Genomic DNA, 70,726 nt, shown 5'->3' on the forward strand with positions numbered 1-70,726 from the left:
AGGAAGGAAAAGAGGGGAAGGAAGGAAGGAAGAAAGGAAGGAAGGAAGTGTATTGTCGAAGGCTTTTACGGCCGGAGAACGATGGTTGTTGTGGGTTTTCCGGGCTGTATTGCCGTGGTCTTGGCATTGTAGTTCCTGACATTTCTTTTCCACACTGTGACACTGAGAGATCTCTGTCTTTTGGTGCTACACCTCTGAAGATGCCAGCCACAGCTGCTGGCGAAACGTCAGGAACTACAATGCCAAGACCACAGCAATACAGCCCAGAAAACCCACAACAACCATCGAAGGAAGGAAGTGTTGGTCTGTAGTAGAAGAGCAAGATTGGAGTCGAATAACATCTTAAAGACAAACAAGATTGCCAAGGAAGGAAGGAAGGAAAATAGGGGAAAGAAGGAAGGAAGTGTTGGCCTGTAGTAGAAGAGCAAGATTGGCGTAGAAGAGCATCTTAAAGACAAACTAGATTTCCAAGGAAGGAAGAAGGGAAGGAAGGAAAAGAGGGGAAGGAAGGAAGGGTTGGCCTGTAGTAGAAGAGCAAGATTGGCGTAGAAGAGCATCTTAAAGACAAACTAGATTTCCAAGGAAGGAAGAAGGGAAGGAAGGAAAAGAGGGGAAGGAAGGAAGGGTTGGCCTGTAGTAGAAGAGCAAGATTGGCATAGAAGAGCATCTTAAAGACAAACTAGATTTCCAAGGAAGAAAGAAGGGAAGGAAGGAAAAGAGGGGAAGGAAGGAAGGGTTGGTCTGCACTGCAGCAGAAGAGCAAGATTGGCCTGGAATAAGATCTTAAAGACAAACTAGGTTTCCAAGGAAGGAAGGAAAGAAATGTTGGTTTGGGGCAGAAGAGCAAGATTGGAGTCGAAGAGCATCTCAAAGACAAACGAGATTTCGAGGGTAGGAGCTTTGGCGAGTCGGAGCTCCGACAGAAAAAGCAAGCAAGCAAGACGGGACTGGGCCTGATTCCGAGCTCCAGCGGGCCAGCGCCGCTCCGGGCCCGCCGCCTCTGGCGGAGCTGAGCGCGAGTCCGCCGGGCTGGCTCCGCCTGGGGCTGCTGCGCGGCCGGGCGCGCCAGTGGAAAAGTACCGGCCTGGCCGCGAGTGGCCGCCGCACGTTGCCGGGCCGGGTGCGTGTGCGGCCGGCAGGTGTGAGCGCGGAGGGCGGGCGGCGCCGAGGCCGGGCCGGCTTGGCCGCTGCGCCGGGCTCGGCTCCCTCGGCCGGGAGGAAAAGCCCCGGACGCGTTTGCAGCAACGTGCCCGGGAAAGACGCGGGAGGCCGGCCGGGCCTGGCGCTGCCCTCCCTCCCCGCGACTCAGTTTACACCCAAGCAGATCTGGCCAGCCCGGAGCCAGGCGGGCCCGTTCCCGCCCGGGTTGCCAGCTCCCGGGCGGGAGATCCCTGCCGATTTGGGGGGCGCCGCCTGGACTTTGGGTAGAGGAGGGACCTTATTCGGGTATAATGCCCTAGAGTCCACCCTCCAAAGCAGCCATTTCCTCCAGGGGTACTGGTCTCTATGGCCTGAAGATCAGTTGTAATTCCGAGAGATCTCCAGCCACCACCTGGAGGCTGGCAACCCTGGGCAGCGCCCACGTCCAGCAGCAAACAGGATCCTGCGGGGTTTACCGGAGTCAAGGCTCCGTTCTTCGGATACAAGGAGGACTGAGCTCCATTCCTCCTTGTATCTGAAGAAGGGAGCCTTGACTCTTTGGGAAATCTGATTGGCTTCGAAGGTGCCGCTGGACCCAAACCCTGCAGACCAACACGGCTACCCCTGAGACCCTCCCCGTGTCCGGTGCCACCTTTAGGCTCATGGGCTTCCGCTCCTGCCTGTATCCGAAGAAGGGAGCTCTGACGTTTGGAAGCTCAGACCCTGGTTAGATCTTGCTGCTCTCTAAGGTGCCCCTGGACTCCAGTCCTGCTGTTCTACTGCAAACCAACACAGCCACCTACCTGAAACTATCCCCCATTCCCAGGTGCCGTTCCAGTCTGGCAGGGGTCCCTAAACAGGCTCGGGGGCGTTGCGAGAGACCTGGACTTCTTGCAAGGAAAACAAGAAACTGCGTCCAGCATGGCGAAAACAGCCGCAACTCCCTGTGTGCCTCATTTGGGCTCCCTCCTTCTCTTCCTTCATATATATAACTTATTAAACTAAATAATGCAGAAGCTGGCATTTTGAAGAATCAAATAAAAATCACGCAGACCAGCTGCCAGGTCCTCTGGGGGGCTCTTCGGGGAGCAGCTGTGCAGATATCCAAACTTTATTCCTCCTCCCGCCACCCCATTCCTGTTTTGTGAGTACACACACAATGGCAATTGAAAACATAATCAGGAAGGTTGTTCAATGAGAAGAGAGAAACCCCGGTTTTTATTCCACAAAGAGGGTGTCCGCTGACAAAGGAGCTCTTCAACGGGGATGGATTGATCCTGAATATTAATCCCCCAGCCTCATTTCTGTGCACACAACTGCCACTGGGTTTGAAGAAACTACCCTTTAGTCCAGGCTGTGTTACATCTGCACAACCTCCATTTCAATTTTAGATGACTCCCCATTTGCAGAGGGAGCCATTTAAGGGCTGGAAAAGCCCGGCATTTTTTTTTTAAATTCCCTAAGACTGGAACGGTGGGATAGAAGTGCCTTAAAGAAAGACTCTTTCCCCTGCTCTTTTCTGAGCCTGCCATCCTATTCAGATTTTTATTGCAGGTCCTACTCTGTGGGGGCCCCTTCCAAAAAATGTGGTGGGTGACTACAAGAAGAGCAGCAGAATTTGAATCCAGTGGCACCTTAGAAATTTGGCCTCTAAGGTGTCACTGGACTCAAATCCTGCTGTTCTCCCGCATACCAGCATGGCTACCCACCTAAACTAGCAGAAGAGCAATGGTTGGACTAGGCTGCCATGGAAGCTTGCTGGGAGATCCTGGGCCAGTCCAAGCCTCAGCATAAGCTACCTTGTAGGGTTGTTGTGAGGATAAAAAGGAGAACTGGAAATGTCACAAACCACTTTGGGTCCCGATTGAGAAGAACAGTGGGGCATAAATGAACTAAATAGAAACGGCCTTTTGAGTTGTGGCTTCCCTCAGCAGATCATGAGAGGGAGAGCAGGAAGGGTTACATCAGTGCTTAGTTCTCGGGGGGCCCCTTCTTACATGCCCAGGGTAAGGCCAATCGCCACCTTGGGGTCAGGTAGCAATTTTGCCCAGGCCAGTTTGGCCAGGGATCCTGGAGGTGTTTTGCCATCTTCTGGGCATGGAGCAGGGGGGTCACTGAGCTTGTGGGGAGTATTTGTGAATTTCCTGCTTCATGCAGAGGGTTGGACAAGATGACCCTATGATTCTATGATTCTGTGGTCTGCTCTTCTAGCAGCTTCTCTTTGAGAGTTTCAGAGTGGATGACAAGCTCTCTCCTTTCCAGGACTTTGGTCATAAGTAAAATGTATCCCCCGCTGTGCTTTCTGCAACTTTTGTCTTAGTGTCATTAGGGTCCAATGAACTCCCTTTCACTAACTGAAGAGCAACGAAGTCAGTGTGTTGTGTTGGTTTGCATGGGGAAGAGCTGAGTTCAAATCCCCATGAAACTCGTTGCGTGTTGGGCGAATCACTCTCTCAGCCTCACAGGGCCATTGTGAGAATAAATGCAGAAGGGAGAATTGTGCATGATGCGCTGAGCTCCCTGGAGGAAAGCTGCAATAAAAATGTATTTGATGGTTGAGTTTTAGTTTCGTTTATTCGGTGTTCAACCCACCCTCCCCACAAGTGGGCTCAGGATGGGGAAGAGTCATAAAATACAATTGCATAGCAGAGTCTACAATAAGATTCAGCAATTAAAATTATATATATACAAAAACCTGATATAGTTTGATAGGTAGGTAGGATAGGTGGGTAGGTAGATGGGGAGATAGAGAGAAGTCTTTCTTTCATAAAGGAAATTGTCCTCTAAAAGAGCCAGGCCCCTTACCTTGTGGCAAGAGATATTTGGATCGGATCCATTACTATATGACATGACTTACACAGTTTAGGGGTTTTTTGATTTGCATTTCAGTTCTGTAATTCTAGTCCTTTTACATGGTTTATGGGAGGGCTTTGTTTTCTGACTGAAATGCATTTCATATTTTGTAATATGCCCTGGGCCTGAGCGAGAGAGCTGGGCTATAGATGGGAACGACGACGCTGATGTTGTTAAATGGTAAAGAGTCCAGCAGCACCTTTAAGATGAACCAACTTTATTTCAGCATGTGCTTTCGAGAACCACAGCTCTCTGTTAGATGCAGAGAGCTGTGGTTCTTGAAAACTTATGCTATAATGAAGTTGCTTAGTCTTAAAGCTGCTACTGGACTCTTTACTGTTTTGCAGCTACAGATTAACACGGCTAACTCCTCTGGGTTGATGATGTTGTTGATGCTTTCTGGCAGATCTTGTGGTTTATTGTTTTTATTGTTTTTATTGTTTTTATTGTTCTGGATAGTTTAGGTTGATTTGATTTAGGGGACACTTTGATATTGTAAAAATATTACTGATTTGATAGTTATTGTCTATCCTTTCCCATTATTATTATTATTATTATTATTATTATTATTATTATTATTATTAAATGTATCCTGCCTCTTCATCCAACATCCTCAGGTTGCAACATTTTTTTTTAAAGGCACAAAAAGTTCAATAAAAGCACGCTGCCCCAAACGTATCCTCTTAGTATCATTTGAAAACCAGCTTCATAAAACCAACCAAGCTGGCCCCTGGCATGACCATCAAGGCCTTAGTCAAAGACTGTGTTCAGAATGTGGCCAAGTGCCAGCCAGAACGGGAGAGGCAAATTTCCCTTGGGAAGGGTTTCCAAAGCCACCCCACAGCTGTGCAGAAAGCTCCCTGCTACCTATTTTGCCCACCTTACGTCCAAGAAGCTCCATGGGGTGGGATGCAGGGCTCTCTCTCTCCCCCATCTCACAACAACCCTGTAAGGTGGGTCAGGCCAAAATAGACTGATGGTCCGAGGCTACCAAATGAATCTCACATTGAACCCAGAACTCCCCAGTCACCATCTAGCTCTTTAACCACTGCACGGGGTCTCTCAGAATCTCTTGCCCACCAGCTGGAATGCAGGAAGAAGAGTCTGTTATGACTATCTCAGTGCCCAGGCAAGACTAGTAAAGAGTCCAGTAGCACCTTTAAGACTAACCAACTTTATTGTAGTATAAACTTTTAAGAACCACAGCTCTCTTTGTCAGATGCATCATCAGCTTTCAAGAACCACAGCTTTCTTCATCAGATACATTGTCAGCTTTCGAGAACCACAGCTCTCTTTGTCAGATGCATCATCAGCTTTCGAGAACCACAGCTCTCTTCATCAGATGCATGATGATGCATCTGACAAAGAGAGCTGTGGTTCTCGAAAGTTATGCTACAATAAATCTGGTTAGTCTTAAAAGTGCTACTGGACTGTTTACTATTTTGCAACTACAGACTAACATGGCTAACTCCTCTGGATCTATGACCAGGCAAGTCTAGTTAGTGTTGACACTTGTTGCTTTTTTAGCATAAGCCCCCGTGGGAACTTTTTGTTGGGAAATCATTGTGTCGGACTGGAATCGAGGAGAGCTGGCTTCGAATCCCCACTCTGCCATGGAAGCGTGCCAGGTGACCTTGGACCCCTCAGACACTCAGCCTAACCTACCTCAAAGGGTTGTTGTAAAGATAAAATGGAGGAGAGGCAAATGCTGTAAGCTGCTTTTGGTCTCCACTGGGGAGAGAGGCAGAATATAAATGAAGAAAATTAAGAAATATATGAACACACACACACACAAATCCAAATACATCCATAGGTTGTTCTCCCATCCTTTTATTTATGTTTTTGGTACACATCCAAGCAGAACAGTTGAGAAGTGTTTCCTCCTCTCCCCCTTTTTTTCACAGACTCTTCTCAGAGGCCCTGATTCTAATCCACGTGTGCACAGAAAGAGAAGCCAGTCTCAGCGGAGGGGGGGGGGTCTCCCCAAAACCCAGAAAGGAAACTTTAAAGATCCAATGAAGTCTGTGAACTGCAGTGGCCCGTTTCCTTCCATGCAACCGGAGAGGGAGAGATTTCTGGAACCAATGGAGACTGTCAATCAGTTGTTACTAGATTAATCATAGGCTTTTAAGCAATCAGTTAATGAACCTGTGGCACTGAAATACATTTTCATGTCAGTAAACCACAATAGAAATGTTTGTTTAAGATAACGAAGGAAGACACAGATAATCTATGACGTAACGGATTGAGGTTGCAGAGGGCTAATCCCACTGAAATCAATGGGATTCATTGCTTAATAAACATGCATACGATCGTATTGCATAGCTTCTCTTTATGCTTAAGCCATTTTAAATCCCTCCCTTCTCTACTTCAGTAATAAGCCAGAATCCAGATCATGTAATACATAAAATAAACCAGTGCCTGTTTGCATTGGCATTTTTTCTGATTCGGGTTCTTTGAGCGAATGGGTCTGCAATTGCTATGTGAGCTTTGTGCTGCTACCTTGTTGCAGATTTTTTAAAAAATTGCTTTGAAGTAGGTGAGCCCTTGAGAAAGCTGCATAAAATTGTTTTAAATAAATGAACAAATGACTCTCAGAGCTACCGATTAAAACTGGCCTCCGCCGATGAATCAGCAAAAGTATTAATCACTAAACCAACCAATTAAGCCAATTCAAGTTTGCAAGATGAATAATGTCTCCCAAACAATTTCATATGGCTTTTCAGATTTAGCACTTTTATGCCTTTAGTGATTATTCCATAAACATAAACATGGCTTAGTAAAAGAAACTAGTCATCCCCACAATTGCTCCAGCAAAACACTGGAAAAAGCCATGCAAATTGTATGCCATGCCTGCTAGATATCAACTGATGAGGTTACTTAAAAGTGCTATTTTTGAATTTCTGCCTGCAGAGAAATGGAAGCCCTTTTCTGATGCAGGATATATTGCTCAAGGTGAAGATTCTGCTCACAACAACTGTATGATTTCTAGCCCTTGCTTAAATCAACATTGTAATTAATTTATTAATTTAAACAATTAAAATCCAAATAAAAATGGGGGTAGGGTGCGCAACTAGCCATTTCAGTCTTAACCATGCATTTAAAAAAATCAGCATTCCTTGAGAGTTAAATTGCAAGATCAATACAGGGTAAAAAGAACTTTCAGGTCTAAAAATTAATTTTGTATTGGGAAATAGTAAAAAAAATCTAATATGAATTGAATTTCACAATTTAAAGTAATGTAATATCCATACGGCAGCCAATTAGCACGACCTTTTTTCAAAATAAATATTCTAAGTTGTGTTGGCAAGGTTAAAGTTTTACTGAGACGGACCGAATGGAAGATTTCACAGCTAGGCCCAACTCTAGTTATTCCAGATGACTGTCTTCCAAAGGTTCTCTTCTTGTTTGAGAAAGATTCAATTTGAGTTTTCTGTCCAGTCCAGAAAAAGACGTTTCTGAATATTAGATGTGAGGCTGAATATCCAGTAGCTCCAGCCTTTCAGAAATCCACAGAACTTTGCCCAGCACGTCACAATTTTCTTCGGCATTATAAGACAATTTATAAATGGCTTCTCTCAAATCGGAAGTTTCTATGTACAGAAGTAGGATTTCCGTCTATATAGCACAAGGCTATATAGTTGTGATATCCTACCACCTCATCAATAGAAGTCTTGTTTAAAGTAAGCTTAAATGAGTAGATATAATGCTATATGTGAAAATCCTTAACAATTCAGCCTCAGAAGGGTAAGGAATATTTATGAATATTTCAGAGCTGGAAAATCATGATTGAACATATAATGCTGCTGCTTTCTCTTAGCCCACCTTGCGTACCCCTCCCCAACCCTTCTTATCTTGGAGCCTTGTAAAAGTAGATGCCAGGGACTGATAGTGAAATTCTGATTAGTCCATCATGCTTAGACTGGAGCAACTCTGCTTAGAATTTCATTGTGAGCCAAGTAACTATCTTTTAAAAATAATTTTATTTAACACGTTTTGAAATATAAACACCACTAACTGTAAGAAGAATGAACAAACTCGAATACCAACATTATACTGTACTATTTTGATAAATCTCAACGGCATTCAATACTCCACACATAAATTATGCAATATTTTGTCTATTTCCTGTCAGTCACTGGATGGCCAGAATATTACAGACTGTTGCATTTGATATGTTGGAATGCTCTGAAGCAGTCAAAAACTCTAGGAATGGGAACCAAATACTAATAAATGAAGATTGATAATTAGGGTCGTTTAACAATTTGAGGTGATCAGCAATCTTTTCCATGGCAAGAAAGTCCTATCCTTTCGATACAGGGGGAATCTGTATACAGAGCATGTGCTTCACTGAGCTACGGTCCCCACTTTTTAATATTTTATTTATTTATGTATTTATTTATGCCATTTATAGTCCGCCTTTCTCACTGAGACTCAAGGCAGATTACCTAGCGTGAGATTAGTACAATCAGTTTCAAGGACATTTCAATAAACAATGCCATAGGGTAAATAAATGCAAGTTTACAAAGACATAGCATTAGCAAGAATCCAATACAGAGTAGAAGAAATGCTGAAACAGAGCATAAGCAATTCTAGGGCTGACATTAGACCACATGAAGCAATATATAAGCACACTGCTGTTGTTATTGTTTTGTTGTTATTATCCTAAAGAACGTTCAAAGCAACTCACAAGGCTAAAGTAAATGTGAATTATTATGCAAAAGTGTATAATATTAAAATGAGAATAAAATACTGAAATCTAGAACCACCATGCATAAGTCTAACAATCAACCAGTAGTCGAGTTTATCTAATTTTACATATGAGACAGACTCTTCCTTTATCTGAAGTAGACAGAAATCAATGAAATCTTGTGGTTTGTACACAGTCTGATGTTCCTTATGCTTTTTCACAAAAGCATCCAAAGTTGTATACCCTGCCTGCACCCTTACCAGGGAGAAAAACCCCATTGAACACATCGCAAACCTGCTTTTGAAAAACTAAAGCAGAGCATCTTCCCTAATGGGAGCAAAATATGCATTTTAAAGGGGTCATGGGATTAGTTATTAACCAGTTAAGCAACTGATTTGGGGTGCCTTGAAATTTAGAGATTACCTTAGTGATAGAATAAGGAATGGGTTGCTGTATGCCTTTTTTGTTGAATGCAAAAGGATGATTGTTGACAATGGGATTCTGTCAAACATTTATTCTGATGATATATTGCTTATATCATCAACTGTCCAGAAACATTTTCAAGGAAAATGAAGGCGTGAGAAGAGCTAATCCAAAATAAAAACAGCATAGAATTATTATGACGCTTTCTACAACTTAAACCTGTATTAACAGAGGAAGGAGATACTTGACATTGCAATGTCTTGCCTCGTCTGGCGGATAAAATGGATCACGCAACAGCATAAATGTCAGGGATGTAAGCAATTGCTTTCAGTTTTCCCTTCCTATGAACTTCTCCAGAATTGTGGGCATATTGAATTAGGAAATTAAACACAAATGTCAAACTTTGTAGAAATGGTTCAACTCGAGGATGAAAAGCAGAAGACGAAGAGGGATTGCTTGGTAAATAACTGAACTGCACTGCCGTTTTTGCAATACTGGAAATCTAATCATAATGTTGATATAAATATCAAAGATCTGGAGGTGCATCGGGCACACAGCAGGATGGCGAGGGACACTTTATTTAATCTATAATTCCTTAAACTGCTTTAAAATCATCTAATGGACAGGTAGCGATATGCATTTTTAAAAAGAAATATTTATTATTGTCTTTAGGCTGTGCAATCTCATTAAGTAGATTTTACTTTATATATTTGCCTTATTTCTGAATTTAAAGAATAACTACTATGGTGTAGTAACTGTTAGAGTGGTAGATTAGGATGTGGGGGACCCAGGTTCGAATCCTCACTCTGCCATGGAAGCTTTATGGTGGCCTTGGGCCAATCATAAAATCTCAGTCACAGACTCTCAGCTTCACAGGGTTGCTGTGAGGAAATAATAGAGGAGAAGATGAACCATGTAAGCCGCTTTGCATCCCTGCTGGAGAGAAAGGCAGGCTATACATGAAGAAAAATTTTAAAAATTAAATGATAAGTAGGAGAATATTCACAATTTCCAGTTCCTTCTCATTCTGCTTTGGGTATCTAGAAAGAGTGGCTGTCCAAAATTAAGGGGTTAATTTATTTAAATGAACATGGCTCTGGGTTGCAATATCCATCACAGACAATCCGCTCTTTATCAATGCTGTGGTTCATCCCAAAAATATGCAAATACAGAAGGGAGTGCTTTGGGGCATGTGCAAAGTGCCTCTAAATAGTGTCCTGGTAGATCAAGTGTCCCTCCATTCTGGCACCTTGTTTCTAACCAAATCCTTCTGGGAAGCCCCACGTAAAAGTAGTAAGGCAACAAGTCTCTCCTCTTCTTTGTCCTCTGCAGCTGGCATTTAGAGGTACACTGCCTCTGGACATGGAGGATCTATTTAGCTATTGAGGCTAATGCTATTTTCCAATAAGCTTCCATAAGCCTCTGTTTTTCAGATCCAAGAGTCTAACATCGAGGAAGACTCAATTCCTCGTGCCAACAATTATTTTAGAAATTAGTGTGATGCCTACATGTATTTACTGTCTAGAACTTACTCATCGGAAGGGAGTGTCGCTTGGTGAACGGGTATGTAAAGTGTTGCACATATTAGGTCACAAATTCAGTACTTAGCATTGCCTGAATCAAGATCACTCTACCCTGACATTATAATAAATTCTTTTGGAGATTATATTGGGGCCTCGTTTGAACATATACAGACTAGGCATAAATCAAAAGGCAGGCCCCCACAGTATGACACAACGACGCTGATTTAAAACAAGATGCACATCCCGTACACATATATGCACACTTCATAAGAGCATGCAATGTTTATGTACATTGAACAAGCAGGCAGTTAAAAACTGAATGTCACCGAGATAAGATCTTGGGACACCTCCTACGGCCTGCTGTAGATTATATGTTTATAATACTGGAGACAAGCAAATAAAAAGGCAGGCTACAGGAGAAAGAAAATGCCAAAAAAAAATAAGTAAACAGTCCAAGAAGTATAAATAAAGCAAGCACAATTCCATGCTATTGGGAGGAGGGAGGAGGTTAGAGTAAATGCAAGACAGGGATACAGAATTCCATTCGCTGTGCAAGCCAGCCCTTCTTATGTAAAACTCAAACCGAAAAAAAATGCCACCAAACGGCATTCAGGCTGTGCCCCATGGATTGCAAAGCTCATTCACATTGCTTGTAACACCGAAGGGAATGAAGGTGTTAATGAAGGCGTGTCCGCTCCTTTCCATGCTATACAAATGTGTCAAAGCAAAGGAATCACTTTTTTTTTAAAGCAACTCTTAAATAATATAATCTTCACGGCAAGGATGAAGGTTCTGTTGCCATAGTTTGTATACCCATAAGGAAATGCTAATTTCTTCATTCTCTTTTACACATGTGCAAATGCTATCAGAGACAACAACAACATCGTCATCAATAAGTCCTTGTTACAGACAGAACTCGACTATGTTTGGAAGAGTGAGGTAGAAAATCACACCAAAGACAGGAGCAAATATCTAAATGGTCGAGGAGGCATGCTAAGGGGGGGAAACCACGAAGAAGCACGAGGCAAAGCCGTTTGAAATTCCCTTTTTCAGAACGGGTTAATTCTTTTTGCTCACAAAAATCTTCAAAACTAGAGATGCAACTGGATTATTAAAATATGTATTTTTAAAGACCAGGGGATGTAGGAGGAGGTGAATATGGAAAAAGAAACGAAAAGGAAACCTCTTTGATATGCCCTCCAGTGTGGGTTGTCATGGCCTAGATGATGAGTGGGCGGAAGGAACCCTTTTTACACAGCCAGTTTAAGATTGTTTTGCACTTTCTAAACTGGCTTTCCACCCCCAAGAGGGGTGAGAAAAACAGCTGCCTCCATATGGCTTATCAGGAATAGCCAACACAGTCAGAAATACGATCAGATGATTGACAGCACCCAGTAAAACTTCCTTTTGGGGTTGCAGAATGGACAGGGCTTGCATGCATTCAGGGCCTAATAGCCAGATTTGAGCTGCGGAAGAAAATGTTCCCCAGGCCTGACTGGCAGCAACACTTTGGGCTAGTATTCGGGTCTCTCCTCTGTTGTGTGTATAGCTTGGATAATTATGGAGCGGAAATGAATGTTCTTTTCCAAAAAGCATTTTCTCCAAATCCCCCTGTGAGGTTTGGGATGCCTCTAGACATTCTCCGGATGCTCACTTTTTTTTTTTTGCCAAGCTTTATCATTTAATACGTGGATATTTGACACGCACCCCCCCACACACACCCAATGATATTGGGTTTCAGTCTTTGTATCTGCCTAAATGTCTCAAATGGTAATGCTCTAGCTTGCAGCATTTGACTGCTGACAGATCATAGGGTTTTCATATTGCAGGCCTATCAAAACAACGTAGAGAGGAAGATGCTTGTAGCTCGACACGTCACATGCCGAAAAAGTTTTGTGGTCACATTTGGGGATGCCATAGATTATCCTTCAAACAGTGAGAGACCAAAGCGTGGATTTGGGGAGGTTTGCAATATTTGCAATATTTGCAAACCTTCCTGGCAGTTCTTAGACAGTTGCATTAGTTATTCAAAAGCATTTCTCTTGTGTACATCTCTGTTTCCAACCTGCTCTGTGTTTTGGTGCGCTGTCACACGAATTGCATTCGTCGAGCACTATGAAGATGATCTCGGTGAACTATTGCTCTCTCTGTTACCATTTGGGATCTATGAAAAGGCACCCCCTTCCCCCAATATGTCATCTCAATGAACCAGGGAGGGGAACGCATCAAAAGAGCAATTCTTGGCACTAGAGCTTAAAAATACAACAGGACAATTCAGGGACATAAGTATATCCATTGCAGTTTTAAAAGGTGAATTTTAATCTACCCTGTCACTTGTGACAAGATTCAATTGGCGAAAACTATTGTGTAATTATCCTGCCTTTCCTCCAAGGGGCTTGGGGTAGCATACATAAGGTTTCCTGTTTTATCCTCCCAACAACCCCATGGGTAGGCCAGGGTAGCAATTCAGAGCTCTGCGTCAAGAGAACAAATACATTTATCCTCAGCTCCAAAACCAAGCTTAGCTAATGGTGACAGGCAGCTAATTTTGAAAGATTTTCTGGACTATACCTCTACTTCAAGCACTGATTCTGTTGTGCATGCTTGCTTGAACTCAGTCAGGACTTACTTCTAAGTAAACGTGGTTGGGTTGATCAATCATTTGTGTTCTTCCCTGCTTTATATCTATGGAACATGGTTATCTTTGTTAAGAGTGATGTGTTGAAGCTGTTTAACTGGATTCTGTAGCATGTGCTTTAATTTGACAGCTAATCAGTCACTGTAGGGCAAGACAATCAGATGTCCTCCAAGAGTCATCTAGAATGGCACAGGGTCTCTCCATAGTCCCTTTCCAAGCAGAGGCGGCAGCAAGAGAACGCCTCCGAACTCTAGGCCAGGGAGTGGGCAGGCTGGAATGAGGCTGTGGGCCTGGGAGCTGATCTCCTTTTCCTGTCTTCATTAGATCAGAAATAACGTCATCTTCTGTGCAAAGGGGAAACCAATGGGGGTCTTTTGCCACAGGGGCGCTCGACTTGGGGAGGGGGCTCAGGCGAAGGGGGAAATCCTCTAAAGGGAACACTGATAGGTCCGCCCCTTGGGGCAGGAATGCAGGGAAAAGATAATCTTGTCCATTTCCCCAGACTGCAGACACTTTCTCCCTCTTTCCATACATGGGAAAGGAGCACAAAAACTCTTTATTTTTGCACCGGGCAAGTATTGCAATTGCAACGTCTCCATCACAACTCATAACAATCCACTCCCTGGCTGTATCCAACAAGTCAGGGAGGGCAACATTAGTTACTGCTGGAAAACTGGGGGGGGGGGAGCTTTACTGTTCTTAGCTGCAGGCTAAGCATTCGCTAAACAAGGTGACCCCCCCTCCACACACACACACACACCTTTACGGGGGAGAGGAAGTAGGAAGGCTCTGAGGGTGTGTTAAAGATGTAAGGAGAGAAGCAAGGGTAAGGTACTGCTTTATTGAGATGGCCGGCTTTGAAACTACGTTTCCGGCTGAAAATAAAGGGATGGTTGAGAGAGAGAATCGAGGTGGAAAGTAAAGAGTTCAAGAATGGGTCACGGTTTAGAATAAGACAGGAAAGAAATTCCACCCCCCCCCATCCTTCTCAAGCTTTTACTTTACATCCAGACTGCTTTTGAGTACCCTAGGGAGTTTGTGCACATCATTTAGTAAACAACAGTCCTGCAAGGTTGGCTGATGTTATTAAAGCCATGTTGGAGGACGGAGAGGGCTAAGGTTAAGGGGCTGAGGTTTGCCATGGATCATTGAGACAATTGGTGGCGGTCTTGGAAGCACATGTTGCAACTTTCCTATCTGTTGGGTAAGGGGCTGGTTGTCTGGCAAGCACCAGAACAGAGGAAGCTGACATTTAGGCCAAGGATTTGTCAATGCAAAGAACACCAAGTCAAATTGCTTGGGGATGGGAGGGGGGGGAGATGTTAGTGTGTTGCAGCAGCAAAACTCAATTAACAAAATGTTATTGCCGCATAAATTTTCATGGACAACCAACATCTCGAGATGCTTATGGGCGGAATAACATCCTGTTAGTTTTTTTACGGTGTCACAAGTCTCCGGTTAAAAGAAAATTGATGGCAGAAAATGCTCATTCTCCTGCCAGTGTTTTGTGTATGGAGATGGGATTCCTACAAGAGCGGTGGCATGGCTGGATGTTTGCAAATATGATTTCACATTAACAAACCAGCTACTGCCTTTTTTTCCCCCTCCATGGACGGGATGTTTGCTTTCTAAAAAAACAAGGCCATTGTGCCTAGCCTTCCAAAAGGGGCGCAGGAGTGATTTTAAGTAACTTTTTGTGATTGTCAAATGCTTGCTGTGTTTGGGGGACCAGAAAAAAAGCTCTTCCCTTTTAAGTCGCCCGGGAGATTTTGGACAGGGATAAATTCCACTTGCTCTGCGCTGCCTCCCCCGTCCACTTCGGGAACGGCACCGAAGGGGCTCTTTCTGCTAGAAAATTGTTCCTTATGTGCCCCAGAGAAGGGAATGTCAAGAGAGAAAGTAAAGACAGGTGCAAAAGTGAGAAACCTTCCATCCGTGGGAAGCCCATATGGGCGGAGACTGCAAGGTTAGGGTGGGTTTGAGGTGGGAAAAACTACCCCTAAGCAAATGATAACCCCGCCCCCATTATAAATAGATACAAAATCTCCCCTAGGACTTCTTGAGTTTGATGCAACTTTTTATTTGCAAAGGACGTGCAATAGGGATTTTGCTACCTAGAAAGGTCACTGTCAGTCATCGCTTTGGCGGATTCCAGGAAACAGATTTTTATTTTCAGATAAAACAGTAGATATGTTTATGTAGATGCACACATTACTGTTCGAGCTATTGTAATCTGACCCGGCCAACGTCTTTAGATCGCCAAACCGCACCAACGCATCTCGCAAGCCCTGCACTAAGGGGCCTTTGCATTTCTCTGCGAGCGATTTGCTCATTGCCAACCCTGGCTTGCAACCATTCTAAAAACGAAAGGAATGCCGCGGCTTGCCTCTTCCTTTTCTGGAAGGCCGGAGCCCGTCTGCCTTTTCCCCAGCATCACCCGCAGAAAGCCCGGCGGCTCAGCCCTATTTGCATGTCATTCCATCCGCCTCCCGAAGCGCTTCGATTAGCCCGGGCGACGAGCGCTGCCATTCAAAGCCGGCGATTACGGTAAACAAATTGCAGCGCAGACTCGCCCGGGCTCCGCTCCTGCTTCTCCCCTCCCCTCCCCTCCGCCCTGGCGGGGGGAGAGATATTTTTAGATCCTCCCCTGATCCCACAACGATTAAGGGGGGTTATTAGTATTAAATAAACAAATAACAGAGAAGAAGGCATGCTAGGCCCGGCGCAGCGAGAAGCGAGTCAACGCCCTCGTTTGCAGGCACCGGGCCAACCTTTGAGGCGAATATTTCGCAACGTCCCCCCTTTTTTCTCACCCCTCCCCGCTCCCCTCCCCCCATCCCTGAAGAGCAGCTCAGTCTATTTACAACACAGCCCGAGGGGGCTCGCCCGCCTTCCACTTCCCAGATCCTTCAATTACAGCGGGAGAAGGCTTCCCAAATGTGACAGGGCAAACGGCTCGCAGGAAAATTAATAAACGCGACTAACAACACGCATCTGGAAGCACGGAGGCATGCGGGGAAAACTCCGCGCCAGCTGCCAGGCTCTAAGCAAATTTCCAATTTGCAAACTGCTGCCCCGCCAGGGACTGCCCAAATTTATTTTGCAATGGTTTTCGAAGCGCATCCGCCTCTCCCGTTTTGCTGAAAGGTGGGCAGCTCGGCGCACTCCCCTCGCCGCCTGCACCGAGCTTCTGGCCCCCACCGGACGGCCGCTCTCCCCCCCCCCCCCGATCTGAGGCCTTCAGGCCGACCGGCCTTCTCCACTTCTCCGGCTCAGCGCAACAGTGCAATCCTAAAGAGAGTTACTCCAGTTTAAAGCGCTCGATATCGACGGGCTTAGACCGGAGTGACTCCGTTTAGGATTGCACTGGTAGTCCCCCCACCCCTTCCCAGTCGCCCTCGGTTTCCCTGCAACCGACGGGACTTGCCCCAGTTTTGGGGAAGAGCCCGGTTTCCACCGCCTCGTTTGCAAAGCGGGGGAGGGGACGCTTCGGAGAACCGACCCACCACGTCAGAGTCCTTCGAGAGAAAGCCGAGTCCTCTTCCTTCCAAATAAAAATAGAAAAGCACATTTTAAAAATCCCTGTAAATCGCCAGGTCTGGGCAGAAGAAAAACACCCGCCGGCTTCAGCCGCAGCGAATCCCTGGAAATCACGGGAGCCCGGAGAAAGCAAAGCACGTCTCGAAAAGGGGGGGAAAATCCCGGGTCCTCCTTTTCCACGCATTTGGAAAGAAAACACAAAAGCTCGTTCGCGCAGGGAGCCGGGCGAAGGAGCCCGATCCCAGCGCCCGTTCGCGGCCCGGCTTCTTCTTTCCTGCGCCCTGCCCGGGAACCGTGGGGCTTTTCCTTCAGTTCCTCCTCCTTTAAAAAAAAGAATAAAAATCCGAGAATCGCCTCGGCGTTTTTCGGTGCGTTGTTTGTTTGCTGGCCGCGTAGCGAGGCGCTTTCCTCCCCCCTCCGCCCTCCCGATCTTACAAAAAACAACCCCCCCCCATCTAAGAATCACCCAAACAAGATTTCTCGAAAGATCACAGCGCAGCCCGAGCCGTGCATGCCGGCGGCAGAAAAATACGCGCGAGAGGGAGCCTTGGGGAGGTGGGGGCTGCTTAAACGTGTGGGGGGGGGCGCCGCGGCCTTTGCCCGGGCTCTCTTTCATGTCGCCGCCCTGCGCGCGAGTTCTGAGAATTCCAGGGCCAGAACTCCGCAACATTGTAGCGAGGCCCGCTGACGTCACAGGAGGCAGGCCCCACGTGACTCGGGCGAGCGGGAGCTACCACCGCGGCGGGGGTGCCCGAGCCGAGGGGGCTTCTGCGGCGCGCTCGCCGCGGGGGCCCGGGGGGCGCCGGGTCCGGGTCCCCGAGGGGACGTGCGCGGCTTGCGGGGCTGCCCCGCTCGGGCGGGTCCCGGGGGCCGGGCGCGGCGCCTGGCTGGAAGGGCGCCCGCCGGATCCTCCCCGGGCCGCGGGCGGTGGTAGCGCCGGCCGCTCAAATTCCGAGAATTGAGCGGCGTCGATTCTTAGAACTGGGGTTCTTAGAAGTGGTGATGCAAGGAGTTTCTAGGAAAGCGCGGAGACCAGGTGATTCGCCGCTCGCTCCCTCGCCCGCCCGCCCGCTCCCTGCGCGCCGCCGCTCTCGTCGGGGCTTTGGCTGGGGCGCCCGCCGGGGCCGGCCCTCCCCGGGCGCCCGTGCGGGACTCCGCTGCCCTCTCCCTGCTGCGCCCGCCGCGCTCCGGCTCGGCCCCGCCGCGGGGTTCCCTCTCGCCCGGCCGCGGCAGGTGTCGGGGCCAGGACGCGGCGGCGGCTCTTCGGCTTGTTTTCGGGGGAGGCCGCGCTGGCTCCCCGGGCGCCGCCACCGCCGCCTCCCGCCGTCCCTCGCTCGGCGCCGGCTGGCCGTGGCTGCGCCGCGCGGGGCTCCCGGCTGCCGAGCGCCTTCCGTGCCGGGCGACGGGGAACCCCACGAGCCTCCCCCGGCCTCCCCGGCCGGGCTCCCGACGCACCCCCGGGGCTGTCTGGGCACCTGCCGTGGCGCATCGCGGGCCGGGCCGGGAGGTGCGCGACTCGGGGCTCGCGGGCTCCCCGTGGCCGGGGCGGTTCTGCCTGCCCGCCCGGCGGGAAGGGAGGCGCGGAAGGGGCGGCGGAGCCGTGTTCTCGCGTGTACGTGGGAATGGGGCCGTCCCGTGCAAAACCCGGAACGGGGCAGGAAAGGCCGGCGAAGCGGGCGGTGCATGGGGAGGGCGGCCGCAGAGTTTGGGAGGACCCTAAGATGTGTTTTGGAAAGGGGGGCGCAGAAGGGCTCGGAAGGTGGTCGGTTGCGTCTTGCTGAACGCGGAGAGGCGAGAGACTGTGGCTGTTTCCCGGGGCCGGGGGAGCCCGGCCAGGGACAGCTGCGCGGAGCCCGGCGTCGCTGGGGCAGCTCCGGGGCTGTCGTGAGCCCGGCTGCGGGGGCTTTTTCCCCGCCACGGCTCTCGGCTGCCGGCGGCTTCTCCTCTCGCCCGAGCCGGGCCAGAAGCTGTTGACAGCGGACAGTCTGGCTGCCGGGGGCGGCTGCTGCCTTCGCCCTCGCCCGGCAAACCCGGCTCGAGCCTGGTTCGGAACGGGGCTCGGGGTTGGGGTTGAACCCGGTGTGGCTGTTGAACCTGGGCCGGGCAGGTTCGCAGCCCCGGGCGGCTTGATGCCGGTTCGTTTCGGAGCCGGGCGAAGCCGGAGCGGATGGGAGAGCCGCCGAGGAGTAGCCGGGCTGCAGCGGGGAAGGCTGGCAGAGGGACCCGGTTGGCTGGCTGGCAACCCCGGCCCCCTCGCCTGCTCCGGAGTCAGCTGCCGCGGAATAACTAAACCCGAGCAGCTTGGCCCGGCTTGGAACCCCGCTTTTGCGATTGCTTCGGGTGACTCCGGAGCGGGGTAGTTACCCCTGTTGTGTAGGAGCCGGTTTTAGTATGGGTTTCTGCCGTCGCATCCCTGGTAGAGAGGGGAGAGCGATGGATGCGGGTAGACAGAGGGGGGACGCTGGCAAGGCAAGTCAGGTTGCTAGTCCGGCTGGAGGCTGAGCTCGCCCCCCGCCCGAGACCGGGGGATGTGGGGGGCAACTGCAGTGGACGCGACCCAGCGCTGATTTCACACGTTAGATAATGCGCGTTCGGTGCACTTTCGCCATCGTTAGCGCCTGGCTTTTCCTGGGCGAAACGAGAACGTCTGCTTGCGAACAAGTGCGTTGAAAATGCAACGCGTGTGGAAGCGGCCCCGATCCCTGCTCCGGGTGCCCTCGAGGCTTTCCCACGTATCTTATAACCAGCTAGTGTCGGGGCGGCGGAGGAAGAGCGCTTGTCGCTTAGAAAGGAGCGATCTTTGCTTCCCCTTCCTTCCACTACCCCTTCCTTAAAAAACCTTTATTTAAAACAAGCGAAAGAACTCGAATACGGTCCCCAGTCGGGAAGGGGTGCAGGGGGGGGGAACCCGCTTGTGCGGCGGGAGGAAAAGTGTGAAAACTCCGCTTTTGTTTTGAAATTGAAAGCTTCCAGCCTGGGCTCGAGTGCGCGGCGGAGGCCCTTTCGATGCGCCTCCTCTCGGAATGGGGGAGGGAGGGGGGGGCAGAAAAAAGACTTTGTTGTGCGAACTTGGCTGTAAACCTCCGTCTGTCGTGTGTGGATCAATCGCGGCCCCTGGCGGTGGGCTGCGGAATAGCACCCCTGGCTTCCCCTCCCCCACTTTCCCTCTTTGCTTACGCGTCTTTTCTTCTTTTTTTGCAATATCATGAAATAACTTTTATATCCTGGAAAAAGGATGTGGGCTAAGGAACAGTATCCGTTTTTAAAACAATTTCGGGTGGGGGGCACACCACCAAGCCCACCCCTCTAAAGGGGCTCCTTGAACCAAGCTGGGACGTTTGAAACTTACCAAATCCTTTATAAGAGTGACCTTGCCTGTCCAATAGATAGCATGAGGGCTCCGAGGGGGAAACTGAGTCACAGACTACTGATGTCGTGGGAGAAGAGAGATTTGTGCCCCGGTTTCATGCAGCTTCAAGGACAATGCGTCCGCCGGACCAGCCTGTGTCTGTTTAAGCTTTTGTACAAAAATTAAGCTATGGAAGGAGGAAGGGTTTGCAAAGCCTTTAAAAGGAGGTCGAGAAATCCCACTTCCTTTAGAATGTAATAATAATAAAATATTAGTAATAACAATTTGCTTATATACCGCTCTTCTAGACAGATTAGTGCCCTGTTTAGAGCAGTGAACAAGGCCAGTGTTGTTGTTAGCCCCACATAGAGAGGGAATCATAAAATCATAGGGTTGGAAGGGCCCTCCAGAGTCATCTAGTCAAACCCCCTAAGGCACCTCAAGGGTCATCTAGCCCAACCCCCTTCTCAAAGCAAGAAATTCACAGCTCGATTCCCCCCTCCAAGCCCCCCCCCCCATTGATCCCTGCTCTATGCCCAGAGTAAGGCAAAAAGCCTCCAATATCCCTGGCCAATCGGGCATGGAGGAAAACTCCTTCCTGACCCCAAAGTGGCAATCCGGCTACATTTTTCCTACCCCGGTGAGGTACAAAGGAGTTACAGGAAAGGGGGAGAAGAAAAAAGTTGTGCTTTTAAAAGGCTGATGGCTGCTTAATTTTTTCCATCACCATCAAAATGCATTCTGAGCCTTGATCTGGGGTATTAAAGTTTTAATTGTCGCTCAGGATATTGTAGTGAAGCCTTCAGATGAGAGGAAGACGCCTGTTCCCTTCCGGCGTGCCTTGAGAGCTTTTTCATTTTACAGCAGAAAAATTGCTTGAGATTATTTTTGACAATCTGATTACTGATGGCTCCTCCCCCCCCCCTTTGACCCTCTTCCCCCAAACTCTACTATGATGGTAAAAGGAGAGAGTGCAGACGGGGAGAACAGGTGCGCTTTGCACATGGCTCCTTGTTACCTTTTATGCTTCTCTAGCTTTCAGTTGCAGTATATAAAGTTCCTGGTGCATGGATTAAATTTTAATTTACTGCAATTCTATAAAGTATGCATGAACGGGTATTGCAAAATTCTCGTTCTTCTAAATGTAGGGATTGTGGCTTGGCAAAGAGGGCATGCAGAAGGTCCCAGATTTAGTCCACTGCTACCAGAGAATAGGCCATCTCTCCGAGAACCTGAAAGCTGCTGCTAGTTAAACAACATGGAACTGGCCAGCTTGTTCTTCTATAAGGCAGTTTCGTATGGGCAGTGTCACCCCCCAAAACGCATACACTAGTTTTTCCAGAGTCCCTTAGTATCCAAGAAGTCTGCATATTGAATGAGAAACCTTTTGCTATTTTTTCTCCCATGAGAAAGTGTTAAAACTTTCCATGGTCATAGATCCAGAGGAGTTAGCCGTGTTAGTCTGTAGTTGCAAAATAGTAAAGAGTCCAGTAGCACTGTTAAGACTAACTTTATTGTAGCATAAGCTTTCGAGAACTGCAGCTCTCTTCGTCAAATGCATCTGACAATGCATTTGACGAAGAGAGCTATGGTTTTCAAAAGCTTGTGCTGCAATAAAGTTGGTTAGTCTTAAAGGTTCTACTGGACTCTTTACTATTTTGCTAAAACTTTAGCCGAAGGGAAAAAACAATTCAGCTCCCAAGGTTTAGTATCCCATAAAAGAATTCCATTTTGCTGGTTGAAGTGGGGTGGTGAATTGCAGAAAGAAACGTATCCCCGGCTTCCGTGTTAGGTGGTCTTGATGTCGATATTTTGAGGAGAAAATATGCCTATTATATAATGTTAGGAGCTTTGATTGAAGACGTGTTTAATTCAAGTGACAGCACACATTCGCAAGATTTATTCCCCCCCCCCAAAAAAAGACCAGCAGAAACAAAATAGAACACTCCAAACTCTGCGTGTATTTTTTTTCCAAAAGGGGAGGAAATAATGCCAGAGCGCAGCCAGTTCGCTTGCACGACTCCTGTTGCATTGAACGTGCCAGCACAGACCCCCGTTCATTTCAATGCAGACTGCACCTTAGGATTTTGCACACTCGTTAAAAGGCGACACGCTGACATCCTAGCAAAGCAAAGCGCTGTCAGGAGGGGTTGTCTTTTCACTTTGAAATAAAGTCCACAAATGAAAAAAATGGCTCCCCAGGAATAATTTTAAACTAACTCAAAACCAGACTAAGGGGCCCATCACGGAGGGAAGCGATCCAGCCGACGTTTGGCTCCTTTATGTCTCGCTGGGTTTATGGGGCACGATTTAAGCATACTCTTCTCTCCATTGAAATGAAAGGAGCTTTTGGGTTCTCTAACGTAGCCAGAGTGATGCCTTCTGGTTTGGCCTTTGATGCGCATCTGCTAAAATTATGAGTCAAGAAGAAGTTTGGGGGGGGAGAGGAAAAGATTCCTGTGACCGCTTTTGAATACCGAGGCAGTTTCAAATCCAACGTAGGAGAGTTTGCCATTGTGGGGGCAAAAAATTATCAACCACGTTAGGAACTTGCAAGAAGAATGCAGCGATGGTGTTTTCGGTAGTCAGCCTGCAGGCTGCCTATTTATTCTGCTTTTGCCTCCCACCAACTTTCACTTTGCTTTTGGGGTCAGTATCGTTTTGTGGTAGATGGGAGGAGAGAGTTTGTCCTTGGGGAAGTGGTTCTGGCCGCGCAGTACTGTTCTTACTCGGGTGTTTCTATTCCAAGCACCAGTTTTGTGAAATCTCAAATGTTTGCTTCCCTCCTGAAATGTATAAGCCTATAAATGTGAATCTCTTAAACCTCTTGGGCCTTTTGGATTTTTTTTTTTGTCCCAATCGACTCTGCAAATGGTCATCCGGTTCGTGGAGCTGCTCCACCAAGTTGCAGGGACTCAAACGTCGTAGTTTGCAAAGATCTGTACGTCTTCTGTGATCATTTTTGTCACTGGATCATGCGCGAGGGACTGTTGGCTTCCTCTCTGTTCTAAATATGCGCATCGCTGGTGCCACTGCTTTGCGTGGGGTGGGAGGGTTGCACAGGTCCCACTTGGGCTGTTCTGGAGGGAAAGAGAGACTGGGAATGGGGGTAGAGGAAGAGCGTGTGTAAATGGAGAGGTCAGGCAGGAATGTTAATGGGATTCTCCCTTGATTCTGAAATTCCAAATTGCCTGACCCTTTTTTTAATGGGACAGTAGTGCGCATATGACAGTATATGACAGCGCCCCCCCCCCCATCCATCATTCCCATTTTTGGTTTCCTGGCTTTCTTCAGACTCTGCGCTTGTGAAATTTGCCGCAGTTTTTTTTTCAGTTCAGTCTTTTTTCCATTAAGAATTCTCATGAGCAAATACATATTGACTAAATCGCAGTGCAAAAAAAAAATGCACGGTGATTTACTTGATGCGCATACGCACTCGTGTGCCTTGGTAACCTGTAAGTGCTTAGCAGAAAAACTGCTGTCCAACCCCGCATGTGCCCTCACCAGTATTGTATGATTTCCAGGTTAAACTGGCAAGTGGGGGCGTGTGATGGAACCCAAAGAATAAGGCTGGGATGAGCACATTGGTTCATCCATGTCCCCGATCTTTAGAAACACGGTGTGATCCGCTCTTGCCCCTTCTGCACGTCACAGGATGAGATAGTCTTGGGTTTTTTTTTTAAGTGGCTGCTGTCCATCGGGTGAAGAAAGGCCGTCAGTGCTGAACCCACTTTCATTCATTGCTGCCATCAGGTGGCTGGCGGGGAGGCGGGGGGGGGAGAGTGTCTGTTTGTGTAGATCAGTGGTGTGGGAGTCCTTTGGGAGGCAGTTGCCGCCTGGCTTGAGAATCGGGTCTGATCCAGTTCTTCCCAACGTTCCAGCTTTGCCTGTATGTGGCCGTTCAGCCTTCCGTATATGTAATCTGGGAAGCTAAATTCAACATAGAGTTAAAGCTTTGGAGGTCTGGTTGGCCGCTGGGGCGGGTTGGGAGCGATTCCTCAAGGACGCTCAGGAGGAAGTAGAGCAGAGATGTTTGGAAGGGGTCCCCTTGGCTGGCCGATGTTGCAATAAAATCCGGAACAAGACACAAAATCCAAGTCATACCTTTTCGTGGGAGCCAACTTCAGTGACGCCAAGCCATCCGAAAGCTCGTCGAAACTCTTTGTCGTGCCAGATGTTACAAAAATGTAAACCATCGGGGCAGATTTTCCAGGCCGAGATCTCAGAGTCGGGACTCTCTCTGCCCTTCCCAATGTTAACATGGCTGCAGCTAGGTTTCCCAAATAGCCCCACCTGTGGGATGTGTGTGCCTGCTGTGCGCAAGTGTTCGTCTTGTCCACGCATTATGCGCTTTTTCGGATGCTTCTTTCCGCCTGGTTTTTACTCCTGGCATTAAATTCCTTTATGGCGTCACTGCTGCCGGCCAACCAGTGGCTCCCCGAGGAAAAGCTTGGAAGGTGTGTCTACTGCAGATGATCTGGATGTCTTAAAATCGCCCCCCTCCCAAAGTTCTGGGCCACTTAAGTTAGTCTTCCAAAGCTGATCATAGCCAGTGAAGAACTGGGTGGGGAAGGCTGAGATCAGGTGGAAAATCCAGAGCAAAGGGCGTCTTAAAACACCGACCTCTCTTGATAGCGTCTCTTACAGATAGGATAAAACAGATATTTCTTCTCTGGTCCCTCTTTGGATGACAGTTGTGGCATGGGACGTTAAGCCCTTCCCTGAGCCATTTTTTCTAACCCCAAAGAGCCCTGGGACAAGCATGCTGGTTCTGGGGAAACGATTGCAACTGGGATCTTGCATCAGTATGTACATGCTATCAAGCCACAACCGACTGATGGGAACCTCAACCAGGGGCTTTCAAGGCAAGTGAGAAGCCGAGGTGGCTTGCCGGTGCCTTCTTCTGCACATAGATCCAGAGCAGTTAGCCGTGTTAGTCTGTAGTAGCAAAATAGCAAAGAGTCCAGTCGCCCCTTTAAGACTAACCAACTTTATTGTAGCATAAGCTTTCGAGAGCCACAACTCTCTTCATCAGATGCATCATCAGATGCATCTGACGAAGAGAGCTGTGGCTCTCGAAAGCTTATGCTACATCTGACGATGCATCTGACGAAGAGAGCTGTGGCTCTCGAAAGCTTGTGCTACATCTGACGATGCATCTGACGAAGAGAGCTGTGGCTCTCGAAAGCTTGTGCTACATCTGACGATGCATCTGACGAAGAGAGCTGTGGCTCTCGAAAGCTTATGCTACATCTGACGATGCATCTGACGAAGAGAGCTGTGGCTCTCGAAAGCTTGTGCTACATCTGACGATGCATCTGACGAAGAGAGCTGTGGCTCTCGAAAGCTTATGCTACATCTGACGATGCATCTGACGAAGAGAGCTGTGGCTCTCGAAAGCTTATGCTGCGATAAAGTTGGTTCGTCTTAAAGGGGTGACTGGACTCTGCAATTTTCCTCTGCACAGCCTTCCGTGGTGGTTCCCCCATCCAAGTGCTGACCCTGCTTCGCTTCTGAGATCTAACAAGGTTGGCCCATGCCGTGCCTCCTTCCTTCCCAGAATCCCATGTGCTTGCTGTTTAAAGAGAAGAAGAAAAACTTAAACCTTACATACAGCTCCCAACAGTAGGTCTTTGTTCGGTATTTAGGGCAGGCCAGGCTAACTTGAGAAGCAGTGCCACCCTCCATTCTGGCCTTCATGTGACGTTCCCGTCTGCCACTATGCTGGCACGATTGGGGGTTGGACTAGATGACCCTGGAGGGCTCTTCCAACGCCTGTGATCCTATGATGTCCCTGCTTCAAGCCATCCCCTTCCTCCGCTGCCCATGGTAGCTTCAGACCCCCACCCCACCCCCGTCCCATCTCCACTTCTGCAGTGGAGTGTGCATGTGGTTTGCGTGGGATGGGACTGTACCGGATGCTGTGAGCAGAAGGTCCCATGACAGGTGAAAGCCTCGGGGCAGTGGGTTCCAAGGCAGAGCTCCTGCCTCCGTCCTTTTCAAGAGTCTTGCCTTAGATGCCAAACGTATTTGTCCCTGCGCATTTCCTGTTGTGGTGCAATTTGTCCCGGTAGGTTTGTGGCATGTGCCTGGCATCGTTGTGCCATCTCGGTGTGGGCGGCCACTGCACATGGGCGGTGGTGAGATGTGCTGCATTGCAGAGTCTCTCGCCCTGCACTGGGTTCCAGTTTATCCCCGGCCCATTATTGGGGCTCGGCGCCATGAAGTTTGGCAGCGTTTGGGACTCACAGACGTTCCCCGGGTGCTGGCATGATAAGAATTTCTGCTGGCGGTTTTGCCGGAAGGAGGGGACTGCTTTTAAACTTCACCGTGGATAAAATTCTAGCAGAGGTTTTGGGAAAGGTTACTCGAAGAGCCGCTGGCACCTAAAGGTGCGAGGAGCACAATATGCACTGAAGGGGCTTGTGTGTGGCTTTCCCATCTGTGTGTACAGAGGGCTGTGCCATCTAACAGAAGAGGAACCCTTCTGGATCATAGCAGTGATTCATTTAGTCCAGCATCCTGTCTTACACAGCGGCCAGTGAGTTACTCCGGAAAGCCCTCAGGGCACAGAGGCAAAGCCTTCCCCTGACATTTCCTCCTGGTGCTGCTACCGAGAGATAGACTGCCTCTGAAAGTGGAGGTTCCCTTTCGTCACGGCGTTAGCCGTGTTAGTCTGTAGTTGCAAAATAGTAAAGAGTCCAGTAGCACCTTCAAGACTAACCAACTTTATTGGAGCATAAGCTTTCGAGAACCATAGCTCTCTTCGTCAGACGTAGCAAAATCTTCCCATGGCCCTTACTGTGCCTAAAGTGTAGTGTATTCTCTGTAAAATAAAAAAGAGTCCAGTAGCACCTTTAACCAACTTTACTGTAGCATAAGCTTTCGAGAACCACAGCTCTCTTCGTCAGATGCATTGTCTGCTTTCGAGAACCGCAGCTCTCTTCGTCAGATGTAGCAAAATCTTCCCATGGCCCTTACTGTGTCCAAAGAGTAGTGTATTCTCTTTGTGTGTGAGCACGTTAAGCTGCCAGGCACAGAGTTAAATTATTGCTCCAGTGGCTCTCCAAGCTCTTGGACAGCGACCTGTCCCATTTCGTCTGCCCTAGATGCTTAATCAATGGAGTTGCCAGCAACTGCAACTGGAAACGTGTGTCAGTGCAGTGCAGTGGGTTTTTCAAACTGCCGGGATGAATTTGGGACCTGTTAAAATGCAAGTTCCCCCCACCGTCCCCAGCTCTCATTCTTAGTTGCCTGGTGGGTAGGCCGGCCCAAAAGGCAGCATGCACGTTTAAGAAGTGCGCGGTTCCGCAGAGCTCGGAATTGTGACCCTTTCGGATGCTGTGTCAGGAAGTGGGGATTCAGCACATTGTAATTGTGGGAACCATGTGATTTTCTACTTGCAAGGGCCGCTGCTAACCAGCTCTCCCTTACGTGCTGCAGCATTTCCTAGAAGCACTCGTTGGCTCTGGCAGGAATATATTCTGTACATTGGCCCAATCTAAAGGGTGAGGAGAGAGCAGGAAGCGAGAAAGGCTAAGCCAGTGGCACCCCAGTGTGTCCAGTCTGTGCTGGGAAAGTAGCTTCAAGCTTTTTAGAGAGTGTCCCCCTAGTTCCCTAGATCTTGTAAGGGACTGCAAACTGTTGGTCCTTCACGTTAAATGAAGGATGCTTAGAGAGGAAAATATTTTCAGCTGAACTCTGTCTTAAAAATGAGAGACACCTGCCCCCTGCTGTAGATTTTCTTCCACTCTGGCTTTTGAGAGAGGTCCTGACTTGGTGGCCGAACGTCTGCTTGGCATGTAGAAAGTCTCAGATACAACCCTCGGTGTCCCTAGTCAAAAGTTTTAGGTGGGCAGCCGTGTTGGTCTGCAGTAGAACAGCAGGGTTTGAGTCCAGTGGCACCTTGGAGAGCCACAAGATTTCCAGGGTGGAAGCTTTCAAGAATCGAAACTTCTTTCTTCAGATACCTGACTCTTGAAAGCTTCCACCCTGGAAATCTTGTGGCTCTCCAAGGTGCCACTGGACTCAAATCCTGCTGTTCAGTCAAAAGGATTCCAGTAGATTTAAAAGACCTCTGCCAGAAGCCCTGGAGAGCGTTTGCCAGGCTGAGCAGGCCATGCTGACCTTGATGGACTGATGGTTTGATTCAGCGTCAGGCAGCTTCATGTTTTTGGGTATGTTCTTCTCGAAGGCAATTTTCCATGCCTTTATGCTTGTCATGCAATCTTGGTGCGCGGTAGCAGATTTCAGGGCACGTGAAACACGTTCCAGAGGCTGCATTCAGTAGCAGCATTAGCCAAACTCGCCGGGAATCTCCATTGCCCTGAGTAAGACGCAAGCGCACTTCACAAGAACCTTACGCTCCGCTGTCGCTACAATCCATGGCCACAGGGATTTTGCTTCCCAGTGGAGGGTCTCCATTCTTTCCCGATCTCATTGAGGGACGCCAGGGTTGGCGCTGCAGTCAATTTCTGCCCATTGCTTTCAAATCGCCTCTCTGGAGAGCTGGGAACAGAAGGAGGGAATGGCTGTGGTGGGAGGTGAGAGTTTATACAAACAGAGGATGTTTAGCCCAAACGGGACAGGTTCTTATCTCCTGCTGAACCTATGATTTATAAAGTATGTCGGGTAGGCAGCTGTTTACGTGCTCTGGCAGCTGCCTAGTGCAGAAGTATAGAACATTCCACCTGGAGGATGGAGGCTAGGAGCCCCGCCATTCCTCTCTTGTTCTTGAGCAAAACCATCCAGCGTCGGGCCGATAAGCGCCCATCTCTGAGGCTGGAATTGGCCAGCCGTGTTCTGAGAAGTGCAAAGTGAGGATAAGCTATTTTTAACCCTGCCGCTCAAATGACTTCCTGAAGCACAGAGAGGGCCCTGCGTATTCCCATTGCACAAAACCCAGGATCGGGGCTGTATTGGAAGTCAATCAGCAGCCGCAATAAGAAAATGGATATTCCTTGTAGAGAGGAATGTCTCTGAATACTGGGCTGGGGGTGGGAGGCCCGTTTATGCCCTCTTTGGGTGCTCTTCTGAACTGGCTGGCCACTGTTATGGCCCCACTCCCAAATGAGATGAGCTTGGTCAGCGTGAGCCAGGCAGCTGCCTACAGTTCAGAGTAGCTAGCACACGTGGATATGCACGTCCCACCTAGACAGAAGATGAAAGATCTTGCAGGTCTTGCTTTTAAAGACCGCTGACATGGGTGGAGGGTGTTCCTTCTTGGCCTTAGATCCAGAGGAGTTAGCCATGTTAGTCTGTAGTAGCAAAATCAAAAAGAGTCCAGTAGCACCTTTAAGACTAACCAATTTTATTGTAGCATAAGCTTTCAAGAATCAAGCATCTTTCTAGGGCCACATGTGATTAATGGAAGAATACACTTTTTAAAAAATCCAGATGGAATTGGAAAGCTGCTAGTTGAATGAGAAGCTCGCTAGAGTGGAATTGCTTGTGCAAGAGAGCCCTCTAGTGGACAGAACCATAATAGCCGCCCTAGTGCGTGCTGCATGTTGAAAACCAGATTTGATTCTTGCCAGAGCAAGGCTTTGGTGCTGTTGTGTGAAATGACCCTGGGAAAGTGGCAAGCACAAGCCGGCTCTGAATTCCATGGCTTTAAGGGAGAGTTGATGGAAATGGTTTTCCTTTCTGCCAGGGAAGAGGGCGGCGGGGACCTGTGTGTCTCTACTCTCTGGGCAGTCTTTGGGGGGAGGCCTGTTCTCTTGGCCTTGGCTGTGAGAAGAACTGCCCCATAGTCTTGTTGGTGTGAGTGTGTAAAGACAGCGTTGTGTGCCAAGGGTAGTGTGAGGCAGAGACGTGGCTCAGTGGTACAGCATCTGGCTTGCATAAAGATGGTCTCAGGTTCAATTCCCAAGTAAAAGAATGAGGACAAGCAATGTGGAAGACCTCAGGGTGAGACCCTGGAGAGCTGCTACTCAGAGTAGGCCTAGCTGACCTTGACAGACTAAGATCCAGAGGAGTTAGCCGTGTTAGTCTGTAGTTGCAAAATAGTAGAGTCCAGTAGCACCTTTTAAGATGAACCAACTTTTCTGTAGCATAAGCTTTCGAGAACCACAGTCCTCTTTGTCAGATGCATCTGATGAAGAGAGCTGTGATTCTCGAAAGCTTATGCTACAATAAAGTTGGTTAGTTTTAAAGGTGCTACTGGATTCTTTACTATTTGACAGACTAAAGCTTTGCGGGTTCCTTTGTTTCCATCTGAAACTGGAACTCTTTCCAGGCAACTGGAAGTGGTACTCTGTTGACACATGTATGGAGAGCTGTGGCTAGCCCCAGCTTTTAAAAGGTGCAGTTGACATGCAAAGGTCTTGGGAGGGGGGGTGCCTCAGATCCCATTTCCTCCACCCCATGTTGGTTGTGCTCTTTTAAAAAGCACTTTTCTGCGATGTCTGCTAAGATGCTCGGAGTATTAGACACATCTGTATACTGGGCAAATAGTAAAACTGTATTGCCAGGCAAATTCTCCGCCTTACCATGGCTGGGACCATTGAACAGCCTTCAAGTTCGAGGCAGTGGGTGTTCCTCTTGGAAAAGAAGGGAGTTTTGGGGAAGTGGCTGTTGTGTGATACTCCTCCACAGGGGAACATACCTGCGAGCTCGGTGCAGGTCTTGTCTCACAAAGCTTCTCTGACGGAAGGTAGCAAGTAGCTTCCTCCTGAGGACCACCTCTCTGGGGTCTTTCTCAGTCTTGGTGCTGGCGATGATCTTGCCGTTCAAGATACTTGGCGTTGGATCCCATACCTTTTGCATGCAAAGTTTGGGCGCTACTTCTGTGCCTTGGCCAAGCTGCTGAGCTAACCAAAAGAACTGTGGCCCATCCCTAGGATGCTGGCGAACAGGAGTGCTTGAAGAAGGCACGGCAAGCGATCGGTCTGGGGATCATCTTTTCTTCAACGCCCAAAGGATTGACGACATGGCAGCTTGCATGTGTGGAGATCACTGAGCTGGTAGAGGAGGCATCTGGGGCCGCCTTCTGCCTGTTGACCGATGTCATGTTGCTGGTAGAGTTCTCTGAGCATGCAGGTGTTGGGATCCGAAGGGCCCTTCTGTTCCTTTAGCTGAAGCTGTCTGAGCAGGTGGGGCGTCCTAGAGTAGGGTGCAGCAACTCTGGAAAGCTTCTCTGGTTAGCCCTAAGGTCTGAAACTGACTTTGTGGATCTGATGTCTTGTTTGTCGCTTCTGAAATGGAGTTTTAATGGCATGCGTTTTTAGGTTGGCAGTTGGACACCGCATCGCGATTTGATTCTGTGCCTCTTATTTTCTTCTGTGGGTGTGGGCCTATTTTTATGGGCTAGAGATCGCAAGAGCCGCATAACAGAGGACGCTTTTACAATGTGGCGTTTTATTAAGGTTTTTTCAAAAGCCGACGCTGGGAAGAAAAAGGATTTGTCTTTTTTTTTTTTAATGTCGAGCTGTGATTTCAAACAACTTGGATATGAATTTCTCCTCTGGCTCAACCTGTTCCTCCCCTCACAGTGCTTCACAAAGCTACTGAACAAGTTCATGGGCAAATTGTTGATATCCAAGGCCTGCTGCTGCCCTCCCAGGTGAACTTGGCCGTGGCTTCTGTTCATGCCAAAGGATTGTTAGAAGTTTCAAGTTAAATCAATAAAACCTTCCAACTCAAAGAGCAGAAAATCCAGCTTTTGAAGCTTTTAAAAAGTCGCTCAAATTGATTATGAACTTGCACATATTTAGTATTTGTCTTTTGTAGCTTATACCATTTAGGAGAGTATTTTTTTTTTCAAGGGGAGGGGAGCCTTTGCCGAATTAGGAAGATTTGTGTTTCCTTGAGAGTGAGAGGAGGAGGCCTGGGAATTAGACTCCCCATACACCCTCCTGAGGTGTTAGTTTTTTATTCTGGTTTCATGAGGGCCAGGAACTTGAAATCTAACAATATTGAGATTCGGCAGAAACTTGTAGATGCTATGTAAGAGGACCGGTTTCATTCTTGCGAGCCTTAGAGGTTACTAGATGTAGGGCGCTGAGTTTCTGGAAGTCTTGCCGCAAGAAACTGCCTAGAAGGATTAATCAGATGCTTGTCCGGTGAAATCATTTCTGTACAAAGGCTTTCTCAGTGGCTGGCCTGCAGTTCTGAAATTTGACGTCTCGGAAGCTCTCCATAGGTAGAACCAGAGCATCCTTCAACTGCTTATAGCCTTGCTTCCTGTCTGGACTAGACCTAGGGTTGCCATCTCCAGGTTGGGAAATTCCTGGAGGTTTTGGGGTGGAGCTTGGGGAAGATAATATTCGGGAAGGTGAGAGACCTCCGCCATAGAGTCCACCCTTCAAAGCAGCCGGTTTTCTCCAGGGGAACTGATCTCTGTGTCCTGGAGGTCAGTTGTAATTCTGGGAGATCTCCAGCCACCACCTGGAGGTTGGCAACCTCAACTAGACCAGTTAAGTGCTAGGGAGTGTGAAGGCTAGTTGGGATCTTGTAAACCTCTTTTGAGCCTCTGTTTAGAGTTGTTTTTTTTTAAAGCATCCACCTTGGTGCTAGGTGGGAGAAGGGGGTAACTTGGAGTGGGCAGGCAAGGCGAGCAAATTACAAAGCCATATGCATGCTTAAATGCCTGTTTCCTCAACGGCCAGCAAGGTAGATCCCCGCACACACACCAGAACCCCTATTTTACTAATAAATCCAGAGGATTTAGCCATGTTAGTCTGTAGTTGCAAAATAGTAAAAGAGACCAGTAGCACCTTTAAAACTAACCAACTTTATTATAGCATACGCTTTTGAGAACCACAGCTCTCTTCGTCAGATGCACAAAGAGAGCTGTGGTTCTCAAAAGCTTGTGCTACAATAAAGTTGGTCAGTCTTAAAGGTGCTACTGGACTCTTTTACTAATAAAGAAACTGTGGTTGAAAGGGAACAAAGTTGATTGCCAAGGCAAGAATCGCATGATTTGTGCTCCAATGCTGTTTACTTGCTGCTCCTTCTCCCCGCCCCCTCAACCTATTAAATATATTTCTGTTGACACTTTTTTTCCATGATGTCTTCCTTTTTGCCTCTCCAAATTGGACATGCTCCCATTTTTCTCTCCTTGTCCCCTGCCGGGATTTATTCCCCCCCAGCCGATGAGCTTCGTGTAGCTCTTAGAGGGTCCAAGCCAGCTGCAACCGGCTGCCCCCGCATGAGCCGAAAGCAGCAGTCTAGCTTCGGCCCGGCTGTTATAGGACAAACAGGAATGCGATAATTGGCAGGTGTTTATGTAGTGCAGGCAAGTGGTTGAAACAGCTTCCCATACCTTGCCTCCTGTGTATTTTAAAAGTTGTTAACAACTCAGTAAGGTAGGCTCTTATTAGCCCCGTATGGCCCATGAGATGACTGAAGCTGAAAGGCCGAGAGGCTGCTTAGAGGCCATGCCGTGAGTTAAATCGGGGATTTCCTGATGCAATGCCTACTGTCGTGCCTCGTCTTGGAATTCAACTGGAAAAGGGCTGTCCGTCATGCAAACCGGCTGTATTTGCAAGGCATTACAGATTAGTTCCTTAGCACTGCTTCTCTGACCCAAACGGCTTTGGCAGCCTGGGACGGAGGGTGCCGGAGGGGCGGCTATGGATTGCAATGACATGGCAGCCTCTGGCTCTTGTAACTCGAACCCAGATTTCCCACTGGAAAGTCTGCGATTTGGATTGTCCTAATGGTTTTAATAAGCTGTTGCCTAAAGCCCCGATTCATATCCAGGCCAGGAGGAGAGAAGGGGTTTAAATCTTCCCGCCCGCATTCAGTATCACCATTCAAACGCACACACGTACACAACGCGTTGCGATGAGTTCTGGAGGGGATAAAAGACGGGCAATTTCTGCCAAAGCTAATGACAGCAAGGGGTAGATCTTGAATGGCAAAACCATGCAGGGGTAAGAGAGTTTGCTTTGGCTTCACTATCAGTAGGGGCCATGAGTGGCGGACTTCCCTCCTTCAGTGGTCCAAGCCACAGTCATCTCCAGACTGGACTACTGTAACTTGTGCTACGCAGGGCTGCCCTTGAGGTTGATCCGGAAGTTACAGCTGGTCCAGAATGCAGCAGCACGTATCCTCACCCGGACTTAGGACACACATCTTGTGCCAGCTGCACCAGCTTCTAGTTGAGTTCTGGGTCAAGTTCAAGGTATTGACTATGACGTCCAAAGTCCTAAACGGACTGGGACCTACACACCTGCAGGACTGCCTCTTGGCGTACGTTCCCTGGTGGGCTCTCCGTTCAGCCCATTAATGTCTTCTGGTTGTCTCTGGCCTCAAGGATGTTCACCTAGCCTCAGCTAGAGCTGGGGCCTTTTTGGACCTGGCGCCGGCCTGGTGGAACTCTCTCCCCGTCAAGACCAGGGCCCCATGGGACTTCTTACAGTTCTGCCGGACCTGTGAGATGGAGATGTTCTGCCAGGCCTATGGGAGTGTTTGAGGTCTGGGTGGGCTACCAGGTCGGCCTTTCTACTGTGGCCTTAATCTGCAGTTTATCTGAACATCTATCAGCTGCCTGCCCTACCCCCTCCAAATGCTGACGAGGTGTATAATATCTTTGCTGCTGTTGGATATGGTTTTAAATTGTGTTTTGCACTCTGTCTTGTATTATTAATTTTATACTATATTTATTGTTGTTATAGTCTAACAATATTACCTGCCCTGAACCCGTTTGTGGGGAGGGCGGGTTAGAAATTTAATAAATTAATTCAGCTGGTGGACTGCCCGGTCAGGAATATCTTTTGCGACCCGTAAGCCAGCTATCACCCATTTCCTCTCCTCCCAAATTAATGTCAAGATAATAGTGGCTTCCATATAACTCATGGTTTTCTTTTTCTTTTTTAAACGTAGGTCTGAAAGCAACTTTGGGACTGTGAATCGAAGCTCGAGGTATGCGGCTCTAATTTCACACTTGGCTTCTCTCGAAGCGGTGCTGCGTCAAATACTTCATTTAGCTCGGCTGGGAAGTGTATTCACTTCCCAGGGCGGCTGGGAGGGTGTCTATTTGATGCTTCCCCCTCATATTCTTCTCTTGCTTACGAGAGTTAGCATGGGTGGCTGTACCGGAAGCTCGCACTGAGGAATTGGATATCAAAAGATCCCTCCCATTTTCTCTGTCTCTCTGAGGATACTGTGTTAGGGGGGGGGGCGTCATTGACACTGCCTGATTTCTCTTTTAATTTATTTAAGCATTCTTGACCCATGTGGTTCTGAGAGCACCTTTTGAACTGTTAAACTCAATGGGTAATAAAACGTACGGAATGCTGGAAAAAAAAGTCCTACAATAAGGCAAATTTCCGAACGTTGGGTCAGCGGCATTGGGTGAAATATCTTGCTGCGCGCTTCTTAATGTCCGTGCCCATGCGATGACCCTTGAAGTGAAGCAGTTTTGAGAAGTATACTCCTCGAAACTCATAAATTTCATTTTGTAATTTCAGAAAGGGCATGGTGATAATTTTCACAAACTTTGGGGAATGCAGATATTGTTTCGGGAATTCGTTTTGAGAATATTGTTTCAGGAATAGTGGGTGTCAACAAAAGTAGTAGATCTGGTCTCCAGACACCAGATACACCGCACATTTAAACAGTGGAGACTAAAACAATTCTGATATTTCAGAAGGGTGAATTTCGGGAATCCCGGATTATCAGGAGCGCCTTGTTTCATTGGGGGTATCTCCTCTCCAAAACGAAACGGGGAATTTTGGGGACTGTTTTGGATACATCTTTCTCCGATATAAAATTTAACTTCTCAAGGAGGGAGTTGACCCCTACGGAACAAAGTTCACTAAAAATCTTAGTAAGGCACACCTCCCAGCAGGGACAGTTATTTCTTGGGAACGGATTCTAGATGGTAGAGCCGGTCCCTGATAAATCATTGGCCCTCATGGAAGGCTAAGAAGCAGCCCGCTTCCTAAACTAAAAACAGCTCATCAAACCGGACCATTAAAAGGAGACAGGGATTTTGGGTAGCGTTTCTCCATTCAGCTTAAAAGTAAAAGGCACCGAACTTTCTCCAAGAAAGAAAGATGGTTGCTTCTGACTATGTTCTGCTCCTGGAACCTGCCAGTCTGGCCTCTCGGTCGTTGATCCGCCTTCTGGTGTTCTTCTCCCAGAGCTTTGTGGGAGCTTCCAACATAGCCACGAAGGGAAATTGCACCCCCTGTTTCTTGAGGCATTGCCTGTGAATATAGAAGCTCCTTTTAGGAATTGCTAGTGGTGGATAGCCATCGGCACCATACCTGTTCGCCAAGTCTTTCTCCTCCCCAACGCTTGGGGGGAAGACGGATGGGTGGTAACCCTGGACTGAATCATATGGCTGGGGTGTAAACCTCCTCCATTTGTAGGCAGTGCCTGCTCTTATGAAGCAACTGCATGGTTCTCAGTCCACCTTGAGTCAGAGTATTGGCACACTTAGGGCATGGTGGTGAATTCTCCCAGTGGAGCAATGCTTCCAGAAACTCCCTGTGGCTCAATGGCCTGGCAGAATACGCAGCACATAGTGCATGGAGAAGAACCATAGCTCAGTGGTAGAGCGTCTTCTTGCCATGTAGAAGGTCCTAGGCTTAATCCTCGACATCTCCCGTTAAAAGGACCAGGTGACGTGAAGGACCTCTTCTTGAGACCCTGGAGACCGGTTTCCAGTCTGAGTCACAATCCAATTCCAAAAGCTATTCTCAGTAAACAAACCCATCAGCTCTCAGGACCGGCTTGCATTGTCTTCCCACCCACTCATGGCTTTCTGTTTCACTCCCTTCTGCTTCCTGCAGGACAGACACAAGATGGCGTCTCCGGCCGAAAGTTGTATCCAGTTCACACGCCACGCTAGCGACGTCCTTCTCAATCTCAATCGCCTTAGGAGCAGAGATATCCTGACGGATGTAGTGATCGTCGTCAACCGGGAGCAGTTCCGAGCCCACAAAACGGTTCTTATGGCCTGCAGGTGAGGGTTGCTGTCGTCTCGACAAAGTACGCAAAATAGTGCGGTGGGTGCGAGTTGCATGGTCTTGTTCCTTCTTTGGCTGGTATGAGTAGGTTGGTGGTGGCGAGTGCTGTCAAGTCATAGCTGACTTAAGGCAACCCTGGGTGGAGTTTCCATGCCAAAACGAAGAAGAAACAAAAATTGGTGCAAAGAGAATATTCTTTAATGTTGTATAACCCCTACGCGTTTGGCCTCAGCTTCGTCAGGGGGATCTTCAGAATTTTCGTGGACGTCTATTCTCTGTGTGCACTGATTGTGAAGCTGAGGTGAAACTTGTAGGGGTTATACAACATTAAAGAATATTCTCTTCGCACCAGTTTTTGTTTCTTCATTTTGACTTGACTTGGTGCGGGCCCCTTCTTCTCCATTGGTCACTGGAGTTTTTATGGCAAGAGAATAACAGAGGTGGTTTTGCCATTGCCTGCCTTGGCAACCCTGGTCTTCCTTGGAGGTCTCCCATCCAATTACTAACCAAGGCCGACCCTGCTTAGCTTCTGAGATCTGACGAGATCGGGCTTGCCTGGGCTATGAGTAGGATACCTGTTCCTTCTTACAAAAGCATTTATGGTGCGTATGCTTCAATCATGTTGGTGTGATACAAGTACAGGACATCGGAGAAGCTCTGAACAATCCAGAGGAAGTTTTCAGTCTGAGATCACCATGATGCTCATAATGCTGTCTGCTCAGTATCTTCTATTTGAGGAACTGAAGCTTAGTTGAAAAAAAACCCAGTTTGGCTAGGGTTGTTCCAACAGAGAAGAAGCTTTGTGAGAATCACAGACTCTCCTAGTACTTCCTGTCCTGGAAAAAGTCTGAACGAAAAGTCGGAGATAATTTTTCGATCCTTTCTCTCTGCTTCTTCACCCTTGAGAGGTGGCACCCATGCACGTTGCTGTAGGGCATGCCAGAAGTTGTTGGCCCTCCAGCTTGGATATCGGGCATGACAAAAGGGAACTGGAATAGGAGATTGCCAGATGGAAGCCACCTTGGTTGCATGACTTTGAGATTGCAAGCTATGCAGAAGACCTTCATGGTAGACGTGCGGGATATGAGTCTTTGAAATAATCCATGCATTTCCTCCTTTCCCCTCTTGCAGCGGCCTTTTTTACAGCATCTTCACAGACCAGCTGAAGTGCAATTTGAACGTCATCAACTTGGATCCTGAGGTCAACCCCGAAGGATTCGGCATCCTCCTTGAGTTTATGTACACCTCCCGCCTCAATTTGAGGGAGAGCAACATCATGGCGGTCATGACCACTGCCCTTTACCTACAGATGGAGCATGTCGTGGACACCTGCCGCCGGCTTCTCAGCTCTAGGTGAGCCAAGCAATGATGGTTAGACGTGAGTGCGATGGGTGACCTCAGCTACGCTTATTTATCTTCCTGGTTTCCAGTGTAGTTCACTGTCTCTCCATTTGGGGCGAATGCCCAAGAGTTCCTACTGTATTGTTCTTTCCTTGGGGGTTCTTCAATAGATCTCCTTGAGTGCCAATTCCAATCAAATAAGGAAATGTGGCAAAGCGTTCTTTGGGGCCTGCTCACGTGTTATGAGATTCTCTGCCCCAAAGGACAATGCTAGACACCCAAGATACACTCTGAAGACTCTCGGAGTGTCTTAGTGTGGGCTGGATTCCGTCGATCCATGCTAAACTTGTTCTCCAAACCAGCCGAAGCAACTAAGAGTCATATCTGATGAAGAATAGTAAAGAGTCCAGTAGCACCTTTAAGACTAACCAACTTTATCGTAGCATAAGTTCTCTTTGTCAGACACATCTGACGAAGAGGTTCTTGAAAGCTTATGCTACAGTAAAGTTGGTTAGTCTTAAAGGTGCTTCTGGACTCTTTACTATTTTGCGATTACAGACTGACATGTAGGGGTGTGCAAGGAAAAAACTTTCGGCTTTCTTGTTTCGGGATTACCCGAAACAAGATTCTCTACCGTTAAAGCCGAAAGCCGAAACAAGAATCTCTTTCGGGATTCGGGATTCGGGATTCTTTCGGCATTCTTTCGGCATTCTTTCGGGTTTTTTTGGGGGGAAAATGCCTCCGTCTTTCAGGACGCCTGGAGGAGGCATTTTCCCACCTAATAAGCCCAAAATTGGTGGGGACCTTCCTCTAACCCTTCTCTAACAACCACCCAAGTTTCAGACAGATTGGACTTTGGGGGGCCATGTTATGGCCCCCCAAAGCAGGTCCCCCCATCCTCCCATAAGAAAGCGAAGGAGCAGCATATTGTTAGCATGCTGCTGCTGATCTTTCTTCATTATTTCCTATGGGGAAAAAATGAAGAGGCAGGCTTCCTTTGCCAGGGGTGGCATTTTGCATGCAAAATGCCCCCCTACCCTCAGGGGCCCTTCTCCCACCCCTCCTCCCACCCCCCACCAAGGCTCAGCCTGCTCCCACTTGGGGGGGCCATTTCATGGCCTCCCCAAGTAGGTGCTCTAATCTCTACCACTGACAGCTGGGGGAGGCTTGTGTTGCCAGGGGTGGCATTTTGCATGCAAAATGCCCCCCAACCCTCTGGGGCCCTTCTCCCACCCCTCCTCCCACCCCCCACCAAGGCTCAGCCTGCTCCCACTTGGGGGGGCATTTCATGGCCTCCCCAAGTAGATGCTCTGCTCTCATCTCTACCACTGACAGCTGGGGGAGGCTTGTGTTGCCAGGGGTGGCATTTTGCATGCAAAATGCCCCCCAGCCCTCTGGGGCCCTTCTCCCACCCTTCCTCCCACCCCCCACCAAGGCTCAGACTGCTCCCACTTGGGGGGGCCATTTCATGGCCTCCCCAAGTAGGTCCTCTCAGCCCCTAAAGTCCACCCCTTACAGCCCCACACAAACCCAATTCCCCCCCCCCAGCTGCCACACACAGACCCAAATCCCCACATTAGCCCCTCACAGACCCAAATCCACCCCCACCTGCCCCACACCCATAACCCCAGGAACAGGCTGGCAAAGGCCAGCCCTCTCCCTTTGTTCCCTATGCTGGGAACTTCTAAACTCTCTTTCCCTGGGCAATTCTGCACAGCCCAGGGGTGCCACAATGGTGGGCACACTTCTGAGTGCCAGCTGGTCCCTGTGAAAGAGCACCTGAACCACAGACACCCTCCCTCAAATTCCCCCACCACCTACAGAGATGGCTGGCCAGCCAGCCCCATTGTTCCCTATGATGGGAACCAACTGCACAACAAAGAATAAAACAAGAACAACACAAAATAAAGTTTAAAAAAAATTATATTCTCCCTTCCAAAGTACAAGTAGGCAAAGCATTATGACACATTACACCAGCAGTCCCCCACACAGAAAAATTAAAACAAAACTCACTTAACATCAGAGAATCACAAAGCATGATTCCTGTCAAAAACACTTTATTTCTTGAACAGCTTTAGGTTACACAGCAGGGGGGAACACCAAAGGGCATGGCAGCACTATCTTACACAAAAATAACACAACTCGCTTCACATTAAAGAATCACCCCAAAAAATTGCTGTCAAAAGCACTTTATTTCTGTAACTGCTCTAGGAAGGCACCACAGAGCAGGAAAGCAGTGTACTACACAAAAATAACACAACTCACTTCACATCAGAGAATCACACAAACACAATTGCTGTCAAAAACGGTGAAGTGGGTTGTATTATTTTTTGCAGTACATTGCTATCATGCCCTGTTGTGCCCTCCTACTGTGTAACCTAAAGCTGTTCAAGAAATAAAGTGTTTTTGCCAGGAATTGTGTTTTTGTGATTCTCTGATGTTAAGTGAGTTGTGTTATTTTTGTGTAAGATAGTGCTGCCATGCCCTTTGGTGTTCCCCCCTGCTGTGTAACCTAAAGCTGTTCTAGAAATAAAGTGTTTTTGACAGGAATTGTGCTTTGTGATTCTCTGATGTTAAGTGAGTTGTGTTATTTTTGTGTAAGATAGTGCTGCCATGCCCTTTGGTGTTCCCCCCTGCTGTGTAACCTAAAGCTGTTCAAGAAATAAAGTGTTTTTGACAGGAATCATGCTTTGTGATTCTCTGATGTTAAGTGAGTTGTGTTATTTTTCTGTGTGGGGGACTGCTGGTGTAATGTGTCATAATGCTTTGCCTACTTGTACTTTGGAAGGGAGAAAAAACATTTAAAACTTTATTTTGTGTTGTTCTTGTTTTATTCTTTGTTGTGCAGTTGGTTCCCATCATAGGGAACAATGGGGCTGGCTGGCCAGCCATCTCTGTAGGTGGTGGGGGAATTTGAGGGAGGGTGTCTGTGGTTCAGGTGCTCTTTCACAGGGACCAGCTGGCACTCAGAAGTGTGCCCACCATTGTGGCACCCCTGGGCTGTGCAGAATTGCCCAGGGAAAGAGAGTTTAGAAGTTCCCAGCATATGGAACAAAGGGAGAGGGCTGGCCTTTGCCAGCCTGTTCCTGGGGTTATGGGTGTGGGGCAGGTGGGGGTGGATTTGGGTCTGTGAGGGGCTAATGTGGGGATTTGGGTCTGTGTGTGGCAGCTGGGGGGGAATTGGGTTTGTGTGGGGCTGTAAGGGGTGGACTTTAGGGGCTGAGAGGACCTACTTGGGGAGGCCATGAAATGCCCCCCCCAAGTGGGAGCAGGCTGAGCCTTGGTGGTGGTGGGAGGAAGGGTGGGAGAAGGGCCCCAGAGGGCTGGGGGGCATTTTGCATGCAAAATGCCACCCCTGGCAAGACAAGCCTTCCCCAGCTGTCAGTGGTAGAGAAAAGAGCGCCTACTTGGGGAGGCCATGAAATGCCCCCCCCCAAGTGGGAGCAGTCTGAGCCTGGGTGGGGGGTGGGGGGAAGGGTGGGAGAAGGGCCCCTGAGGGCTTGGGGGCATTTTGCATGCAAAATGCCACCCCTGGCAACACAAGCCTCCCCCAGCTGTCAGTGGTAAAGATTAGAGCACCTACTTGGGGAGGCCATGAAATGCCCCCCCCCCCCAAGTGGGAGCAGTCTGAGCCTTGGTGGGGGGTGGGAGGAGGGGTGGGAGAAAGGCCCCTGAGGGTGAGGGGGCATTTTGCATGCAAAATGCCACCCCTGGCAAAGGAAGCCTGCTTCTTCATTTTTTCCCCATAGGAAATAATGAAGAAGATGAGTAGCAGCATGCTAACAATATGCTGCTCCTTCGCTTTCTTATGGGAGGATGGGGGGACCTGCTTTGGGGGGCCATAACATGGCCCCCCAAAGTCCAATCTGTCTGAAACTTGGGTGGTTGTTAGAGAAGGGTTAGAGGAAGGTCCCCACCAATTTTGGGCTTATTCGGTGGGAAAATGCCTCCCCCAGACGTCCGGGAAGACGGAGGCATTTTCCCATTGAAAAGCCGAAAGAATCCCGAAACGTTTCGGCTTTTTTCTTTCGGCTACCCGAAACGTTTCGGCATTCCCCGAAACGTTTCGGCATTCCCCAAAAGAAGCCGAAACACTTTTGTTTCGGCATTCTTTCGGCATTCTGAATGCCGAAACGCACATCCCTACTGACATGACTAACTTCTCTGGATATCTGATGAAGCGAGTTTTGACTCTCAAAGGCTTGTACCCTGGAAAACGGGTTGGCCTTCAAGGTGAATGTTGCTCTTCTACTGCAGGCCAACATGGCTACCCACCTGACTGAGTCGTGTGTCACCTTCAAAGTCTGGCCCAAGAAAGCTGGTGCCGCAATAAACCTGTTAGTCTTTAAGGTGCTACGCATCTCTTTGTCGTTTTGACCACAGTAGACTAGCACAGCCGTTCCTGTGGAATTCCTCCTAAATGGCTATCCATCTTGGATTTTAATTGATGTTAGAACAGGCTCAGGTTCGGTGAATAACTTTTTGTTTTTCTGCTGTGGTCTTTTTAGACATGGAGCCATAGAACAGCACAGAATCCAGATAAAATTGCAAAACTGCCCCTACCCAAGTAAATCACATGGATCCAGTCTTGGCATCCTCCCCTACGGGGGGGGGGGGGGCGGGGAGACGGGGGACATCCCATTACATTAGAGAACATTTGGCAGCTTTTTCTGTTGCTCCAGAAATAAGGACTTTTGTATCTATTCACTCGTTGAGCAGAGTCTTAACGAGTTTGTACTTTAGCTTAATGCCATGTTGATTGAGCCATTTTCTATTGGCATTTTCTCAGAGCAGGAGGAAAGAAACACAGGTTTTGGTCAACATGGGGGGCCACTATCTATGAATTAATGCAATCTCTCCCCCTCTCTCTCTCCCTCTCTCCCCCCTCTCTCCCTCTCCCTCCCTCCCCCTCTCTCCCCCTCTCTCCCCCTCCATCTCCCTCTCTCCCCCCTCCCTCCCTCCCTCTCTCTCCCCCTCTCTCTCCCTCTCTCCCCCTCCCTCTCTCCCTCTCTCTCCCTCTCTCCCCCTCCCTCTCTCCCTCTCTCTCTCTCCCCCTCTCCCCCCTCTCTCCCCCCTCTCTCTCCCTCTCTCTCTCCCCCTCCCTCTCTCCCTCTCTCCCCCCTCCCTCTCTCCCCCCTCTCTCCCCCTCTCTCCCCCTCCCTCTCTCCCCCTCCCTCTCCCCTCTCCCTCTCCCCCTCTGCAGTGAGGCAGAGATGATGTCCTCTGTCAAGACTCCCCGAGAAGAATTCCTGGCAAGTCGGATGTTGAGTCATCCCGAGATGATGGCTTACCGGACCAGAGACATGTCGGAGAACAGCATGCCTCTTCGGAATGGGCCAATTTGTGATGGACGGGCTTTTGCCACTAGCTTATACAGCGGCCTGTCTGGGTCCCCCATCTCCTACACTGGATACAGCCCCATGCCTGTTAATGGCTTCCTTTTCTCAGATGACGAGCTAAGAGAAGCAAGGTTGCCTTTGTCAGATGTTTCAAGAGCCAACCTTTTCCCACGGGAAAGGGTCCTGCCATGCAACACCTCCCGGGCTGGCGCCCCCGAGTACACCCGAGCTGTCACTGATGTCTCTCCCAGCATGTGCCATGCCACTCTCTACTCTCCAAAAGAGGCTGCTGCTGAAGAAGTCAAGAGTGATGCACACTACATTCCCGGACTCAAACCGGCAGCCCCTCTGGCACGGAACAATCCTTACTTTGCCTGTGACAAAGTGAGCAAGGAAGAAGAGAAGTCGTCCTCAGAAGAAGAGATCAGCCAACGCTTTGAGCCAAGCAACACCCCGATGAATCGCAAGGTTCTCACCAGCCCCCAGAGCCCCCAGAAATCGGACTGCCAACCCAATTCGCCAACCGAGTCCAGCAGCAGCAAGAACGCTCGCATCGGCCAGAGCTCCGGTTCCTCCTCTGCCAAAAGTCCCTCCGACCCCAAGGCTTGCAACTGGAAGAAGTACAAGTTTATCGTGCTAAACTCGCTTAACCAGAATGCCAAGCAAGACAGCCCTGACCAGAACGAGGCGGGGACTCTTTCCCCACAATCTTACATGCCCTCCCTGACTTGCCAGCAGTCCATGGAGCCTGAGAATTTAGATGTGCAATCTCCAACCAAAATGAGCATTAATGGGGAAGAGTCAACGATTCCCCAAGCAAGCAGGTTGAACAGCATCGTTAACAGGTGAGTGAAGTGGTTAGGTTGCCGGACTTAAGACTAAGGAGACCCAAGTTCAAATCCCCACTCGGATACAAAAGGTCACCTTGGGCTGGTTGCACTCTTGGCTTAGCCTACCAAACAGGGTGGTTGTGAGGACTAAATGGAGGAAGGGAGAAAACAAGTGCACTAGTTTGTCTTGGAGAAAACGATAGGAAAAGAACCTAGGTATGTGCAATTCAGCTTCGGAATTCAGTAAAAATTACTGAATGTTACCTGATCTGGTAAAATTCGGTATTACCGAATTCAATATTATGTACCCAAAGAAGGTCTGTCAAGGTTGTGGGGGAAGGAAGAGTTGCCGTCCTGTTCCCCTCCCTTCCAATCACCTTGGACGCCACTGCCAGTGGGATGGAGCCAGAGTGGTTCTTCCTAACCTCTTCCTCTCCAGATTTACCCCCCTCAATCAATCATTCCTTACTGGCCGTAAGAAATATATCGCTCATTATCCCTCCGCTGGAAGCTTGTTTTGGGTTCTGTATTGCCAGTGTTGAACCCAGCACCGGGTTCAGTGCTCTCGAAACATCTTGCTTCTTCTTTTGCAGCCCCAATAGGAGTGCCAACTCTGGGTTGGGAAATCCCTGGAGATCTGAGGAACAAACCTGGGTTGGGGAGGGACCTCAGTGGGGTAGAATGCCAGGGAGTTCCACCCTTCAAAATAGCCATTTTCTTGAGGGGATCTCTGTAATCTGGAGATCAGTTGTAATTCTGGGAGATCTCCTGGCCCCATCTGGATGTTGACAAACCCTAAACCCCAGATCTGCCTCTAGGAGGCCTGCTTCACTGCACTCCACCCCATGGTACGCGATCTCGGCTTCAGTTTCGCTTTCTGGCTGTGCCCCAGATTGCAGCCAGGTTACTCTGCCTCCTGGATTTCAGCTGCTCCCTTGAGAAGCACCTTGGCCTCTAATGGCGCAGCCTGCCCCGTTCTCTCCATAGTTCTGTCCTTGGCTTTGTTTCTGGCTCCCCCCAAATAGCAGGAGGCTCAGCAGTCAAGGCAGACGCTGCTTCCTACATGTATAGCTATCAAGGCAATATGTCTAGATGTGGTTCTGAGTTCTAAACCCAAATTTTGGAAGGACGCTAGAGATCAAGTAGAATGGCTTGGGTCCTTTGCATGAGACGAGGCAGCTCCAACGTTCCACGGCACGACTTCTTCCTCTTGGCACCTAAATCTTGAGTTATGATGCTGTGCTCTGATTCCAAAACAAAGAGTTAATTTTTTAAGTTAAAATGGGGCTGGGGAGGAGTTGTTTGTAATCGGGCTCTTTAGAAAAAGAGAACTGCATATGGAATTTGTCATTTTTCTGTAGTACGAACCTGATTTGTAATTTTGGATTCGCGTTTGTCTTCCAGTGTTGTGGTCCAACTTGCCTTTTGTCGCTTGAATGTCAATATAGGCCCCCAATATCTTGATATGGAGTTATTCTGGGTGGTTATGCCGTTAAAAAGAACCCCAATGAATTTCAACAGCTGTGCCTCAAGAGGCAGTGCAGTTATGGGGCAGAATCCTGCAGGTGCAGCAAGAGGGGCGGGTGGGATTTCCGCTACCTCCTTTCTCCCTCCATCTCCCCCAAAGCTGCTCCTGAGTGTGGGGAGATATGCAAGAATGGTGCTGAGTGCATTTATATTGGGGGCTGAAGCCAGAGGTGGAAATCTACAAACCCCCAGCCCTGCCTCTTGTGTGGGTTGGAGGTACAGCTTGTGCAAAGAGGTGGGCAATTTACGCCAATTCCTAATATCTTTGCACCCTTCCAAGCCACCCATCCCATGGTATTCCCAAGGGTCCCTCATTCTCAGGAGCAGCTTTGAGGGGTACAGCAAGAAGGAGAAACCCACCAAAATCCCTCATGTGAACTGACTCCTCTTGTACATCCCCAAGTTCCAACATCTTATGACTTGCCCTATCCTAAAACAGCCGCTTGGATCCTTGGTTCCGGTGTGAAGCTTTCCCGTCTATTCTCCTCCATGGTAATCATTCGTCTGCACTCTCCCGGAGGAAAACCTTGGGTCAAAATAGCATCTCCACTCAACAGAATTATCCGCTATACAGCGGGCAGCATTTTCTATAGCTTTTTGAAAGCTCAAGGCAACTGCGGCCACCGACCACTCCCTCCTACATCTCTAGAGTGTATCGCAGTGTACTTCCCGAATCGAAGGTCACAATTACAGAACTGTCTATTTGTTGCACAGGTCGTTAGACGGATCCCCCCGGAGCATTGAGGGGCAGTCCCCGTTATACCTACACTCCTCCAAGTGCAGTTCTTGTGGCTCACAATCTCCCCAGCATTCAGAGATGTGCCTTCATACCCCCGGCTCAAACTTTGGAGAAGAGATGGGGGAAACGCAGTCCGAATATTCAGATTCTAGTTGCGGTGAGTCTCGCCGACCCTCTGTGTCATTCCCCTCCAATGCTCCATTGCCAAAATCTTTATTCCTCTTCCTCTCTACCCGTTCTTTCCTGCTATATAACAGATACTGACAAGCTAGTCTCTGGTTTCTGCAATGCATAATTGAGTCCATTTCATCCAAATGGATCCATTTTAAATAGATACAGTGTCAATTTCTTAGGTTTTGTTTCAGCTCTGTTTTGGATTTCTACAATCCTAATCCTATTGTATTGCTTACTGAATTTCCTGTCCTCTTGATTGAATTTACTTACACTGAGTAAATTTACTTACACTTACAATGAGATCAAGATGTAATTCATCTTGATCTCATTGACAAAGAGAGACTACAAATGACATAAATAATTGTGGTTCTTCCTCTTTGAAGATTTAAATTCCAATTTTATAGTTTCTAACCCTTTTTTCGTCGAGTTCTGATCTCTGCGCCATCCTCCCCAGACGTAAAAATCCTACATGTTTTCTTTCTTAACTTTCCTACCCTTGTTTACAGGAATTCAAAATTTGAAGTTTAGACACCCAACTTCCAGAACAGCCTAAGCAGAACACCCCCTGAAATTTTAGATTTGGACTGAAAATTTTGCATTGGGATGATGAGAATCCAAATTGTGGTTCTGTTTTTGAGCGAGACACGTCTGCTCGGTGCCTCTTTTGGCAAGGCAGAACCGCTTCTCCTCCAGGTAGATCACAGGGTGCTCTACAAACCAATCTCGCCAGGGCTTGCTAAGCGTCTATGACTAGCCACGACTGTTGTGTGGTTTGCCACGGGCCCCGGATGCCAAGTTCTTAGTTGGGTTGATTTGGGGGTTCACTGGAACCCCAGCACAGGTTCCTCCTCCCGGCCCAGAGCAGCGGCGCAGGCGACCGTTCAGTGTGTTTCTGTGCTTGCTCATCTCATGTGCCGTCCCCTCTTCCTCTCTCGGTCTCTGACAGAAAATGGAACCTTTTTCTGCAACGAGTGCCACTGCAGATTTTCGGAAGAGGCTTCTCTCAAGAGACACTCCCTCCAAATGCACAGCGACAAGCCCTACAAGTGTGACCGTTGCCAGGCCTCCTTTCGCTACAAGGGGAACCTAGCCAGCCATAAAACCGTTCACACAGGTACAGCCGCCTGGGAAATGCACTCCAAACGGCCTGTCAGGGTGGACTGGTGGACCAGGAAGCAGAGGGTGCCCAATCCCGGATCCGTTCCGCGGGCCTTTGTTTCCCCATCTGTAAACTTGGTACAACGATGGCCCCTCTTGCCTGGCTCGTAGTTGGAACAGCTAGGAGAAGAGCTCTCGGCAGATAACTTGTGCTGCCGAAATGAAAGAAGCTACTTTGCCAGTCCCGTTCTCTGCCCCCACCTGAAACTTTTACCTGTTCTCTTTGTATGGGAGGAGATTCAGAGGACCAAGAGACACACGTTCACGTGGCCACCTAGCCCTCTGCAGCTGGTTCAAGGGCTTTGGTTATTTGGATGAGAGCAGAGGTGGATAGTTCAGTCTGTCTTTGGTGGCCCTTCTGAGAGTGTTCATGAAGTGTATTGAGATGCCCTGTCCAAGGGGCTTAGATTAGCCATGCATCTGCTCATGGAGGGAAGGCGGAAGAGATCCCTGCCTTGTTAAGCGCCCCCCCCCCATTTTATTTGTAAAGCACTCTGTGATCTATGGCAACAGCAAAGCCTCACATTTCTAGTATCACTTGGTCAAATGACAAAATGTGAGGCAGGAAGTTCATATCTCTCCCTCCCCGTTCAAATACCTTCATCTCACAGTCGCTCTACATGTTACTTCTTTTACAAGTTCTCGACAGAGACAACCAGTGCTCCACGCAGACACACGTCAGCTCGGGGGAATGACTTCTATTTTAAAAAACGAGCAGGCAAAATGGGGTTGGAAAGCTGCTACTGGGGGAAGGAGAGCCCCTGCCTTTCTCCCAAGCTTTTTTCCCTGTGCAAAAACAGTGTGGGAAAGGAGAATTCCCCCCTTTTTGCTGCTGCACGTCGAGCAGCAGAAATGGGGAAATGTCTCCCCTCTGCAATGTTTTTGCATGGGGGGAAAAAGCTTGGGAGAAAGGCAGGAGCGCGCCTTCCTTTGGTGGCAGCGTTCCAAGCCCATTTTGCATGCTTGTTTTTTAAAATAGAAGTCAATCCCCCAAGCTGACGTGTGACTGCACGGAGCGCAGGTTGGCTTCGCGGAGAACTCGTAAAAGAAGTCATGTGGAGAGCGACTGTGAGATGAAGGTATTTCACCGGGGAGGGAGAAATATGGATTTCCTGCCTCATATTTTGTCATTTGACCAAGTGATAACCAGGTCTCTGGGAGATCTTTGGGTAAGCCCTTCTCTGCATTGTGGGAAACAACTCTACTGGTTTATAGTGGTTGTAACAGTTACAGAGGGAATGCATGTGAAGGCCTTTAAGCCCTGACGGGGAGCATTGTGGAAGTTCTCTGTTGTTAGATAGCAATTTAAGAAGCATGTCTACTCCGCACTGTGGCAATATTTATTTATTTATTTTGTTCGATTTATATCCCGCCCACTCTGCAAGCAGGCTCAGGGCGGGCCACAACATCATAAACTCATAAAAACCACAATTTAAAATATAATAAATAGTTAAAATCATTTAAAAAATTAAAATCTACAGATCTCATTAAAAGTGGAGTGGAAGGGAGATTTTTCACAGTCAATAGAAGGAAGATTTTTCTCAGTCATTAGCCCAGCAGACATTTTTCCAGAGGCCCAGACTATTAAGACAAGCAAAGAACTTGGGAGAAATGTCAGAACTTTTTTAAAAAAATCAATAGAATTCTTGCATTTATTGTGTGTGCATGCACAAAAATAGCTATTGTTTTTCAAGATGGGAAAGAGGCAGACTGCTGGCCTTACAGGAATAAAGGGACTGGGGAATGCATAGAAAGGTAGTAATTGATGACAAATAATCCTCCTGAGCCAACAGAAAGTCAAAAATGCTGAGTATTAGAACCAGCGTGATGATATTTTTTAAGAAAAAGATAGCTTATGAATAATCTGCAAATTCCTCCTAAAAATGTTCTGAGCTTAAATACTTACTGAGCCTCAGTTGAGTTGAAATTAGTGGTTAAGTTGTTGGGTTGCAAATCGGCACTCTGCTGGTTCGACTCCCACTCCTGCCGAGAGCTCTGCAGGTGGGCTTGGGGAAGCTACCCCAAGTGTGGCAATAATAACAACACTGACTTTGTTCACCACTCTGAGTGGGGCACTGATGTGTTTAGAAGAGCAGTATACAGGAGCAGTTATTGTTACGGAGAGCTGCTTTAGCATAGTGGTTGGGCTGTGATCAGCACTCTGCTGGTTCGACTCCCACTCCTGCCATGAGCTCTGCAGGTGGCCTTGGACAAGCCACTCCTCTCAGCCCAGCTCTCCAACTCTGTTGTGGGTATAATAATAACACTGACCGTGTTCACTGCTCTGAGTAGGGTACTACCTGTCTAGAAGGTATAAGTGCCATTATCATCATCATCATCATCATCATCATCATCATCATCATTATAAGGGCAGCAATGATAGCTTTGTAGTGATCTGTAACCAGTTGTGTTGGGGGGGGGGGGAAATCAGCTATAGTTGGGCTGCACAGAGCTTCGTAAGTGAGCTCTTCTGGAGATCTACTCCGTAGTGCCGCTGCTAATCGGGTTGTCCTTTTTTGGTCATGGCAGGGGAGAAACCCTATCGCTGCAGTATTTGTGGAGCCCAGTTCAACCGGCCAGCCAACCTGAAGACTCATACACGCATCCATTCTGGAGAGAAGCCGTACAAATGCGAGACCTGCGGTGCAAGATTCGTCCAGGTTTGTGCGCTCAGATTTTATGTGCCGGAGAGGGGGGAGGGCTCTCGGTGGATGTCCACCCTTCCAGAACCATCTATCAGGGCAGGGTGGTAGAACGGCAGGTCTGCATGTAGAAGATTCAGGTTGCAGGGACCGTCAGTTAAGAGAACCTCAAATAGCAGGACTGGGAAAGGCCTTTCTCTACTGAATCCCGTGGCCAGTTGTGGTCTCACCAGGCACACAGTGACTTCCTCCAGGTGGAAAGTTGGCCCTTGGAAGCAGAAGGAATCTGAAAGCTTCTTGAACTGTTGTGCTGTTGAAATTCTGTACTAGGAGGAGCCTACGCCTAACCCTATCTGAACAAGGCCCATTTTGTTGCTGTTAATTTGCATAATTATTTCTGACTTTGCTAATGAAATCATAGAATCATAGAGTTGGAAGGGGCCACACAGACCATCTAGTCCAACCCCCTGCCCAGTGCAGGGTCAGCCTTAAAGCATGGAGGATAAGGATCTGTGCAGGGCACTGAAAATCACTCATCACCCCCACCACACCCCAAGCCCACCCATCTGGCTTCTGAGGTTTCAGTAGGCTTTGCCCTTCCAGTTGCAGGCATTTCTCTGCAATCATAAGGGCTTAAAAATGTTTGCTACGCTTCTGTGCCAAACACTGTGTACCTCTAAAGCAGGGTTCCCCAACATGGTGCCCATGGGCACCATAGCATCCACTATTACTATTCCTGATGCTTTATAGTGGGTGTTACCAGGTGAGGCTTTTGCCCAGCAGGCCATTGGATATCTGATTCTGCCAAAAACCCACGTCAATGCATAACCACCACCACAACTGCTGCCTCTAGCTCACATGGCTTGAAAAGTGGATGAAAAGGTCCATCAGCAGTGATGCTGAAATGGAACCTCTGGCTTGGAAGGCAATATGCTAATGAATAGTGCCAGTTGATGGAGGCAGGGCCAGCAGAGGAAGAAGTCTTGTTGCCCAGCTTAGGGGTTTCCTGGAGGCATCTGTCTGGTCACTGTGGGAAATCGGGTGCAGGGCTTGGGGGTCTCAACCAGCTGGGCTCTTCTTGGGTCTTGCTGAGACAAGAGCTGCGATGGATCATGAGATTCTCAGAGCTAAACTACACAAGACGAATTACACGAGGACACTCAAGTGAAGTGAGACGCATTGTTTGCCGGGAAGCGTAGTTTGAATTTCACCTCCCTCTGCAGAGCTGGCGAAGATCGCTCCTCAGAGGGTTTGTTAATTTCCTCTTTGCCTCCTGGAAGGCTCTTATTAGCAAACTCAGGTCCACGAGTCCTAGCTGGAAAGCAATCGTGGTGGTATGAGCGCATCTTGTCTGCATTCCGAGACACTTGAATCCACGGTCAGGAAATCTATTCAGGCTGCTTCTGCCGCACGTAGATGTGTGTCCATCCTCTTACTAAGAAACAACCAGTCCCAGCTTCCTTTCGTGCAACTGTGTCTGACAGCACCATTTCTCTCCTAGGTAGCACACCTCCGTGCTCATGTTCTGATCCACACCGGGGAGAAACCCTATCCATGTGAAATCTGTGGTACACGCTTCAGGCATCTCCAGACACTCAAGAGTCACCTTCGGATCCACACCGGAGAGAAGCCGTACCATGTAAGTGAGCCTGTCCTCTTCTGCCTACCTTTTTATTTTTATTTTAATAGGCTTATAGTCCAGCTTTCTCATTGAGACTCGAGGCAGATTACATTCACAGTGTAAGTAGATGCAGTCGATAGGATGACACCTCTAATAACCCGTATACTCTGACTTTTAGAAATCCGCAACAAACATAGGATATGAGACGTGGTCCAGAATGTAGATGCAATGCAGAAAAATGGTATTACGTCATAGAATCATAGGGTTGGAAGGGATTTCTATGATTTGCTTTCTAGATCTCTAGTTGCTTGTTGCTGTCCTCTGAAGCTGGTCAGATTGCTCCCAATATTAGTACAAATCTCTTTAATAAGGCAAATTTTTGATCAACAACAACATTTGATTTAAATACCATCCTTCAGGACAGTTTAATGCCTACTTGGAGGGGTTTACAAAGTGTGTGATTAATTATGATTATCTTCATGACAATCACCCTGTGAGGTGGGTGCGGCTGAGAGAGCTCTGAGAGAGCTGTCACGGACCCAAGGTCACCTAGCTGGCTTCAAGCAGAGGAGTGGGGAATCAAACCTGGCTCTCCAGATTAGAGTCCTGCTGCTCTTAACCACTACACCAAACTGGCCCTCCACTGTGCATATTAATACTTGATCTCTCTTCCTCCCCCCTACAGTGTGAAAAGTGCAACCTGCATTTTCGTCACAAAAGTCAGCTCCGTCTCCATCTTCGTCAGAAGCATGGGGCCATCACAAACACGAAGGTGCAGTACCGAGTCTCGAGTGCAGAAGTCCCACCAGAGCTCCCGAAGGCTTGCTAAAGATGGACACGGTTTTTGGAGGGCCCAAATCAAGTATGGTCAGGATGGGGGGACGGACAGGACTCGCGTCCCAAAGGATACTTATAACACTTTAAGGAAAAAAAAAAAAACCTTTTTGTCACACAGTGGAGTGCCTCTTAGAAGCCCAGAGTGCAGACAGGTGGAAAAGAAACATTAAAAGAAACGGGTTTTGTTTTAATTATTTTGTTTCCCAGTTATGTGAATTTTAAAAACACGTCGTCTGATCTATTGTGTGCAAGTGTCGATTTTTTTTTTTTTACCCTTCACAGCCAGAAGATGAGGAATGTATATCGTTTTACGGGAACAAATTTTATTTCTTTGTATGCAATATTGTGTGTTTTAACAAACGAGAAAAGAGATTGTATATGCTATTGAAAGTGGAGAGGGCTTTAACTTTTTAACCAAAGGTGAAGGAATCTATGGCAGAGTTGTACATATATGAATAAATATATATAAATAAAATATATATAAAATATAAACCTTTAAAAAGATATATTAAATATATATATATAAATATATATATATATTAAAATGCATTAAAGTCTCAAGTTGGTCTCTGCTGGCAGGCGGCTGATCTGAGAGTCTTTATTGTGTCAAAGCACTTAAGAAGATATTTTAAAGTATTGCATCTGTATTAGTGAGAAAATATTTTGTCTAAGAGCATTGAGTGTGTATTTGTATTTTTTTGCAAGTGAAGGTTTACAATTTACAAAAAAAGTGTGTATTAAACCAACAAAGCTGCAGAAGGAATTTAAAATAATATAAAGTGTAATTTTTTTTTTTGTTCTAGTTTTCAGTCTGTATATATGTAAAATGTTTGGGGTTTTATTTTTCATTTTTTCACAGTGCCTTTCTTTTTAACGTATGGACTAAATCAGAGCCCAGTTTGAGGTACGGTCTCATCTTGTGAGCAGAGGTCATCACAAACTCTTGTTGGAGAATGTCTGTCTTGTTTTCTCTCCTTTTTTAATTTTTTTGGTCTTATTTTATACACTTGTGTTACAATCAGTCAATCTCGGGTGACAGGGTTTGGGCTGCGTCAAACTGCATTAATGCGTTCTGTAAAATATAGCTGTACAAATTCAAAAAAATAAAACAGCAACAATGAATTAGCCTGCATGTTGTGTGTTTGTTCCCCCCATGCCCTTTGGGGACTGTCTTCCTTTTGGTCCTGATCCAACGTAACTTTTTGCACAAGAGGAACAAATTGCAGACTGTATCCAGTCTAGACTAGGGGTGTACAGGGCCAGGTCACTTCGGGTTTCCCGCTTCGGATTTACCCAAAGTGGGGGGGAAATTCGGAAATACCATAATTCCGAAGTGGCAAGCCACTTCAGAATTATGGTATTTTACTCGTTTCGGTATGCTCCATAAATATTCGGAGCATACTGAAGTGACTCCCCCACCCCACCTCCACCCCACCCCCACCCCAGGGCAACCCCTCCACCCTCCACCCACTTACCTTGCGCTGGAGGGAGAGGGGGAGGGGGATCAGCTGAGCGGTGGCGACGGTGCTCGGCAGCCGCCACAGTAGTGGCGGCGGCGGCAGCATCGCTCAGTGGCAGCTGTGTCGCTTGGTAGCGGCAGCGCTCAGTGGCGGCCTGGAGCCAGCTGGTTCCTCCGCCGCCGCACCGCCTTCTGCTGCACCACCTCCTCTGCCATTCCGTGGCCTCATGGGCGGTGGGGAGAGCTGGAGCCAAGGTAAGTAGGGACGGGGTGGGGGCTGTTTTGATGGTGTTTAAAAGGCCCCACCACTGCTTGCAAGCAGCGGTGGGACCCTTTAAACTAAGCCTCGAAGCTTTCCGAGGCATTCCAAATGCTTCGGAAAGCTTTGATTCGGGATTTCTGGATTCTAGAAGATTTTGGAAGATTCTGGAAATCCCGAATCTTTACAGATCAGATCAGATATCCAAACCACACAACCCTAGTCTAGACTCGGTAACATTGGATCATCTGCACTTCTTACTGGAAAGTAGCATAAGCTTTCGAGAACCACAGCTCTCTTTCTCAGGTGCATTTGACAAAGAGAGCTGCGGTTCTCAAAGGCTTATCTTACTACATAATTGGGTAAGCATATTCAAGACAACTCACCCCCTTATCAGACAGCGCAGGTGTGTTAGTGAGCCCCTAGCGGGGATAAGAGGGGAATCACTCCAGGCTGTGCTCACTGCCTTCTGTGGCCCAATCCGCTGCCAATGGGGCAGGGGCTGCTGCCAGGTGCATGAGCCTGTCTGGTGCCCCCCCCAATGGCTGCAGCTACAGCTGCAGCCGGGCGTCCTCTCAGCGACTCCGGGCCAAGGCAGCGCAACTCTCTCTGATGCGGCTGACCGTCAGCCCGGCTGCGGCTGACCGTAACTGGAGCTCTCCTCCAGTCCCATTTGGGCACCAGAGAGGGGTCGGGGGGGTTCCTTTGCTGCCCTCTCATTCCTCCAGATACAGCCACAACTTCTCCACCCACCAAGGTTGCCAACTCTGGCATTGGAAATTCCTGGAGGTTTAGGGGTGGAGATTGGGGAGGGGAGGGACATCGACAAGGAATAACACCATACAGTGCACCATCCAAAGCGGCCATTTGCTTTGGGGAACGCAAGAAGAAACAGGAGCAACAGGGAAGGAGATCGGTTGCAATTCCAGGTCTCCAGCCACCACCTGGATTTGGCCCCCTCTCTCCCTCCCCCCGCCCCCGCTGTGCTTCCCACATCTCCAGTATGGTTACCAGCTCCAGGTTGGAAAATACCTGGAGATTTTGGAGGTGAAGCCTGGAGAGTGCAGAGTTTGGGGAGGGAAGAGACTTCAGCACAATATAGTGCCATAGAGTCCACCCTCCAAAGCAGCCCTTTTGCTCTGTGGCCAGATCAGTTGTAATTCCAGGAGATCTCCAGCCGCCACCTGGAGGCTGGCAATCCTAGCCTCAAGCCATCCAGTTCGGCCCAAATGGGGCTGAACCAGGTGCCTGGTAGGCTCAGGACCACATCAGGACACCCCCCCCCATTGGGGCACTGGGGAGGGGGCAATGCCAGGCCCAGCCACCTTGCCTCCCCTGCCCCAGATCAGGGCAGCAGAGGCGGCTATGCCTGGCCCACCTGCCCTGCCCTTTCTAGAGCCCGTTGTATTTTTTTTCCCACAACAGGCTTTGTTACTAGTGCTACAATAAATTTGGTGAATCTTAAAGGTGCTCCTGGACTCTTTACTATTTTGCGACTATAGACTAACACGGCTAACTCCCCTGGCTCTCTTACTGGAAGGCAAGCCTGCTGCACCAGTGACCAGTGGGAGTTCTCTCTGGTGCTCCGTAGCCACTCTTGCTCCACCCTCTCTTATGGCCTTGTGTTGCCATGAAATGAAAAGCAATTTGCCTCTCTCTCTACCTCCCTCAGTTGCTGCATCTCTCCCTTCTTCTTGGTTCTTAGATTCCAGAAGTGGCTGGTTGAATGGGAAGTTGGAAAAAATGCCGTATTAGGTATTCACTCCCTTCCCAGGATTTCACAGGTGCAGTTGGGGGCTCTTGGATGTCTGCAGCTTCCCTTTCGTCATAAAAAAATCGCAGCACAAGTCATCCTTCCCCTTACTCCCAGAGTTTCTTGGAGGCCAACTCTCATGGTGTTCTGCAGTGATTTGTAGGTCCAGTACTCATCCCATTCTATCTCCAGTGACCTCAGGCCAACATACATGATTCGCACAACAGCCTTACGAAGCACACTAGACGGACCGACTGCCTAGCCCAAGGTGGCCTATTGGCTGCTTGCAACCGACTCCTGCAGTGGCTTTGATGCAATGGAGCTGGGAAATTGGCCTCCTGAAAAATACGTTTGTCAGAATGCATGCTTGCAGCTGATTCTTTTGCATGCAGGTGTACCTCAACGTGATTGTCTTGAGGATTATCCTTTAGAAAAACCAGTTCTCTCACCTCTTCTGCCCCATCCTCTGCATAAATCAACATGAGTGCAGTCTTGCACTCACTTACTTGGCAGCAGGGCTCATTCCAAGGGGAACGCACAGGAACGCAGTGCCAGCAGTTCCCCAAAGAGGTCACATGTCAGGTGGCCCCGCCCACCTGACTCTCGGCCATTTTGGGCCTGTTTCGGCCTAGATTGGAGCCAAAACGGACCGGATAGGGCCTCTGACAGGTGGTGGATCACTCTCCCGCTCATCAGTGGCCTGATCCCGACCATTTGGGGCCCCTTTTCAGCCCTTTTCAGCCCTTTTTGTCATTTTAGGGCCAATTTTGGCCCTGAATGGCCGGGACTGGGTCCAAAACAGCCAGAATAGGTGATGTTAGGGGGTGTGGCATATGCAAATCAGTTATGCTAATATCACACTTCCAGTTATAGCAAGGGGCATGGCATATACTAATAGATTATGCTAATGAGCTATACTGGCTAAGTGCTGTAATAAAGAATACTACTACTACTACTAATGAGCTATGCTGAAGAGTTCCTCCAGCTCTTTTTTTATGAAATGACTAGGGGTGTGCAAGCCAAAAATTTTCGGCTATAGCCGAAAGTAGAAAGCCGAAAGACGATTCTCTATCGTTAAAGCCGAAAGCCGAAACAAGAATCTCTTTCGGCTTTCGGCTTTCGGGATTCTTTCGGCATTATTTCGGCATTCTTTCGGCTTTTTTCTATGGGAAAATGCCTCCGTCTTCCAGGACGCCTGGAGGAGGCATTTTCCCACCGAATAAGCCCAAAATTGGTGGGGACCTTCCTCTAACCCTTCTCTAACAACTACCCAAGTTTCAGACAGATTGGACTTTGGGGGGCCATGTTATGGCCCCCCAAAGCAGGTCCCCCCATCCTCCCATAAGAAAGCGAAGGAGCAGCATATTGTTAGCATGCTGCTGCTCATCTTTCTTCATTATTTCCTATGGGGAAAAAATGAAGAAGCAGGCTTCCTTTGCCAGGGGTGGCATTTTGCATGCAAAATGCCCCCTCACCCTCAGGGGCCCTTCTCCCACCCCTCCTCCCATCCCCCACCAAGGCTCAGCCTGCTCCCACTTGGGGGGGCCATTTCATGGCCTCCCCAAGTAGGTGCTCTAATCTCTACCACTGACAGCTGGGGGAGGCTTGTGTTGCCAGGGGTGGCATTTTGCATGCAAAATACCCCCCAACCCTCTGGGGCCCTTCTCCCACCCCTCCTCCCACCCCCCACCAAGGCTCAGCCTGCTCCCACTTGGGGGGGCCATTTCATGGCCTCCCCAAGTAGGTGCTCTGCTCTCATCTCTACCACTGACAGCTGGGGGAGGCTTGTGTTGCCAGGGGTGGCATTTTGCATGCAAAATGCCCCCCAGCCCACTGGGGCCCTTCTCCCACCCTTCCTCCCACCCCCCACCAAGGCTCAGACTGCTCCCACTTGGGGGGGGCATTTCATGGCCTCCCCAAGTAGGTCCTCTCAGCCGCTAAAGTCCACCCCTTACAGCCCCACACAAACCCAATTCCCCCCCAGCTGCCACACACAGACCCAAATCCCCACATTAGCCCCTCACAGACCCAAATCCACCCCCACCTGCCCCACACACATAACCCCAGGAACAGGCTGGCAAAGGCCAGCCCTCTCCCTTTGTTCCCTATGCTGGGAACTTCTAAACTCTCTTTCCCTGGGCAATTCTGCACAGCCCAGGGGTGCCACAATGGTGGGCACACTTCTGAGTGCCAGCTGGTCCCTGTGAAAGAGCACCTGAACCACAGACACCCTCCCTCAAATTCCCCCACCACCTACAGAGATGGCTGGCCAGCCAGCCCCATTGTTCCCTATGATGGGAACCAACTGCACAACAAAGAATAAAACAAGAACAACACAAAATAAAGTTTTTTAAAAATTATTTTCTCCCTTCCAGAGTACAAGTAGGCAAAGCATTATGACACATTACACCAGCAGTCCCCCACACAGAAAAATAACACAACTCACTTAACATCAGAGAATCACAAAGCACGATTCCTGTCAAAAACACTTTATTTCTTGAACAGCTTTAGGTTACACAGCGGGGGGAACACCAAAGGGCATGGCAGCACTATCTTACACAAAAATAACACAACTCACTTAACATCAGAGAATCACAAAAGCACAATTCCTGTCAAAAACACTTTATTTTTTGAACAGCTTTAGGTTACACAGCAGGGGGGGAACACCAAAGGACATGGAAGCAGTATCTTACACAAAAATAACACAACTCACTTCACATTAAAGAATCACCCCAAAAATTGCTGTCAAAAGCACTTTATTTCTGTAACTGCATTATGTTACACAGTAGGAAGGCACAACAGAGCAGGAAAGCAGTGTACTACACAAAAATAACACAACTCACTTCACATCAGAGAATCACACAAACACAATTGCTGTCAAAAACGGTGAAGTGGGTTGTATTATTTTTTGTAGTACATTGCTATCATGCCCTGTTGTGCCCTCCTACTGTGTAACCTAAAGCTGTTCAAGAAATAAAGTGTTTTTGACAGGAATTGTGCTTTGTGATTCTCTGATGTTAAGTGAGTTGTGTTATTTTTGTGTAAGATAGTGCTGCCATGCCCTTTGGTGCTCCCCCCTGCTGTGTAACCTAAAGCTGTTCAAGAAATAAAGTGTTTTTGACAGGAATCATGCTTTGTGATTCTCTGATGTTAAGTGAGTTGTGTTATTTTTCTGTGTGGGGGACTGCTGGTGTAATGTGTCATAATGCTTTGCCTACTTGTACTTTGGAAGGGAGAAAATAATTTTTTAAAAACTTTATTTTGTGTTGTTCTTGTTTTATTCTTTGTTGTGCAGTTGGTTCCCATCATAGGGAACAATGGGGCTGGCTGGCCAGCCATCTCTGTAGGTGGGGGGGGGGGAATTTGAGGGAGGGTGTCTGTGGTTCAGGTGCTCTTTCACAGGGACCAGCTGGCACTCAGAAGTGTGCCCACCATTGTGGCACCCCTGGGCTGTGCAGAATTGCCCAGGGAAAGAGAGTTTAGAAGTTCCCAGCATAGGGAACAAAGGGAGAGGGCTGGCCTTTGCCAGCCTGTTCCTGGGGTTATGGGTGTGGGGCAGGTGGGGGTGGATTTGGGTCTGTGAGGGGCTAATGTGGGGATTTGGGTCTGTGTGTGGCAGCTGGGGGGAATTGGGTTTGTGTGGGGCTGTAAGGGGTGGACTTTAGGGGCTGAGGGGACCTACTTGGGGAGGCCATGAAATGCCCCCCCAAGTGGGAGCAGTCTGAGCCTTGGTGGGGGATGGGAGGAAGGGTGGGAGAAGGGCCCCAGAGGGCTGGGGGGCATTTTGCATGCAAAATGCCACCCCTGACAAGACAAGCCTTCCCCAGCTGTCAGTGGTAGAGAAAAGAGCACCTACTTGGGGAGGCCATGAAATGGCTCCCCCAAGTGGGAGCAGGCTGAGCCTGGGTGGGGGGTGGGGGGAAGGGTGGGAGAAGGGCCCCTGAGGGCTTGGGGGCATTTTGCATGCAAAATGCCACCCCTGGCAACACTAGCCTCCCCCAGCTGTCAGTGGTAGAGATTAGAGCACCTACTTGGGGAGGCCATGAAATGGCCCCCCAAGTGGGAGCAGGCTGAGCCTTGGTGGGGGGTGGGAGGAGGGGTGGGAGAAGGGCCCCTGAGGGTAAGGGGGCATTTTGCATGCAAAATGCCACCCCTGGCAAAGGAAGCCTGCCTCTTCATTTTTTCCCCATAGGAAATAATGAAGAAAGATGAGCAGCAGCATGCTAACAATATGCTGCTCCTTCGCTTTCTTATGGGAGGATGGGGGGACCTGCTTTGGGGGGCCATAACATGGCCCCCCAAAGTCCAATCTGTCTGAAACTTGGGTGGTTGTTAGAGAAGGGTTAGAGGAAGTTCCCCACCAATTTTGGGCTTATTCGGTGGGAAAATGCCTCCCCCAGACGTCCGGGAAGACGGAGGCATTTTCCCATTGAAAAGCCGAAAGAAAGCCGAAAGAATCCCGAAACGTTTCGGCTTTTTTCTTTCGGCTACCCGAAACGTTTCGGCATTCCCCGAAACGTTTCGGCATTCCCCGAAAGAAGCCGAAACACTTTTGTTTCGGCATTCTTTCGGCATTCTGAATGCCGAAACGCACATCCCTAGAAATGACCCCTGCTTGTGGTTCGGCTCAGAGCCGAACCACACGATACGAATTACACGAGAATGACACGAAAACTTACTTACACATGTTCCAATGTTGTTTTCAACTACACGCGCTAGGACTGCAGGACCTCCATCGAACCTGTGTTCGCGGTGGCACGGGTTTTCTCCGCATACCTCCAAGATATCCCATCATGCATCTCCACTTTGCACAGATAGGAAGCGGAAGATATAGGAAATAAGGACGCTCTGCATTGCCGACTTACTGATTGTGGCCGCCTACATGTGCCATCGCAGCTACACTGGAGCAGAAAATTTTGAATGTGTACCTGGACCAGGACATGTGCTCATCAATAGAATGCTGGACACAGGCATTTGGGGTAAGACAGGACTCCTGACACTCGCTCGGTCTCGTGTAATTCGTATCGTGTGGTTTGTCTCTCACTCTTGTTGCTTCTCCCAAAAAGGCACAAATAGAGCAGGAATTCGGGCTGATCTTCTGGCCAAGGCTTTCAAGCCACAGCTTGGGCTGGATCAGAGACAACACGGTTGCTTTGCCAAGGGCTCAGCCCCTTCTTGGCCAGCAATACTGCAGGGCAAAGCTGATGGATCAACCTTAACTGGAGCAGCAAAATAGCTTAGACCAGACCAGCAAAGAAAACAGGGATATACCTGAAATGAGGGTGGTTGGAATGTATGCTGCACAATTCTAAATGATTCATACGCACTGGTGTATTTTACGTTTTTATGGTGCTTCTTACACGATGGGGAATACAAAAGGAAATCCCCAATCCCATTCTCTTTATACATATAAAAACGAACTTCTGTGTCATTAGCCAACCTTCTCATTGCACAACAAACAAAACAAACAAAAGAAGGGGAAGAGCCCTTAAACCCTGAGGTATAATAGACGGAAAATAAAATGCACACACCTGGAAACAGCAAGGCAAATCTTTGCTTGTAGATACCTTCCTAATGCTGTTCCCACAATAATAACATCATAAGAACATTTGATTTATATACCGCCCTTCAGGACAACTTAACGCCCACTCAGAGCTGTTTACAAAGTGTATTATTATTATCCTGAGGGCTGAGGGTCCCTGTTTTTTTGTATCTAAACTTTAAAGAGAGAGAAGGCAAGATGGTGACAGGGTGGCAGACAAACCATCTTGGTGGTGGCTGGAGATGTCCTGGAATCACAACTTTGGGGCATAGGGAGAGAGTGTTAGAGGGCAGATTCTATGACATCATGCCCCATTGAAGTCCCTCCCCTCCCCAAACCCATCCCTTTCCAGACTCCACCCAACTAAATCTCCAGGAATTTCCCAACCTGGAGCTGGCAGCCCTAATAGATGGCACAGCTCACTATCCTTGGGCCAGTGATGCTCTTCCTGAGTCCATTATTAGCCAACAGCAGCTATCCTGCCTGCTACCCAGACAATGCATACAAGAAACAATACCGGGAATATACAGTCAAAATTTTTGGATTTTTATAACAATATATTGGTGCAAAATGTGCAAAAGTGCAAAGTGTCAACAATAAATACAATCTATAATAAATACAATCTATAATAAATACAAGGTAACAATTATACAAGGTAACAGTTGTTTGTCCGTGTTTTTGTAATGTTCATAAAGAAACGTCTTTCTCTCCCACCCAGACAATGCATGGCAGCACCCATCTGGAAGGAGCCGGGAGAAATATTTTGGCAATTGGTTCTGGATTGGCAGTTGGGTGAAATACTTTTTTGTGTGCATACTCTGTACGAGAGATGCCAGACCCCTGCCAGGGGTGGGGGATCCCCTGCCCCCACACCCTGCCCCCGCTTACCTGGCCAGCAGGGGGGGAGCGCACCTTCTGTGCATGCTCCCCTGTGGTGCTGCGTGCTCCCGTGCACTGCAGCCACCTGGATTGGGCTCATCTTGGCCCAGATCAAGCCCGGATTGGGGCCGCTGCAGAGCACAGGAACGCTCCTGCCCCCCACAGTGGCCCAAAACGCACCCGTTTCGGCCCAGATTGGGCTCATTTCGGGCCTGTTTTGCCTGGATTGGGCTGGTTTCGGGCTGCTGCGCAGCACAGGAGCACTCCCGCGCTCCACAGCAGCTCAAAACAGGCCTGATCCATGCCAAAACGGGTCCGAAACAAGCCCGATTTGGGCCAAAACAGGCGCGTTTGTGGCTGTTGTGGAGGACAGGAGCACTTCCACGCTCCACAGCATCCCCAATCCGGGCCCCTGCGGAGCATGGGCACACTCCCAGAGGTCACGTTTCGTGCACGTGCACCTCCCCCCACGCAAGTAAGTGCCAGGCCACAAGCCCCCGCCAGGAGGTCGAGGGGGCCTGGCAACTTTACTCTATGCTGTGACATCAGGAGAAAGATTTAATTGGTTCAATTGGCTCCAGGTCACGGCAAGCACATTTAGCTTTCCCAGGTGCCCACCAATGGCAGGCAAGCTCTCCACAATTTCTGCATTTGCCTGCTAATTGCCAGATGATCAGCGGGAGGAGGCAGGTCTGGTAGGCCCAGGAAATTAGTGTGTGCGGGGGGGAGGCAAGCAGGGGAAATGGGTGCACGTGATCCAGAAGCAACAGCTTTGCATTAGGGCTGATTCTTTTTCTTTTTTTAAAAATAGTTTCATTGGGAAAATTGTATTGTGAAAAACTCACTACAGAAGGTAACAAAATTCCAAAACCAAGTTGCATAAAAATATACATCGCTTTATACAAATCTTAATCGTTAACAAAATGTAATTAAAATAACAATGACTGCAAAAGGAATATGGAGAATCTTTGTTCTTTAAAAGTTTTTCCAGAACCGGATACTGCTTATTCAGGAAATTTGACTCTGACATAGGATGCTCATATGACCTCCTAATGTCTGCTATTTTGTCGAAGATTATATAATCCCACAGGCACATGTACCACTCCTTTATGTCTGGTGGTAACTAGAGGGCCTTCCAATGAGAAGCTATTACTTTTTAAGCTACCAATAGTAGTGTTACCATTCACGAATCACGATACAATATTTATTGTATCGTGAATGGAATTGCATGTCCAGTAATATACGTTATTTGTTGCACCAGGGCTGATTCTTTAACAATGGGCCCCCAACGTAATGTCTTTTGCAAAAGGTAAATACCTGCCCACCTCATGCCAGTTGCTGTGGAAGGGGGGACCTGGCAAAGGTAGACACTAGGGGTGTGCAAGGAAAAAACTTTCGGCTTTCTTGTTTCGGGATTACCCGAAACAAGATTCTCTACCGGCATTAGCCGAAAGCCGAAACAAGAATCTCTTTCGGGATTCGGGATTCGGCATTATTTCGGCATTCTTTCGGGATTCTTTCGGGTTTTTTTGCTGGGAAAATGCCTCCGTCTTTCAGGACGCCTGGAGGAGGCATTTTCCCACCAAATAAGCCCAAAATTGGTGGGGACCTTCCTCTAACCCTTCTCTAACAACTACCCAAGTTTCAGACAGATTGGACTTTGGGGGGCCATGTTATGGCCCCCCAAAGCAGGTCCCCCCATCCTCCCCATAAGAAAGCAAAGGAGCAGCATATTGTTAGCATGCTGCTGCTGATCTCTCTTCATTATTTCCTATGGGGAAAAAATGAAGAGGCAGGCTTCCTTTGCCAGGGGTGGCATTTTGCATGCAAAATGCCCCCCAGCCCTCAGGGGCCCTTCTACCACCCCTCCTCCCACCCCCCACCAAGGCTCAGCCTGCTCCCACTTGGGGGGGCCATTTCATGGCCTCCCCAAGTAGGTGCTCTAATCTCTACCACTGACAGCTGGGGGAGGCTTGTGTTGCCAGGGGTGGCATTTTGCATGCAAAATGCCCCCCAACCCTCTGGGGCCCTTCTCCCACCCCTCCTCCCACCCCCCACCAAGGCTCAGCCTGCTCCCACTTGGGGGGGCCATTTCATGGCCTCCCCAAGTAGGTGCTCTCAGCCCCTAAAGTCCACCCCTCACAGCCCCACACAAACCCAGTTCCCCCACCCCAGCTGCCACACACAGACCCAAATCCCCCCAGTAGCCCCTCACAGACCCAAATCCACCCCCACCTGCCCCACACCCACCATAACCCCAGGAACAGGCTGGCCTGCCCTCCCCTTTTGGGAACCCCTAAACTCTCTTTCCCAGGGCAGTTCTGCACAGACAAGGGGTGCCACAATGGTGGCAGTGCCAAATCGTCCCTGGGAAAGAGCACCTGCCCTGGCACACAGACAACCACCCCCCTGACCCCCCCACCACCCGCAGAGAAGGCTGGCCAGCCTGCCCCATTGTTCCCTATGCTGGGAACCAACCTCCCATCAAAGAAGGGAACACAGACACACAATCATTAAGTTTAAAAAACCTTTATTTTCTCATTTTCAAATTACAAGTGGTCAACAAATCACAACATATTACACTTATTGTCCCTCATAGCACAACACAACACAATTAACTACACATCAGAGAATCTTAAACACAATTTTTTTTTTGAAATGGACAAACAGTAAAGTTTTGAACATTACAACAGGTCACATAGTGAGCGGGCACAACAGGGCATGGAAACAGAAGATGATCATAATAACTACCAGCCTAATACAACTCTCCCTCCATAACATGACTTAATGGGGGGGAACCACAGCAACGAAATCCCCCCCCCAACCCTCTGGGGCCCTTCTCCCACCCTTCCTCCCATCCCCCCACCAAGGCTCAGCCTGCTCCCACTTGGGGGGGCCATTTCATGGCCTCCCCAAGTGGGTGCTCTGCTCTCATCTCTACCACCGACAGCTGGGAGAGGCTTGTCTTGCCAGGGGTGGCATTTTGCATGCCAAATGCCACCCTCACCCTCAGGTGCCCTTCTCCCACCCTTCCCCCCTACCCCCCACCACATGCATTCCTTGACAATCAAGAAATCTGGAGTTAAATATAATGTGCATGTAAGTCCCTCAAAGACAGAAGCAATATGGAGGTAATGACCCATTTGATTTCCACAACCTCAGACACAATTAGGGATCCGTTTCCCCTTGGTGGGGGATCCCCCACTCTCACCTATCACCCCGAAGGGGGAAAGTCAGTGAATGAGCCTTCAAGGTACGCTCCAGGGGCTGCTGCCGTGATGTCACTGATGTCATCTGGCTGCCCTGAGAGTATGCCTGTGCTTTGCAGTGGGCTGATTTGGGCCCCACAGGCCAAAGCAGGATCCCTTGTGGCCCAAATCTGCCTGCTGTGAATTGTGCGTGCTCCCCAGCCTTGTGTGATGATCACATCACCTCCTAGAACAAACATCATCATGCCAGAGCATTGCCATTAAATGATCATGCGTGTGTGAACAGACCCTAAGTATCCTGTAGGCTTCAGTGATGGTATAGTAATGTTTTCACTCACATTATAGAGAGAGAGAGAGACAGAGAAGGGGGGGAGGCACTGAAGCTAGATTATTTCTTCTATTTTACTGTCCCCTTCCAAAGCCAGGGTGGCATTGGCACAATGCCCCCCTCCCCCCGGCCAGAGCCTTAGTACCAGTATGCATTGACAGGCCCATGCATCATAGTCCTTTTTGAGACCCAGCCAAGTTGTGCCTTTTGGAGAAAAATGTTCAAGTTGCTGGTGGGGGTATGAACAGTTTTTAGATATCCACTGTAGTGCAATGGCTAGAGAGTTGGTCTAGAATCTGGCAGACTCTGATTCTGTGCCTTGTAGGCTTGATGGATGTTCTTGGCTCAGCCTAAGTAAACAATTGTGTTGTGTTTTCCAGAGGCAGTCTACGTGATTTTGGGGCCCTGGACAAATGTTCTGGACGGGGCCCCAGAACCAGTGCCGCCCCACCACTGGCTCCTTGCCAAGGCCAAGCAATTTGGTCACCTAGGCCCCAGATAGAGTGGGCAGGAGTGCGTTGTTTCCTTCCTCCCCCCCCTCCACCCCCTCCAACAACTAAGAAGGCCATCGGTGGAGTCACTCCAATGTGAGGCATGGAGCAGCTGTCTATTGTTAGCCTGGTTGTGATGAGGGTGAAACAAATCAAGGGAGAACAGCAATGTGTAAACCACTCTAGGTTCCCATGGGGGAGAAAACCGGGGCATAAGATAAACCTTTAATTTGGTGGGGAGGGGGTATATACATTTTATGTGTATGTGTCTGTATGTTTTATGCATTCAAATCACTTGTGGTGTACTTTAGAATTATATTGAGCTCCACAGTATCCCAAAAACCTTGTCCATGTATTGCAAACCGCAGTCAATCTACCACATCTAGGGTATTCTTCTTTTCCCTACTGCCTTCAATTTTTCTTAGCATTATTGTCTTTTCTAGTGAACCTTGTCTTCTCATGATGTGACATAAGCACTATCATCAATTGATATCTTCAAGGGAGAAAGCAGGCCTGATTTGGTCTGGATCCCACTTACATGTCTTTTTCGGAGTCCATGGTACATGTAAATTGAAACTTTCTTCCCACTTCACAGTGTGAATGCTTTTTCCTCCTATGAGCTTAGTCTAAATTTTACTGTACTGATACTGCTCATTTGGCCAAAAGGCCTGCCCTTGATCAATGCCACATTAAATACTTCATAATAAAAAAATGTTTTTAGAACCATTTAAAAGTGTCCTTAAGTGCCATACGCTGATTTAAAAAAACATAAGCTAAATGTTTGGGAACACAACTGAAATGCAGCCCAATCCCACTGCTACTTAAAATCCATTTTTGATGGAGGTCTGGATTGTCTTACATTGGTGTCATTGGGCTTGGAATCAGGAACCTGGAAGCGTTCCATGGGGGCTACAACTTTCATGCCAAGGCTAAGAGGGTGGGAACGGGATCTCTCTGGGGTGGCAAACTCTGGCCTTGGAAGTTACTGGCAATTTGGGGGTGGGACTTGTGGAAAGGAAAATCTGAGTAGGGATCTCCCCCAGAATCCATGGTCCGCATTTGCCCTCTAAAGAGATTGCCCTTGGAAGCAGCCAGTTTCTCTGTAGGGAACTACTCTCTCTAACCTGAACTCAAGCCCAACCAGGAGTTTGGCAGCCCTAGGAAAATTTCAGAAAAAGATGGCAAAGGAGGGCCAGCAACTGATGGAGGCATGGAAGCCCACACCAGGACAGTAGCAGGGGCCTACTTGGGCACAAGGGACAACCAGTGCTCTCATCCCCCATAGTCCACTCCTTACAGCCCCACACAAACCCAGTTCCCCCACCCCAGCTGCCACACACAGACCCAAATCCTCCACTCAGCCCGTCTCAGAACCAAAACCACCCTCAGCTGCCCCACACCCAGTACCCCAGGAACAGGCTGGCCAGCCTGCCCCATTGTTCCCTATGCTGGGAACCAACCTCCCATCAAAGAAGGGAACACAGACACACAATCATTAAGTTTAAAAAACCTTTATTTTCTCATTTTCAAATTACAAGTGGTCAACAAATCACAACATATTACACTTATTGTCCCTCATAGCACAACACAACACAATTAACTACACATCAGAGAATCTTAAACACAATTTTTCTTTTGAAATGGACAAACAGTAAAGTTTTGAACATTACAGCAGGTTACATAGTGAGCGGGCACAACAGGGCATGGAAACAGAAGATGATCATAACTACCAGCCTAATACAACTCTCCCTCCATAACATGACTAAATGGGGGGGGAACCACTGCAACAGGGTCCAGCAGAACCTATGTCATTTCCTGTGGCTGTGCTTTCAGTTCAGACACACAAAGCTGAACTGGGCACTTCCAAGGCACTGGACAATGGTATTTCTGGAGCAGTTCTGCAGAGGTCTCCCCCCACCCCCACACCAGCCTCAGAATTTACCTGGGAACATCTGTGAGAGATCATCATTGGCCGGTGCCCATCCACCACTCTACCCGCATCCCCCAACCATGCAAACCCAACATTAACATCAAATTTTTTTTTTTTTAAACATGAACATTCAATCAACTTTTAAAAAACATAATCACAACATTTTTTTTTGGTTTTTTTTCCTTTTTTTTACATGAACGGAACATCAACTTTTAAAAAACATAATCACAACATTTTTTTGGGTTTTTTTTTTTTTATGAACATTCAATCAACTTTTAAAAAACATAATCACAACATTTTTTTTTGGTTTTTTTTCCTTTTTTTTACATGAACGGAACATCAACTTGCAAAAAACAGTACAACAATTCTTCTACAATTTTTTTTTACAAGGAGTTCATCTGATAAAAACACCTAAGCAATCCCTATCTAACCTGTTTCTCCCTCCAGTAGCAATCCATGTTTCTGGGGCATTATTTCTCATAATAAATTTGGTCCCACAGGGTATGTCTCAGTGATGGGAGATGTTTTGAATTCCCTGGGGGGGGGGCTTTCAAATTGCTGGGTGTTTTCCCTTTGCCACTGGTTCCTAACCACCCTCCCTCTACTGGCCGGTTTTAACTGTATATACAGGGTTTTATACAGGGGAGAGCGCGATTCCAAAGGATTGGACTCATAGAGGATGCAGGCCACAAGTTGGGCTCACCTCAGTCACTCTGGAAGTCCAGTCCTGAGAAATCGAAGAGGCGAGAGTTGACCTTCAGGAAGGTCAACTGCTCGACTCTCCATGGGAGAAGGCGAGTGCGATGTGGGCCGACAATGTCGCCCGCATGTGAAAAGACGCGCTCGCTCTCCACGCTCGTCGGAGGGCATGAGAGCAGCCGCTGCGCCTCGAGGGAGAGGTCCGGCCAGACCGACTCCTTCCTGGCCCAGTAGCTGAGCGGATCGGTGGAGAGCGACTCGCAGGGCTCCGCGAGGTAGTCCCTGACCATCGCCTCCGCCGGATCCTCTCTCACGGTCCTCACGACCCCAGAGGGGACGAGGGCCCACCGGAGCATCTCCATCTCCATCGGCACTCCGGTGGTGGCCTCGGGGGGGGCCTGCGCAGAGGGGGCGTCAGAGGGACCCGCACGGCAGGGCCCCTCTTGCGTCCCCCCTGTCGACAGGCGTCCCCTCTTGGCCTGCCTGCGCCTCACCCAAGAGCAGAGCCCGTCTCTGGCTTGGGTGAGGTTCCCGTCCCGCTCGGCGAAAGTGCCCTTTATGCGCGGGTCACACATGGTCGCCAACATGTATGACTCTTCCTTAGTGAGAGGAGTTAGCCTGGCAGCTATGCCCTGCTGCAGCCTTCTCACTAATGCGCGCACCGCTGGAACAAGGTCAGCACGGGGCGCGACCCGGTCTGCAAGGGTGGCCAGATTCCTCTGGAGCGTGTGCACCAGGGGAATGACCAGACCGAGGGTCGCCGTGTCTGACGAGACCGCCACAGTGAAGTCCTTGAAGGGCTTCAGGACCTCCACTGTCTGGGTGATGGTGAGCCAATCCTCCCGGTTGAACTCACCCACCTGACTCGCACCGCGGTGCTCGGAAAGCCAC

The 70,726-nt window shown here is 48.6% G+C and overlaps 1 protein-coding gene and 1 long non-coding RNA gene across 3 annotated transcripts; one reads left to right on the forward strand and one right to left on the reverse strand.

Annotated features, from left to right (window-relative positions):
* Positions 1-5,807: 5,807 nt before the first annotated feature.
* On the reverse strand, positions 5,808-17,267 carry LOC129332447 (uncharacterized). The gene is made up of 2 exons (XR_008597330.1): positions 16,774-17,267; positions 5,808-6,068 (listed from the first exon to the last, which is right to left on the reverse strand). It is a non-coding gene; the product is annotated as an uncharacterized LOC129332447 (long non-coding RNA).
* Positions 17,268-17,786: 519 nt separating this feature from the next.
* On the forward strand, positions 17,787-53,532 carry BCL6 (BCL6 transcription repressor). 2 transcript variants are annotated; one of them, XM_054983645.1, is made up of 10 exons: positions 17,787-17,843; positions 34,986-35,024; positions 36,902-37,074; positions 38,210-38,431; positions 43,623-44,603; positions 46,830-47,011; positions 47,975-48,142; positions 50,716-50,846; positions 52,330-52,467; positions 53,135-53,532. In XM_054983645.1, exons 3-10 carry the CDS (start codon positions 36,914-36,916, stop codon positions 53,276-53,278), a joined length of 2,127 nt encoding a protein of 708 aa, XP_054839620.1. In that variant the 5' UTR covers positions 17,787-17,843; positions 34,986-35,024; positions 36,902-36,913; the 3' UTR covers positions 53,279-53,532. The 2 variants fall into 2 exon arrangements, with proteins under 2 accessions (XP_054839620.1, XP_054839621.1); XM_054983646.1 differs by lacking the exons at positions 17,787-17,843; positions 47,975-48,142 and having other exon boundaries at positions 34,816-35,024.
* Positions 53,533-70,726: the final 17,194 nt, after the last annotated feature.

This window comes from Eublepharis macularius, chromosome 6, assembly GCF_028583425.1.
Source record: "Eublepharis macularius isolate TG4126 chromosome 6, MPM_Emac_v1.0, whole genome shotgun sequence".
Lineage (NCBI taxonomy): Eukaryota > Metazoa > Chordata > Lepidosauria > Squamata > Eublepharidae > Eublepharis > Eublepharis macularius.

Coding starts and splice junctions, on each gene's coding strand:
- BCL6 (XM_054983645.1), top strand. CDS start 36,914: ATGGCGTCTCCGGCCGAAAGTTGTATCCAGTTCACACGCCACGCTAGC. Junction 50,847..52,329: donor GCGGTGCAAGATTCGTCCAG/GTTTGTGCGCTC, acceptor TTTCTCTCCTAG/GTAGCACACCTCCGTGCTCA. Junction 52,468..53,134: donor CCGGAGAGAAGCCGTACCAT/GTAAGTGAGCCT, acceptor TCCCCCCTACAG/TGTGAAAAGTGCAACCTGCA.